General features: G+C 43.6%; 4 protein-coding genes across 4 annotated transcripts; 2 read left to right on the top strand and 2 right to left on the bottom strand.

The window, feature by feature from the left end:
- Positions 1–8,041: 8,041 nt before the first annotated feature.
- LOC146178234 (barrier-to-autointegration factor-like) lies at positions 8,042–13,676 on the bottom strand. Its single transcript, XM_084578038.1, has 4 exons — positions 13,577–13,676; positions 12,868–12,915; positions 11,009–11,145; positions 8,042–9,367 (listed from the first exon to the last, which is right to left on the bottom strand). Exons 2-4 carry the CDS (start codon positions 12,884–12,886, stop codon positions 9,221–9,223), a joined length of 303 nt encoding a protein of 100 aa, XP_084434164.1. The 5' UTR covers positions 12,887–12,915; positions 13,577–13,676; the 3' UTR covers positions 8,042–9,220.
- Positions 13,677–16,578: 2,902 nt separating this feature from the next.
- On the top strand, positions 16,579–22,638 carry LOC146178233 (barrier-to-autointegration factor-like). Its single transcript, XM_084578039.1, has 3 exons — positions 16,579–16,733; positions 17,097–17,233; positions 20,715–22,638. Exons 2-3 carry the CDS (start codon positions 17,108–17,110, stop codon positions 20,859–20,861), a joined length of 273 nt encoding a protein of 90 aa, XP_084434165.1. The 5' UTR covers positions 16,579–16,733; positions 17,097–17,107; the 3' UTR covers positions 20,862–22,638.
- A 14,323-nt stretch (positions 22,639–36,961) lies between these two features.
- LOC146178232 (barrier-to-autointegration factor-like) lies at positions 36,962–40,722 on the top strand. Its single transcript, XM_084578040.1, has 2 exons — positions 36,962–37,092; positions 40,251–40,722. Exons 1-2 carry the CDS (start codon positions 37,012–37,014, stop codon positions 40,395–40,397), a joined length of 228 nt encoding a protein of 75 aa, XP_084434166.1. The 5' UTR covers positions 36,962–37,011; the 3' UTR covers positions 40,398–40,722.
- Positions 40,723–50,081: 9,359 nt separating this feature from the next.
- LOC146178231 (uncharacterized) lies at positions 50,082–57,756 on the bottom strand. Its single transcript, XM_084579722.1, has 3 exons — positions 57,673–57,756; positions 52,210–52,405; positions 50,082–50,252 (listed from the first exon to the last, which is right to left on the bottom strand). Exons 2-3 carry the CDS (start codon positions 52,373–52,375, stop codon positions 50,110–50,112), a joined length of 309 nt encoding a protein of 102 aa, XP_084435848.1. The 5' UTR covers positions 52,376–52,405; positions 57,673–57,756; the 3' UTR covers positions 50,082–50,109.
- Between the last annotated feature and the right edge of the window lie 4,053 nt (positions 57,757–61,809).

The raw sequence follows: 61,809 nt of genomic DNA, 5'->3' as shown, positions 1-61,809 counted from the left end.
GATAGGACTTTATGTTATCTCTGCTTCCCTTGCCTTTGTATATTAGTCTCATCCTGCTTAATTTCCAATCTTTTGGTACTTGTCCGCCCTTTATTGTTTGTTCAATCAACTGTCGCAATTTTACTTTGCTTTTTTGTCCTAATCTGGTAATCAATCCCATGGGTATGCTATCTGGTCCTGTCGCTGTTCCCAAGGGGACCTTCCGTTCTATTCTTTCCCATTCTCTTGCTGTCATCTCCTTGTATTCTTGCTCCTCGTCCCTGTAGTCCTCATTATTCTCCATTTCTTCTGCGGCATTCACTTCCAGACTGGCAAAGGCTGTTTCTATTGTGCGCCTAACATATTCCTGTGCTTCCTCTCCCTCCACTCTTTTTCCTTCCTGTGTGGTCAGTGAGTGTTGGACCCCTTCCGTCTTTTTTGCTTGTAGCCTTATGTGGTTCCAAAACCTCTTTGCAGCATTTTTATCTTTATTACTTATGCCCATCATCCACTGGACCCCAGCTTTTCCTATTTTGATTTGGATTAAGGTTGACGCCTCCCTTTTTCTCTCAAGGTACTCCTCCCATTTGGATTCTACTTCCCTTGGTGTGGCTCCCCTCTTCTTTGCTAATCTGTGCTCTCTGGATGCCTCTTGACGCCTCGTTATAGCTGCTTTAACTTCAGCATCCCACCAGCTTTTTGGTTTATATTTTCTCTTTCCTCTTCTAATCTTGCCCTTTTTTAGCTCTCTTTTAAATACTTCTACTAGGTCATCGTATGTCCATTCTCTATTTGGTTGTTGGTTTACTATGTCCTCAATGCGCTTTGACCCTTTTTCCAACTGCATATCATTGAGTTTCTGGTTGCTTTCACATACCTGCATTTTTGTTGCGACCGCTGTCCCACCAAATTGGAGTTTAATTCTTTTGTGATCCCTTCTTCATCAATTTCCATACCTACTAACCTGTCATACAGCTTGTGGGACATCAGACAATAGTCGATAGTGGAATGAGAGTTATTTCTTTCCCATGCTATTTTTCCCTCACACTTTATCTCTGAATTCATTAGGCTGCGGGGCATTAGTGAAAACAAAACTAAATTTCTTCAGCAGTTATAATTTTAGTTTGCATGTTTAATTGAAGGATAATGCAATCTCAGCAGTCTAAATATATATATATATATATATATATTTCTATCTCAGTGTAACAAAGTTCAGTACACTTGTACTGTTCATCGCATGCACATGACATGCAAGGTTGCACTCAAACTAAAAAATAAACATTGTCATGCGGGGAAGTGACAAGGTCAATGGAGTGACCTAATACCACCTTTTCTGTTTGGGCTGCAGAAATAGTCTGAAAGAACGACAGTTAGCCAATAAAGTTAATGTTATAGCAATGTCATCGTATGGGGTTCAACGTTTATAAATCATTTCACAATATTGCTGCAATGTGGAAAGACCACTTTAGAGCAACATTGCAGCAACATTATCGAATGTTGAAAGTTTTCGCACTATGTTGGATAAATGTAGTCCAATGTTATCGCAACATTGTACAACATTGACAATGTTGCTGCAATGTTACAGAAACATATTGTGCTACTATATAGCACCACACAAGTTTAGTGATGGAGCATAATATGGAGTGGACGACTAGTTCACAACTATCCAGTGTCAGTAAGCCCGTCAGGGGCGCATGCTTCATTGAGCCTTGGTAATAATGCACAAATATACCGATAATGACGTAGCTGCATACTTGAAAACTGTATTTGTTATTGAAAAAGCCTCATTCACAGGCTGTTCAAGGCTAAAACTGAATATCGTTGCAAACATTTGTTTACCTGAAAATATTTCAGTCCCATTGGGGGGTTAAAGCAGGAGTGAGTTGCAATAAAAGTGAGATTTCGCGTACCAAAAGCACACGAAAACAATTAAGTATAAACATGTAGAAAACACACACAATATTTTGACATGTTACAACATGTTATGCTGACTCAATTGGGGATGTCAAATCAGAAGGTGATGATGAGTGAATGTTGCCTTGTAACGAGTTTTAGCTCTCGTTACAAGGCACATGGAAAGAAGCGATGTTTGAAACCATTAGTGAGAGCAAAAAAAAGGGTAGGAAATTAAGCTATTTGTAGACGGTTGCAAAAACGAGGTATAGTTACTTTCTGAGAGGCAGCAATCAGAATGCACTATAAAGTGGAGAAGCTTTATGGATTCAGTTTTCCAGTGGGACAAAAGGCAAAACAGGAGAGATGGTGAAAAATGATGGTTATAGCAGCAGCACATAAATCTTATGGCTCCACATTACATAGATAATATTTTGTTATCTTAGATTGCTTACACAGGTTCCAGACATTTGAAGCATGTCCAAGAACAAGGCGAATTAAAGTTCTGTCCATGAGCAATATGGTTTTTCTAGAAGCTGCCTGTGCTGTGTACCTAAAACAAACTAACTTTGTAGCCAGAAAGCAGGCAGTGTGCTCAAACCTGGTGAGTTGTCATCGCCGTCTTAAGCAGAAGCAGCATATTACAACATGAGAGTGGCTCCTGCAGTTAATATGCAAGCTAGGTATAGGCAGGCCTGCACATCGTCAAGCATAAGGAAGGAGGAATTCTTTCATCTGAATCCATAGAGAAGTTAGTGCACTGAATGAATGCAAGGGTGTAACTAAGTAAAAACATCGTGCCACACAAAAAGAATAGTGCAATGTTTTGTTGAGTATCCTCCACACAAGACCTCTTAGCACTCGCGTGGTATTGGCAAGTTCATATGACTTCACATAGAGCAGCACTGCATTGAGGCACATCATATGGCACAGCATATGGAGGGCACAACATAGTGTCCTGATATAATTGATTTGATTCGTATTTGAAGATTTCAATACCGGCAGACCCCTACAGTTCAGCAATAAAGCCGTATCATATTGTTAGCGATGAAATCTGCGATTATAAACCAGTGGTCAAACTTAGGTATGAAAATGATGTACCTTGGCAGTAGGCACGTTTGTAGACAAGCAAAGCCTCAACTGAAACTGTTGCACTAACTTCAAAGCTGATTTATTTGAAGAAATCAATTATTTTTATTCTGCCGCGTGTAGCAAACTACCACGCACTACATTACACCTCTACAGTATTACAGGGTCTTGAATATTTGGGGTCTGTGATTTTAAAAATTCCTATGCAAAATCTACTACCCCATTCGAGCTGGAATAACGTTCACAAAGTAGTAAAATATCGTCTACGCTATCTGATAAGTGATTCAACATCGGCACTTGCCTAGATTTTCCGAAATCGAGAAAAAACTGCTCGGCGTGCACAATTTTCGCAGAAGAGAGTCGAAAAGCTATTTTGACATGGTGCGTCATCTGTCGGGCAGCGAGGCAAGCGCGCCAACAGCCGGGATGGAGCTTGTCTCAATGCTCGACAGATGACGCATCATGTCAAAATAGCTTTTCGACTTTCTTCTGCGAAAATTGTGCTCGCCACCGAGAGCAGGTTTTTCTCGATTTCGGGAAATCTAGGCAAGTACAGATGCTAAATCACTTATCAGATAACGTAGACTATATTTTGCTACTTTGTGAAAGTTATTTCAGCTCGAATGGGGCAGTAGATTTTGCATAGGAATTTTTTAAATCCCGATCCCCAAATATTCAAGACCCTGTACATACACCTTTCACTTTGCACACCTTATCGGGTGCGTGATTGCACCGACCGGTGAAAGTACGGACTTTGTCCATATGCAAAAAAAAAAAAAAAACAAAACAAAAACAAAAAAAAAAAAACCAAAAAAAAAAAAAACGTCAAAGTTCGATATGACCTCATCTTCAGTGCTGTCTGAAGTTTGAAAATCTTGTCTCGGTATTTCTAAATGATCGCAGCAGTCGATGGGGCAATGCTAGCTGTCTGCAGAAGCCGATTCGCTTTTCCCCCGCGTCGATTTCTTGCAGTGAAAGCTGCGTTCCTATCCTCTTGGCACTTCGCTGGCTACAGTCATCGTCTTACCTCGCACAAACTTCGCAATAAGATCATCCGCGACAAAAAAAAAAAAAAAAAAAAAGGCGAACGACACACAACGTAAGAAAAATGACAGCCGGCTAGGCGTGCTGTAGAATGCTTCTCCCAGTTAAACTGCGGAATCCTCGCAGTTCAAATTTCGCACAGAAATGGCATTTTGTAAGTATTTTTTAATATCAAATTTGTTAGGGGTACATGCCTGATTCAGTCAAAACAAGTCGGATGTTCTTACCTTATGCGGTGGCGGCGAAGCAAAAGAAACCATTGCCCCAACGCTAACACTAGAGGCGACATCTTGTGATGTTTCCCCCAACTCTGTCACATCAAAACAAGAAGCGACGGAAGCAACGGATGGTTGTTGCACAAGACGACGCCAGCAGTGTTGTCGTTGGGGCAATGGTTTCTTTTGCTTCGCCTCCGACGGATACGGTAAGAACATCCGACTTGTTTTGATTGCATCAGGCAAGCACCCCTAACAAATTTGATATTAAAAAATACTAACAACAAAATATGCAATTTCTGTGCTAAACTTGAACTAAACTTGTGCTAAACCACAGCTTTGTGGCTGCTGGTGGTGACAAACATTTATTTACTCTTTGTACAAGGAGGTGTTCGGACCGAGGCCCTATTGGCCCAGGCCCTCACAAATCTAGGTGGATCTCCTGTTGTGGAACCCTAATGACATCTAGTGCCATACCATACCATACCATACCATACCATACCATACCATACCATACCATACCATACCATACCATACCATACCATATAACATGTCATGCCCTACCATACTTGGTGGTTTAGCGGTATGAGCGTGCGCCTTGCAGGTGTGGATTTCGAACTTCAATGTTGTGAGTCACACTGGTAATACAGTGGACATAATTTGTTCCTACGTTCCTTCGCCGAATATGCATGCGGTCTGCTTTGATTAGCAGCCGACACAGACGATGCGAACATCCGATTTCTTCTGATCGAATGAGACAAGTACGGCAAACACAAAGTTTAGCGAGCCTTCTTTGAAACATTTTATTGCAGAAAAACACGACGAGGAGGTGTTGGCAGCGCGCTGCATGCATGCGCATGACCGGAAACGATACATTGCCGCGCTGCTCTTTTAACAGGAATGTGTCTTCCGAGTGCGTGAAGAACAGTCGTGCACGGATAGTGACAAGAGCTGGCTGCTAGGGCACATCTGGAAGGTTCCAGTCCAGCCCATTTTGACATACATTTCTCATATTTCATGATACTTGTGCGATTGTGCCGTGTTAGCCATACGTCGAATCTCGATGAGCGTTCGAGTGGAGTTGGTCGTGTGTACTTCCGGAACTTTAAAATGCCGAGGTTGTTCGCGCAGCTCTTCAGCTTCCGTTGTTTACACTGTGCACGCGTCTATTGCAGTCTACGATAGCTCAATAAACAAAATATAGCTGCGGATGCCACTGCTTGTAGAACCGCACGACAGCACTTGATACGTAAGTTCGCACTATTCCTTCAGTAGACATAAAAATGGCCGACTGCGCCTCAATTACCCACAATGCACCGCGCACAGCGCGTCAGTGAATACCCCCTATTCGCCGCGAGATCGACCTAGAGGTGGCGCCACCTTCACTTCGGTAGTGTGGATCGGCGGCCGGCGGCGCTCGCAGAAACGCACGCTGCGTAGGTCTGCTTCCGAGTTCATGCGGGCTTAAATATCAGTGTTTAGTTCGGGAATAAATACATTTTTATAGTCGCATGATAAGATGACCTCCATTTCTTTCGGAATAGTTTTATATCCGGCATCTCCTTTGGAAGCAACCCTAATATTTTACTTTGCATAAGATTTAGTCACTGCTAAATAATTAGTGATAAAGAAATTTTCAGCCTGTAAAATTGCTTCCCAGAACATGACGATGCCCATGCGCAGTTTATAGCGATGTCTTCGCAGCGAGTAATTCGTAGCTTGCACTTTAACGTTACTGAAAATTAATCGCTGATTACTGTAAATTCTGTCTGACTGAGCGATTTAATCGCACCCTATCGGATATGATATCCATGTACATCGCACCGAATCATCGAAATTGGGATACTGTTCTACCATTCGTCACATTCGCCTATAATACTGCAGTACAGCGGACTACCGGTTACTCCCCATTTTCCTCGTTTTCGGCCGTCCTCCCACTACAATCCTCGACTCTACGCCTGACTACTCCTCATCATTACCAGCCCAGTTCTTATCCCGTGTGGCCAGATGCCGTCATCTTGCCCGCCTCAACACAGAAGCGTGCCAGCAAGACCGCAAGAGTCGCTACGATTCGAAGCATCGCGTGGTCTCTTTTCGTCCTGGTGACGAAGTACTGCTCTATACACCACTGCGCACCCCTGGCCTTAGTGATAAATTTCAGCGCCGCTATCTTGGTCCCTACAAGGTCATCAACCAAACTTCCCCAGTAAACTACCAAGTCACACCTGTTATCCCCCAGCTGACCGACGCCACCGTGGAACTGAAATTGATCATGTATCTCGCTTGAAACCGTTCGTGCGCCGCTCTGACTCCCCGGGCAGATTGTGTGAGCCCTCCATTTGTACATACCATGATCTTCCTCTTGTACATACCATCATCATCGTCCCGCGGCGCCGGCTCCGGCGCGCGCTTGGGTTTTCTCCATCAGATAAAACGCTGACACGGCATACCTTGCCTTGCCTTCACGACCTTGCCGTCTGGACCTGGCCTTTTTTCACAATATATATATATATATATATATATATATATATATATATATATGACATGACATTTCTTCACATGAAAAAAATGTCATAGCCATGAGCAAAGTAAATTTTTTGTACGCGATATCATTAAACGCGCCGTTCACAGAAAATCCAGCTTTGTGAGCGAAAAAATCGCGACCCTGGCGCTGGCAGGCGATAGCTGGTAGCTGACATGGCCGAGCACTGACTGGACGTAAGGTTACCTGACATAATAAGTTTTGCAGGAGCTGCAGGAGCTGCCAACTGGGGCCTCTCCTTTCATATGGGAGGGCGTTATCGAAATCATACTGCCAGAACCGTTACATTCACGTTACCCCTAGGCTGCGCAGGCATGTTCATATGGGTTGGTTATTACAGCCAGCTTTTGTTTGACAATGTTTCCCTATCATTTACTATCTTTGGTTCCCTAGTTACCGCCACTAAACAAAAAGTTTTTTCTCCGAAAAAAGAAAACAGCTGCCAGTATGTTTGCCACAGCAACACCACGCATGATGATTTCATTGAAGTAAATTGGGAACGGTCGAGCGCGAATTCTTGACTCATTTGAGACGTAGAATGACTCAATTAAAACGTGCAGTTATTTCTTAATGCTAACTCGGAACAGCTTTGGTAATACGGCAAACGCCTCTGCCCACTGGAACGAGACATCGATTTCTGTAAGAATCACTCGACAAAACGAACAAAACACCTAGATGTTGCTGGTTGGCCTCATCGCCTGCATACTGACGCAGGCACTCCATAGATGACGCTAGCTATCATCTCCCAGTCTTGCATGAGGTTATCATTGTTGCCTTCATTTACCTCATGGTGAATTACTTCCCATTCCGTTTTCCTGCTCCGCTGGACAGCGAAGATGGCCGATAAAGACATTTTAATTGAAACGAAACAAAAGTGACGACGGCTTAAACGTGAACGCAAGAAAGAAGATAATTGAAAGAAAAAAAAAAAAAAAAAGAAAAAACGTAAGGAGTGGGGTTTCTCCTGAGGGGCGTTTCAATGTAGAAAACATAGCGAATATTATTTTGAAAATGCACATCGAGTTTCAATCAAATAAGAACACTCACGAAGGTTCCAGCACAAACTTAAAGGGAAAAGTAGCACTGTGTTCATTCAGCCGCTCCAAGGACCTCGGGAATCGCAAACTTTGGGCGGCTTCTCTTGGCTTTGTGTTCATCCTAGGAGACATATTCGGTTCAAAGGCTGCAACTTTCATCGAGGTAAACCGCCTATGAAGGTATTCCGTTTTTCCACAAAGATCCAACACTGTTTTGCCGTGAACATATCGGGGAGCTAAAATACTCTGGAAATATCGCACTTTATTGAAATACATTGAATTGCCCTTCTCAAATATTGTTAGTAAATACTGATGCTTCAGCGTTTTTTGCTGTGATGATCGTTGCCCTGCCGCAAACGAGGCATTAATGAAAAAGTTCTCTTGCCCCCGGATTAAAACTGATGACGTGCACTGCTAAGTACTGTCTGATGCCATATGGATGTGAATGGAGTTGTAGCATAGCTTCTTGATTGCTAAAAAGAAGAACGAGGTACGCCATATCAAAAGAGGTCAGCTTCTGTCGCTAAAGTGATTTTGTTGCCCACTACGTTTGCAAAAGTTTTTATATTGAAATCTCAGGACGGTGAATAAACCTTAATTTAGGGCGCGGAGGGAAGCAACACGACGTGGCTATTACTCGGCAGCTTATTCCACCTGTTCAGCCAAACACTAGCCAAGCCAAGTACTATGAACTTCTTGCATTGTCCCGTGCGGATGCAGCTCTCCCCGAGAGACTGGCATATATGGCGGCGCCTCTCTCCCTACAAGAGGTGACTTTTGAGGTAAAGTGGAAGCTGTGACAGATTTTCTCTTCTTGGGCTCCAAGATTACCCCGGAAGGAGACTGCAGCCATGAAATTAGGAGACGCCGGCTTCTGGGAAGGAGAGCCATGGCTATCCTTGACCGCCTAGTAAAGAGCAGATACATTAGACTGCCAACCAAGATCCGTATAACTCGTGCTGTGGTCTTTCCAGTTGTGATGTATAGATGCCAGAGTTGGACTATGAAGAAGGCTGACCGCCGAAGAATTCACGAGTTTGAATTGTGGTGTTGGCGGAGACTCTTGAGAGTTCCTTGGACTGCCAGAAGATCAAATGAGTCGATATTGTCGACCATAAACCCTGACTGCTCATTGGAGGGTCAAATTCTAAAGTTAAAGCTCAGCTGCTTTGGTCATCTGATGGGAAGAGAGGAGTCGCTGGAGAAAGCTTTGATGTTGGGAAAGGTTGAGGGTCGCCGGAGAAGGGGTAGGCGGCGAACGCGATGGTCAGATGGTATCCTCGAGGCGTTGCAGATGAAGTTATGTGATGTTAGGAAGATAGTGAGAGACCGGAAAGCGTGGCGTGACATGGTCCATAGGGTCACGAAGAGTCGGACACGACTGAACGACTGAACTGAACTGCGAAGGTAGCCAGCGAAGTTTACATGAATTCCCGGCACCAATCGTTCAAGCACTGGTAGCAGTTTTCCGCCTGTTCGCTTTTGGCACCGCTGGTGTCCATCAGCCAGGAGACGAAGGCATCTTTGCTCCTCCCCTTCACGAGGAACTGGCCCAGGATCATGGAGGCCTGAAAGAACAAGCGAAAGTCGCGAGCCCATAAATTGAATCACACCCCAACACAATGAGGCCATAGTTTATAAGTGCTAGTTTTCGTTGGAAATTTCTTAGTGGCCTTGCAATCTATCCCTCATCCATCCATTTTACAGATGCCTTTTATTCTGAAGTCTTCGTCAACTTAGGTAGCACTTTTGAGATGGGAATAGAACGCACCAGGACCCTTGGGCTCCGACCTAGCATGCTACCCCTAGGCTATGGAGGCACGTCCATTCACCTTGTTCGAAGGGGGGATTTATATCTATGCCGAGTGGTCTTCACATGATGTGGTATATCACGACTGCACGCAAATAGACATTTTCGACCCGAGACCAACATCGGAAAAGCGAACGCTAGCGCCTTTCATTCGCACCTGGCCTGACCATGCTTAATTGGTCGGCATTTCCTGCTATTTTACAGTTATTTCGTATGACGCCAAAGAAACCACTCGGAAAGCTCGTTTATTTGCTAATCCTTATATTGACGGCGTGGCTTACTAATTTAATGCAGTGCTAAATGACAGAGGAAAAGAAATAGCTGCCATTTTGCCGTGAATGTTTGCTGATATGAATGGGAAACTGATGGTCACGTCATCTGACTCTTTCTTAGTCAAAAACAATGTTTGATGCATCGCGATTTTATCCATAATTACTATATGAGAAATATTAATTTATGGGAAATGATTGATTTCAAGATCGAAAATATCTCTTCCCGCTGCTTCCTTTGAAGTCACTGCGTAAAAGTAGAAGTGTACTCCGTGATCGCCGTTTTGGAGCGAATGGTGGTGTACCATAGCTAGTCACAACGATTAGCTAAGAAAGGGTCGACGCGAAACTAATTTAGTTATAAACGATTCCGGTGGAAACGATGTAGTTATATTTTAAATTTTCGCATTTGGTAGCAATGCGTTGCACAAAGAAGTAGTATCTTCCTCATTACAACTAGGTAATATACAGATGCAAGGCTACTTCAGTTTGTCCCGATCGGTGCCTTTGAGAGTTGTATGCGGGATTGCTTTAAACAGCCCCTTACAACTTCTTTTCGAAAACTGTATTGATCTCATTGCAGGGCCAGTGCAACTATGCGAAAACGCAAGAGTCTGTCTGACTTCCTTGGAGAGTAGTCTGCACCCTTTGCAACAATTACTCACCAGCCATCATATGTTTACAGATCCATCGCCACCCTCGGCCGGCAGCTATGCTCTACACTTTACTACAAGCTGTTGAACGCTTAAAAAAAAAAAAAAAAAAAAAAAAAAAAAAAAAGAGAAGAGAAGAGAATGCTCATAATTCGCAACGTGTACAACTGCACAGAAATTTCCTTAATTGCTTAACTGCTTACTAAAAGCAACAAGACCCACAATCACCAATAAATATACAGTTGCTGGTGAGTACCGATTATAGTTAATCCAAACACAGAATAAATCATTGAAGAGCGATTTCAAGGGCGCTTATCATGCTGTGGATGAAATCGAGCGCAGGAGGGTACTTATGTATTAGGAATATAAGAGGCAATACACAGGCGTATTGGCCAGTTGTAGGTATAAGCAATCCGTGATAGCAAAGTTTTTTGATGCCGTGCATAACTACTGCAAGACGTCCAGTGACAGCCTTACCTTATCGAAACCTTTCTCTTTCAGCGTCATTCCGAGGTTGGCGTCAATGCCCGCGAGGTCAGCAACGCCCTTATCTCCCATGGGTTCAGAAACGAAGTTGCGGTGCTTCTCTGATGCCGTTGGCACGGATGACTTTTCTGTAAGGGGGCAACAAAATGATGCTATGACAAAATATTGCTGAATTTGGCTAATCACGTCAAACACGATTATGAAAATGCTATTCATTAAATGGTCCACACATTGGCTGTCGACCGTTTTCTTCTTGTGAACTGGAGCGCTTGCAGAAAAAAAAAAAAAAAGAGAAAACAGATGTAATTGGCTCAATTTGGCTTGGAAATGGAAGTCAAGAACTTTTGCGGCTAAGCTTATAATAATAAAAGCTCACATTATTCATGATTGAAATAGTTTAACAGCGCAGCACTCTGGTTCATAAGAAAGATGCTTTTAAAACGACCGCTTCAGTGCAAGTATACGAACGTTTCAGGCAAGTGCGTCGCATTTGATGCATTGTCAACAAAGAGAAGCGATTGATGGTATATGCCAAGTTGCGTTTAGTGACAGGTCACTGAGAAAAAGTGCATACAGGTTTTCTCTGAAGTAGAAATGCACCGAAGTGGCCTTTTCTGGCTGTATTTACGCAAGGTATGTAACAAGAAATGCATTGTTTCGTGCAAAAATAGTGTTTAAAAATGTTCCGGCCAATATATTAGAACTCATGACACCAAGGAAGAAATCCGACCCCGCGGTAAACAATCGAAACATCAGATTTGGTGTAACCTAGTATTAGAAGTCTGGGTAATAGAAAAGAGAGCACTCACTAGCGCAAACAGTTATATTACTTAGCTCTAATAGTACCCCCTCCCCAGTGTATATTTGATGGTTGCGTCAGAAATTGCAGCTTGAAGGCTCTGGGAACGATTTATCATTTAAAGCGGAAGCAAGACCGGACGTTGGGAGCACACCTGGTTGCGACCTGTTAAGAAAATCCAGGCTGATTTACAGATTCATGAGGTTAAAACCATATGACTTCGTACGGGTAATTCGAATACTCCATAATTATCACGCAGCAAGAAAATGATGACGTGATCATTGGTTAACAGAGCAGCCAGGAATCGTTATAATATTTAGGAAGGTAAGTAATTGCAGTGAAAAGAAAACTTAGATGAGATGGAAACCGAGCCAGCGCAGTGTAGTGATAAGCTGTTTATAAATGTTGTAAAAGTCAGATGTGCGATAGATAATGTGCGTATAGGTTTTAACGAGGCGAACTGAGCTTATTTTCTCATTGCCAGTTTGACGGAGCCGCAGCCTCGTGCACACACCCAGTGTGAATAAGCAGGACTTCACGGAAAGTTACGTGTGCCTGAATACACATAATTACACAGGTCGATGTCAATGAAATGCATTCTAGGGGCCCACTAAGGCAATGCACAGAAGATACAGGCGAATAGCAGCGGTGAAACACGCTGAAAGTAGCTCAGCGAAAAAGCAAAGGAGAACTAAAGCCTTAATATTCTAACACAGTGGCAGGCATGGGTATAGGCAAGACATTTTTGACTCGTTCGACATCTCACCGACTTTCTTATGCCCCCAGAATGGCGTGAAATATAAGGGCACGTATTCCACTTCGCATGCTGTTCTTCCCTGGCCAAAACGCCTCCAGAGCGATTTGAGGAGCACTTACAGATGTTGCCTTGAAATAGTAACGAAAACATTACAGAAACCATATCGATATACTTTCGAGCCTATCTAAAGGTAAACGTTTGCGTCATGTGGGTAGAGTAGGACTTGTAAAAATCCCCTGGAGCAACGCTGAAGTCGTTTATCACCGGGAAAAAATGCTGCATTGCTAAACTTACCCGAAGGCGCGGAGTTCATAGTTTCGGAATCACCGGATTCGGCAGCGGCTGTGCTGAAAGCGGTGCAAAAGACGAAACGTTAGTGGCACCAATAGGCCGCGATGAACCTCTTGATAGTAAATTTTGTGTTGGTGCTGTGGTCCTTGCAAGCAAGACAGGCGGCCAGTCGGCACCGTGTTCGTCCCTGATTGTGCGGTCTTTCGCAGTGTTGTTACTCCTTTGAAAAAAAAAAAAAAGTATTACCCCCCCCCCCCCCCTCGCTACCGAGACTAAACTGTAAACCGAAACTACACTGTGTCGCGAAAAAAAAAAAAAACATGAGTGTAGTTCCACCATTTACATCCCGAACGCCGCTCCTTAACTAACGCCATAGTTACAATGCGGTTATTTTCTACATATAACTACACGATACTTTTCCATCGACATGTTACCTGTATTTAAATGAATTTACGCAATTGGTGGATTTATTTGGGCCTAAGTTGGAAATTTATTTTAAAACGTTTAATCTACACCATTACTACTTTTTCTGCTCACTGACTGAAAATTTTGTAGAATTATATTAGCCCCAAATATATAAAAATAGAAATTTATTTTCAGCAGTGACTACATCTGTCTCGACCTTAAAGCAGTCTCGACCTTAAAGCAATTACTATAACTAATGCAGGCACCTAGCAAGGAAAGACAAAGAAAGTGCGTAGCACGAACTAACCTAGGTCCGGATCTTTGTAAATGGCAAGCGTGAAGAGCACTAGCTGGCACGCGCTCAGCCACGGAGCCGAGTGAACGATCTCACTCTGCCGGCTCCCTCTTGTCTCTCGTCCGCAGTAAACGTCACGCGCCTGTCCTTGAGCCGGCAGCCCCCTTCGCGACTGCTACGGTCTCGGGAAGCTTCGGATTGTCGCATGCGGATTGCGACCTTGAAAGGCAGCGCTGTCGGGCAGACACGCTGGAATGAAATGCACAAGCGATATCGTATATAGAAAAACGGCGTAGTGGACGAGTGCTGTGAAGCGATTTCGGTCATGTGAGGGTTTTTAACGTTCACATTCTCGTGTTTGGGTCTCCACTGCGCTGTCCCCAGTGTTTTGACGCTGTGGGCGGCCCTGTAGATCGGCTGAATTACCTGGCACTCGTCGCGGCGATTAAGCAGAGACAGGGTAACCGAAGATGGCATTGGAGCAACAGGAAAAGCTTAATATGCATACGCACGAAGCAGTACAAATCTTAGGCGCAGGGGCCGTAACATAGCGGCGTTTTGAGACGGGCTCACTCTAACGACGTGGACACGATAACTGCGTTTAGCTCTGTATGTCCTGCTCCGAACTACAGGAGCTGACCTACAGTTGAATCGCCCGTTCCGCCGGAGGGGTGTGAGCTATTGACTCGTTAGGCCGCTTCGGCGCCACTCGCGTAAGGGCGCTCGCGTCAGCCCGAGCGCATCTGACCACGCGATGGCGGGTTGCTGCTGTGCGCTGTGTGATGAAATAAGATCACTCTGCGACGGTCGCTTCGGCGCCCGGTTTCCACAAGGCTCTTGCTGGACCAACGAAAGCCTTGTTTGGCTCTGGGCTCATAAGTGGCGTGCGGAGAGCGCGTCGGCAGTGTTACAGCAGTGTGCTGCCATAGCCTGTCATCACAGCGTGTCCGCACGAACTGCCAATAATCCACTGCATGTGTAATTAGCATAATACTACCAAATTTGGTATCCATTCTAAGTAGAGTAAGGTCAACTCGATGATGACCTGCATGTTTGGATGGTTCACCCGAAACTTCGGTTCCTGGACCCCCCAAATTTTATCTCGTCAGAAATGGACCAAATTGATGTCGAACATAATTCGAGTATGACCAGTTCAGTACTGACTTTTGAATTGGAAGGAACGGACCACAATCAAAATTTGCCTCTGGACTCCCACAATTTGTTCCCGTCAGAATTTGACCAGAATCGATGTCGAGCATGATTCAAGTTTGGCCAATTCAGTTATAACTACCAAAAATGAATGCGATGCCCCCAAAATTTGGCCAATGGACCCACAAATACTTACCTCCTCAGACGTTGACCGAAGTTGACGTCATTCGAATATGGCCATTCGAGTATGGCCAATTCAGTGGTGACCTCCAAATCAATGCTGGTCACCACCAAAATTCGGCTCAACTGGAGTCCCGGACGACCTCCGGCGTTGCATGGTTATACACAAACACAATACTCACACAAGAGAATCAAACCAACTTATAGCCAACCATAGCCCACTCGCAAGTACTACTGGAGAGCCGAAATTTGATTTCGTCCGAATATAACCACCATTGGCGCCTAACTTAATTTGAACATGGACAACTCATGCGGATTTCCAAATTTGGGTGGGAGTTTAACAAAATTCCGTTTCTTCGCACCAAACTTTGTCTTCGTGAGAATTTGATTATTAGAAACGGGAACTAAGTAAGAGTATTGAACAACGAAACGAATAACTCATAAAGAAACTGTGCACAGAATTCGCAATGATTTTGAATGTACTTACGTAAGCAGAAGTGCGCTCCTGTACTTTTTGTTGAGATAACGCTTTGGCACAATAACGTACGGACACGCACGTTGTAGGACAACAGGAGCGTGTTAAGCTTAATTAAATGCATAGACCTTGTTTTTGGCAAATTAAATCGATGGTCGTTCCAATATGAAGATTAACATAAGATAAAGTTGACAGAGGACAAATGGGCTAATTTAACCAAAACGTTTCATAATTGTTATGTTAATGGCATCAAGCAGAAAAACTTTAGGAAGAAAGCCTCTTTGACAAGCGTCGAATGAAGTGACTGTGGTCTCCACGAGCAGCTGTGTGTTGTCCTTGGGTACATTTGTTGTTGACAGATAAAAAAAAAAGGCCAGTGGAAGATTTCTCTGCAGCGGAACTGTTCATCGTAATACGGACTGCTGCTCGAAGTTGTCTGACATGTCGTTGACTGCCTTGAGGTTCCGTGGCCCAGTAAGGTTTGTTAGCTACGACAGTGCGGACACCATGTCTGACCATATTTCAGGAGTCCAAACAAAGGCAAAGAGCGTAACGAGTTGTTCTACGTTCATTGACATGCGCAATCCTAAACCTAGTGATTGCTTATCCCGAGCAATAAGGAGTTTTGTTTGACGTCTTTGGTACTTTGGAATTTCTTTACAACCTCATAGAGGCCAATGCAGTGCGTTCCGCAGTTTTCGACCGGCACATTCAATCGTTTGTCACTCTCCTTTGTACGCTCAGGACTGTGTAACACTACACGCTACACTGATTTCGCAGCTATGGAATCCTACTACTATGATACATTCCGCCTTGTTCGGCAACGAATCCTGCTGAGTCCTTGGTCGAGTGTCGAAATCTTTCCCTCGCAGGCTTATTTCGATGCAGGTGGTGTACTGAAACGCCCATGTTCAGTGTGATGTTATTTCACGCCCAGTAAAAGCAAGTTGCTGAGATTAATTCGCAGTCTGCTTTCAACTGCTATGGGTGCTCGTTTTGTCTCCCGCATCTTCGAGGAATCATGTTTAATATTTGACACCGCTTGCACGTTTGCTTCCTGTCCCTTGCCTCCGTAAAACGGAAACCTTGCACGCAAGAAATAAAACGCCTGCGAGAGAGCACTCGTGTGAGGCGTTGCGAGACTATTCCGAAACTTCCGAGATCAGATATGTGCCAGACAAGTTAGACAGTTGAATCTCAAATGATATGACCCATACGCACGTGACGATGGCACAGGAGAGAGAGGATAGGCAGGGTTAATCAGCGAAGCACTAGCGTCGCCAGCATCATTCACTGGGCTTCGGCTGGGTAGGGTAGCGACTCTTTTCTGGGGAGTGTTCTTGCAAGGGACCCTTACATAGCAAGGTGAGTTCGCTTCACACTTTTCCACGTTCTTCTCAAAGAGCTCTAACATAAGTGAATTCTTTCTAGTTCGCCTCCCTCCGTATGTAAGGTTCAAAGTTAAACATGCCTGCATTTAGAGATTTTTTTTTTTCACAATTTTTGTCATTCTAAGGCTGGCATAGGGAATGTGTAATCGTTGAGTGAGATATTTGTTTTATCTCCAAACTATAAATGCTAACGCTGTGAGCGGGGCAAAACAAGCATTTCTTGCATTTTAAGCATGATAATAATCGTAAGCTTTTAGTAGATATCTTTTTTAGGCTTCATGTGGCGTGATTTCAATGGTAGCCGAAAATCAACTATAGTACTGCCATTCTACAACAGGAAATCCAGCCATGTCGTCCACATCGAAGAAGCACCGTTACTTCACTTCTGAACCTATGGGAAACAAGAGTGTCACGGAACTTGCCGGCATTGGCGACACCCTTGGAGGTCGATTGAAGGCCAACGGATATTCGAGAGTAAGACCTCTGCAGGCTTTTGCATGCATTTATCATTTACGGATAGTTTACTAATTGTAAATTATGGCTGATATGTCAGTACTCTACTGAGCTAGGCGATCGCTTAAGTCTTCTAAACTATCGCAGTGAAGAAATTCTCCTTGGTGATGCAGAGGAAGTACAGCCGCCTCAAGACGCAAAGAAGTACAGCGGTTTAATTCTTCTTGACACCTTTTTTTTTTCTTTTCAGAGAAAACTCTTCTCTTTCACAGGTGCAATTTGTAATGCTGCTTAGGTGAGGTTGCGGCCTTGTGGATGATGTCACAAGTGCAGAGGGTTGGTTCTTAGGTATCGTCGCTGATCCCAGGGACATCTAGCTAGCTGAGCCAATGGGAATGAAGAGATTGGAAATAGTCAGAATAAAGGAATCGCCAGACTACATTCCCCTACTCAAATCAGGTCAGAGATGCTTTTTGTGTTCAGTAGGTTATTGGCTACGGACGACAAATAACCGGACGGCTTCCAAGCTTGTTTTACGGCTGCCATCCGAAAAACAATGCGCAAACAAAACAAAATAAACTAAGCAAGATAAATTAGTCTGTACAAAACAGTCAGTCCGCAGGTAGAAAAAATCAGATGAAAAACAAAAACACCGCTAATGAATGGATACTAATACATGAGCGGCAGGCAAAAAAAACAAACAAACAAATGTTTACAATTAAATGGACAGAAGCATGTATAATGTACAAGAAAACTTGTATTAGTTCCGAAATTATTTCAAAGATCATCAGCATACCAAGCTATTTATTTCAAGTTTGTATATCTGAACTAGCACTTGGAAGCCCGATTTCTAGATGTCCTGGAAATGATATTGTAGTTCTACATGCAGTATGCCAGTTGTATCTTTTTCAACCTTACATAATTTACTAATTTTACCTGCATTTTATATGCTGGTGCGGTTTCCTGCTTTCCTGATAAGAATATAATGACCACATAAAAATGAACCAAATTATGTAATGTGATTTTCTATTTTTGATTTTGAGGGGTGTTTAATGTTGCGAACTTGAGGACCGCCACTATCGAAGACGAGCTCAGGTATTGAAGTTTCGCTGTCGTGATATGTGATACAGAAATGCTTAACTTTAAAATTAAGAGGTTCAAATCGCGCCGAGTTTGGGTTTTCGCATCTTATACGTATAAAATGACATTACTGCTTGTATGGTGTCCAGAATCATGCAATTTCAACATCATCAAATACACAATCAGGGCCTTTATGCGATGCATATTAAATTTGAGGTAGAACGAGAGGAAAAAGATAGCTACACAGTATGAAAAAGCAGTCAACGAAACGTAGGCAGTCAACGAAACATTAGCCATATTGCTACGAAAGGGGCTCGGGCCGTGGGCATGTTGCGCCGAATTAGTCGTCCCAGGTCTGGAATGCGGAGAGATGTCCTTTTAATGATTTATGTTATGTATGTGCGTCCAATTTTAGAGTTCGGTTCAGTCTTGTTTTCTGGATCAGCAACTTACAAAATTCGACCGCTTGTTCTGTTGGAGCGAGAAGCACTTCGGTTGTGTCTGGGACTTCCAAAATTTGTTGCCAACAATGTGCTCTACCTTGAAGCCCGGATTCCACCCTTGATATATAGATTACAAATTCTAACCGTTCAGACGTACTTAAGGATATATGAATCAGAGTTTCACCGATCTATGTCTATTTTTTGCTGTCAATCGACCTCCTTTTTCGGTGTCCATTGGTCTAAATTTCACACCCCGCAGGTTGTTATGGTCAAAAATTTGCTGGACCCTTTAAATGTTTCCCTTCCTAGTATTCTACCCATACAAACCATCGGTTCATCTATTAAAATTGTCTTTGATGACATATTCCCGAATAATGCTAAAAACTTATCATCCGTTATTCTAAACGGATTATTAGAAGATCATTTAAGAAGTCTTTCTGATAGTTTAGTTGTAGCTACTGACGCATCTGAAAGTAATGAAAAGGCGGGTGTGGGTATATATTGTCCACATTTAGACTGGTCTTTTTCTGTACGGCTTCCGGACTTCACCCCAATTTTTGAGGCGGAGTTTCTGGCGGTGGTACTCGCTTTACGGAAATTAGACTCCTCTTTTTCTAAAGTGGCAGTAATTTCCGACTCTCTATCCTTGTGTTCATCTCTCTCTTCGTCGGTGGATTCTGCAATAGTAAAAACCTTTGTCTCTCTGATCCCTAGACATTTAAAAATTGTACATATGGTATGGGTCCCAGGCCACAACAATGTGACTTTAAATGAATATGCTGACGATTTGGCAAAAGAGTCCCTTAATGGCCCCGTATTATCTATCCTTCCGGCGACCGCGTACATCACCGCAGCGAGGTTTCGAAGAAACGTCCTATTAAATATGAAAAATGGACATCTTTTAAGATCTGATGACTACCTGCATCTAAATTATTCTTGGAATAGAAAATTATGTCATTCACGGCAACTTGAGATTTCACTAACAAGGCTGCGATGCCGTATCCCACCTTTAAATTTCTATCTTTACAGGTCTGGTTTGGCACTGTCTCCTGTCTGCGCATTTTGCGGTGAACAAGAAACATTAGATCACTTTTTATTGTTTTGCCGCCGCTTTACTACGCTGAGAAAACAGTTGATGGAAAGGCCATTGCAACAGCTTGGCCTTAGTTTAAGCAGCCCGACATTGTTATCATTTGGCGCCACCATCCTTGGGCACAGTCACAGGTCTGTGTTTACCGCCATGCAAAATTTTTTACTGGACTCAAATCGTTTGCCTTGCTAAATATTTAAACATCACTTGTTCTACAATTGTAGTGTCAATCTCCCGTGAGTGTTACCACTTTTCATTTTATATTTCACTTATTCCCCGTTTTGTTTCCTTTGCTCTACCCCTCAAATCATTTTTTTTTGTGCAAGTATATTAAAAAAAAAATTTCTTTGCTACCCAATTCTTGGCCGATCCCCCTCTGTGGGTATGTGCCATAAGTTATTTGGACAACAACAACAACAACAACAAACGTAGGCTGGGTTTGTGAACTGCGTGAGGCTCCCCCTGAAATCTTGTTGAATGCTCTTTAATATTAAATGCAACTAACATAATTGTATAAATATGCACTTCCAGAAAACCAAGTCAACGAGCGTTTAGGTGATTATTTAGGACGTTCCATATTTCCAACCACATTGCTGACTAAGAAAATCTATAAACTGGACTCGCTTTTGATGGTGAGGTTTTTAAATTCTAAATATAGTATTGCCCCTTAAAATGAAAAGAACTCTGTCAGTAAATTCTGGTTATTTAATAGTCTATTCAGGAAGCTTAATCTAGCACATGATGTCCGCCTTGCTACGCACCCACCTGCACAGATCGCACAGAAGCTTCGCTCATAGTTCTTAATATAAAAATCTCTACATGTTAAAAAAATCCCTCGTATACCTTACTCTGCGTATTTAAATGACGCTGTCATTGTTTTGTCTTTCAGGCCGACAGTGTCGTCGGACAATACCTGCTGATGAGGGGGGACAGAAAACAGTTCAGTTCCTGGCTGACGGATGTTACCGGTGCCAACAGCAAGCAGGCCCGAGACTGCTACCGTTGCGTGGATGACTGGTGCCAGAACTTCATGTAAACATCGTTACAGTGCACCTTACTTGCCACTGCAAGCCCGATGTTTCCTGTGCCTCCCGTTTAAATTAGACTCGCCAGCTCCTGGAACAGCCTGTTATACTCTTCCCCTCCCCCGTTCCCCCGATGTTGTCGCAGACACTACTTACTCTTCGCGCATCTGTTGCGTCAACGAAGACGACATATCTCCACGAGCCAATTTTACTGCTCAAGAGGGTGCGAGCATAAATGTTTCAATACATTATGTAAATGAGGAGTTTGAAAACCGCTCATGTAAAGAAGCAATATTGTAACGGGAGTAAATTAACCATTTTCAGGCAGTGAACGTATCTATGATGACTGACTTTTCTTTTTGCAATGATGCTCACTTTGGAAGTTGCAGGCCTGAATTTTTATGCGGCATATTTACCGGGGTTACAAGGATTGACTAAATCCTTTTCCTTCTAAAAACACGGAAACGGTTTTATATTCATGACATAAAATAAACTGCCAAAGTTTTTGTCCGGTAGCGGGTGTCTAATCAGGCTAATTATTATGATTATACATGTGCTATTCAAATTTCATTTTAACCTGGAGCATACATTCGAACGAACGACATGTTTACCTCCATATGTATACCTTCAAAAAAAGGTTTCGGCGATTACGGCTCCCAGACACCGCGTGAAGGATGGCAGTCTGTGTCCAGTATGCATGCACACATACTAATTCAATGCAATACTAGCAGAACGAAAGCCTCACGTGAAAATATATCACTTGCGGGACTCTATGATTTCGCAGTGATACACCTAAGAACTCTTAAATGTCTCTGGCATTATTATTTTTAAAATACGAAGTCTCTGCGAAAGTGTTATAACATTATTTGTAGCTGTATGACTGCGCTTGAGTGGAGTGAATAAGTGGTACTTAGCACAATGAAAGGTGGCTCTGGCGTCCACACGCACCATTCGCATGCATTGAAGCGCACTCTTAATAGCAATATAAACAGTAGACGTCCCTGTTAGCGGCTGCCTGCGGCAACGTTTGCACCAGTGACGCTACATATATTCTGTACTCTGCAATACGTGAAAACGATTGAACATAATTTAGATTTAGACCGGCGTCCATAAAATTAAAAGCATAAAACAAAAAACACTCTACACAGCAGGGCGATATTTCCAGGTCGACACCTAACAACAACCCCGGCAAAAAAAGCACCCATATATCCTTAATTTTTGCAATGTTTCAAAAGAAATACAGCAAAACATGTGCGGCTTAAGGGATTCCGAGAAAAATTGAAATAAATTTTGAAATTTTCCCGGGATTGCTTCTTACTGAGAAAACCGCATTAACTAGAATATGTCACAGTGAAAACACGCCATTCAAAAGTCTGAAAGAAATTAGCAGAGTCAAAACGCGTTTTTTTTTTCTTTTAACGTCGGAAAGAAAATTTGGAAAAAACTATGGTAACAAAGAAAAAGATGTCACTAATTCGTGTTTTCCTTTCTGAGTTCCGCGTTCTTTGTTTCCATGGTTTTTCTTAATAACAGCCTTGATACGCCGTAGGGCAGTTCAATGCAAAACGATGCATTGCGCTTAGACCATCTAAATTAAACAAAAAAAGAGACAGAACATGGTGTAACCGTGATAAACCTCCTTACCTGTAGTCTCTGGCAAAATGTAGCTTGTCGTGGTCCCATCTTACGTTGAAAAATATGTGATGTATTTAAAATTTGCACCTATTGGTTTTAGATTTTGTATATAATTAAAGGACTGAGTGCTTTTGTGCATTCAGGACAACTTTATATCAGTTTCCTTATTTTCTTCTAGAAACAGAAAAATCTACAACACAATGTCACCTTGAAGCTTAGTGCTTGTATTAATGTTTTCACGAGTCATTTCTACGAATTTTCTCACATTTGACAGAGATTATACCGGTCGGTAAAATGTCTTATGGAGCAAGGAATGTGATCCACATCCTAAAAGCATTCCAGACTGGCAAACTTATATTCCATGCATTTATGCTAGTTTTTGTGGACGATTAGGGCCGGCTATGCAATTGACAATACTTATTTCTACCCATCACTCACTGATTCTATAATCGTGGAGGCTGCTTAATCTTCCTTCAAGTGTCATGTCCTAACTACTCAGTGCATGAAGGCAGTGTGTGAAGGCTGAAGACAAGATGGGGCTGCGTTTTAGAGAGGTAGCGAATACCTCTTGCGACGCCAGCCACCTATTCAATGTATGTCGACGCGCGAATGTTTGGCCACATGTACTAGTACGGCACTCAACAGCTCCTTGCCGAATTCCTCAGAGGGCCGTGGCATTCGTGAGCGCATTTTCGCCAAGAGTGCAGCACTGTTTGATGGCTTACGTTTCCGTTTCTTTCATGTTTCACCTTGGCTTTTTTGTTACCCGTTGAAGCATATAGGTATAAAGCGCCCGCGTGCTGTTCTCGCAGCTTCGTGTTTTTCACCGCACGGGCACAGCGGCGCAGAAAGCGTGCGGGTAACCTAGGATGTTTATGTTCGCTGCTGAAAACTACCAGCTACAAAACTACAATTTGCTTCCCGGCAAAATTCGCTCTAAGAGATGACGCTGTGAATATATTTTGCGCCATATTCAGCTTTAAATTGCAGGGAGGTGGTACAAATGAATCTTTGAGACGCAGTACACGGCACAGTAATAATTAGGGATATTCATTTATCCATCATCATGAGTGGCAGAATATAAAACGAAAACTCGTCAAGAAGGTTCCTGTAATATTTTATGCATTTAATAATTGGGGAAAATGGGGAAATTATTGTCAACTCGTGACACACACACACACACACACACACACACACACACACACACACACACACACACACACACACACACACACACACACACACACACACACACACACACACACACACACACACACACACACACACACACACACACACACACACACACACACACACACACACACACACACACACACACACACACACACACACACACACACACACACACACACACACACACACACACACACACACACACACACACACACACACACACACACACACACACACACACACACACACACACACATATATATATATATATATATGTATATATATATATATATATATATATATATATATATATATATATATAAGCAGATCAATTAAGGGGAAATGAGGGTGCTCGTTATAATACATGAAGGAAAGAAGCCAACAGTCGGCGAGGCATGTATTATAACGAGCACCCTCATTTGCCCTTAATTGATCTGCTTGTAGCTTACGGGGGTCTCGGTTCTGGCAGTCTTGAAGCCATAGGTAGCGTACGAGGGTTCTAGCCCAGCTTTCGCCCTCGCTCTTGATCACGTTCTACGTAACGCTGGCGGTAACAAAGGACGTTCTACGTCCGCCGCTATGGCTGAGGGTGGCGCTGGTGAACAACTTTCAAGGTTCGTATACAGACAACATAAATACCCAAGCAAGTAGCAGAGGGGACAGCGGCCGATGTAGCTCAGTTGGAAGAGCACCGGACGCGTTATTCGGAGGTCGTGGGTTCGGTTCCCACCATCAGCACGTTGTTTTTTCTTCTACTTTGTGTTTAATTATCTTTCCCCTAATAGATTACATTACTAATCTCTGTGATTATCCAAGTAAACATGAAAAAAAAAAGACATAAAGTACCATCCCCAACGCTTTCCTTGCCTCGCCGACTGTTGGCTTCTTTCCTTCACACACACACACACACACACACACACACACACACACACACACACACACACACACACACACACACACACACACACACACACACACACACACACACACACACACACACACACACACACACATATATATATATATTGACATAATGACATTTCTTTATATGAAAAAAATGTCATAGCCATGAGCAAAGTAAATGTTTTTACGCGATATCATTAAACGCGCCGTTCACGGAAACTCCAGCTTTGTGAGCGAAACCCTGGCGCTGGCAGGCGATAGCTGGCAGCTGACATGGCCAAGCACTGACTGGACGTAAGGTTACCTGACATAAGTTTTGCAGGAGCTGGCAACTGGGGCCTCTCCTTTCATATGGGAGGGTGATATCGAAATCAGACTGCTAGAACAGTTACATTCACGTTACCCCTAGGCTGCGCAGGCATGTTCATATGAGTTGGTTATTACAGCCAGCTTTTGTTTGACAATGTTTCCCTATCATTTACTATCTTTGGTTCCCTAGTTACCGCCACTAAACAAAAAGTTTTTTCTCCGAAAAAAAAAAAAAAACAGCTGCCAGTATGTTTGCCACAGCAACACCACGCATGATGATTTCATTGAAGTAAATTGGGAACGGTCGAGCGCGAATTCTTGACTCATTTGAGACGTAGAATGACTCAATTAAAACGTGCAGTTATTTCTTAATGCTAACTCGGAACAGCTTTGGTAATACGGCAAACGCCTCTGCCCACTGGAACGAGACATCGATTTCTGTAAGAATCACTCGACAAAACGAACAAAACACCTAGATGTTGCTGGTTGGCCTCATCGCCTGCATACTGACGCAGGCACTCCATAGATGACGCTAGCTATCATCTCCCAGTCTTGCATGAGGTTATCATTGTTGCCTTCATTTACCTCTTGGTGAATTACTTCCCATTCCGTTCTCCTGCTCCGCTGGACAACGAAGATGGCCGATAAAGTCATTTTAATTGAAACGAAAAAAAAGTGACGACGGGGTAAACGTGAATGCAAGAAAGGAGATAACTGAAAAAAAGAAGGAGTGGGGTTTCCCCTGAGGGGCGTTTCAATGTAGAAAGCATAGTGAATATCATTTTGAAAATGCACATCGAGTTTTCAATCAAATAAGAACAGTCACGAAGGTTCCAGCACAAACTTAAAGGGGAAAGTAGCATTGTGTTCGTTCAGCCGCTCCAAGGACCTCGGGAATCGCAAACTTTGGGCGGCTTCTCTTGGCTTTGTGTTCATCTTAGGAGACATATTCGGTTCAAAGGCTGCAACTTTCATCAAGGTAAACCGCCTATGAAGGTATTGCTCTTCTCCACAAAGATCCAACACTGATTTGCAGTGAACGTATGAACGGGGAGCTGAAATACTGTGGAAATATCGCACTGCATTGAAATACATTGAATAGCCCTTCTCAAATATTGTTAGTAAATACGGGTTCTTCAACGTTTTTTGCTGTGATGACCTTTGCCCTGCAGCAAACGAGGCATTAATGGTTTCGAAATTGAATGAACACGTTTTCTAGCCCCCGGATTAAAACTGACGACATTAGCACTGCTAAGTACTGTCTGATGCCATATGGATGTGAATGGAGTTGTAGCATAGCTTCTTGATTGCTAAAAAGAAGAACGAGGTACGCCATATCAAAAGAGGTCAGCTTCTGTCGCTAAAGTGATTTTGTTGCCCACTACGTTTGCAAAAGTTTCTATATTGAAATCTCAGGACGGTGAATAAACCTTAATTTAGGGCGCGGAGGGAAGCAACACGACGTGGCTATTACTCGGCAGCTTATTCCACCTGTTCAGCCAAACACTAGCCAAGCCAAGTACTATGAACTTCTTGCATTGTCCCGTGCGGATGCAGCTCTCCCCGAGAGACTGGCATATATGGCGGCGCCTCTCTCCCTACAAGAGGTGACTTTTGAGGTAAAGTGGAAGCTGTGACAGATTTTCTCTTCTTGGGCTCCAAGATTACCCCGGAAGGAGACTGCAGCCATGAAATTAGGAGACGCCGGCTTCTGGGAAAGAGAGCCATGGCTATCCTTGACCGCCTAGTAAAGAGCAGATACATTAGACTGCCAACCAAGATCCGTATAACTCGTGCTGTGGTCTTTCCAGTTGTGATGTATAGATGCCAGAGTTGGACTATGAAGAAGGCTGACCGCCGAAGAATTCACGAGTTTGAATTGTGGTGTTGGCGGAGACTCTTGAGAGTTCCTTGGACTGCCAGAAGATCAAATGAGTCGATATTGTCGACCATAAACCCTGACTGCTCATTGGAGGGTCAAATTCTAAAGTTAAAGCTCAGCTGCTTTGGTCATCTGATGGGAAGAGAGGAGTCGCTGGAGAAAGCTTTGATGTTGGGAAAGGTTGACGGTCGCCGGAGAAGGGGTAGGCGGCGAACGCGATGGTCAGATGGTATCCTCGAGGCGTTGCAGATGAAGTTATGTGATGTTAGGAAGATAGTGAGAGACCGGAAAGCGTGGCGTGACATGGTCCATAGGGTCACGAAGAGTCGGACACGACTGAACGACTGAACTGAACTGCGAAGGTAGCCAGCGAAGTTTACATGAATTCCCGGCACCAATCGTTCAAGCACTGGTAGCAGTTTTCCGCCTGTTCGCTTTTGGCACCGCTGGTGTCCTGCAGCCAGGAGACGAAGGCATCCTTGCTCCTCCCCATCACGAGGAACTGGCCCAGGATCATAGAGGCCTGGAAGAAATAGCGAAAGTCGCGATCCCATTAAATTGAATCACACCCCAACACACTGAGGCCATAGTTGATAAGTGCTAGTTTTCGTTGGAATTTTCTTAGTGGCCTTGCAATCTATCCCTCATCCATCCATTTTACAGATGCCTTTTATTCTGAAGTCTGCGTCAACGTAGGCAGCACTTTTGAGATGGGAATAGAACGCACCAGGACCCTTGGGCTCCGACCTAGCATGCTACCCCTAGGCTATGGAGGCACGTCCATACACCTTGTTTGAACGGGGGATTTATATCTATGCCGAGTGGTCTTCACATGATGTGTATATCACGACTGCACGCAAATAGATATTTTCGACCCGAGACCAACATCGGAAAAGCGAACGCTAGCGGCTTTCATTCGCATCTGGCCTAACCATGCTTAATTGGTCGGCATTTCCTGCTCTTTTACAGTTATTTCGTGTGACGCCAAAGAAACCACTCGGAAAGCTCGTTTATTTGCTAATCCTTATATTGACGGCGTGGCTTATTAATTTAATGCAGTGCTAAATGACAGAGGAAAAGAAATAGCTGCCATTTTGCCGTGAATGTTTGCTGATATGAATGGGAAACTGAGGGTCACGTCATCTGATTCTCTTTCTTAGTCAAAAACAATGTTTGATGCATCGCGATTTTATCCATAATTACTATATCAGAAATATTAATTTATGGGAAATGATTGATTTCCAGATCGAAAATATCTCTTCCCGCTGCTTCCTTTGAAGTCACTGCGTAAAAGTAGAAGTGGACTCCGTGATCGCCGTTTTGGATTGAATGGTGGTGTACCATAGCTAGTAACAAAGATTAGCTAAGAAAGGGTCGACGCGAAACTAATTTAGTTGTAAACAATTCCGGTGGAAACGATGTAGCTATATTTTATATTTTCGCATTTGGTAGCAATGCGTTGCACAAAGAAGTAGTATCTTCCTCATTACAACCATGGTAATATAGAGATGCAAGGCTACTTCAGTTTGTCCCGATCGGTGCCTTTGAGAGTTGTATGCGGGATTGCTTTAAACAGCCCCTTACAACTTCTTTTCGAAAATTTTATTGATCTCATTGCAATGCCAGTGCAACTATGCGAAAACGCAAGAGTCTGTCTGACTTCCTTGAAGAGTAGTTTGCACTCTTTGCCACAACTACTCACCAGCCATCATATGTTAACAGATCCATCGCCACCCTCGTTCGGCATCTATGCTCTACACTTTACTACAAGCTGTTGGACGCTTATATATATAAAAAAAAAAAAAAAAAAAAACGAAGAGAATGCTCATAATTCGCAATGTGTACAACTGCATAGAAATTTCCTTAATTGGTTAACTCCTTACTAAAAGCAACAAGACCCACAATCACCAATAAATATACAGTTGCTGGTGAGTATCGATTATAGTTAATCCAAACACGGAATAAATCATTGAAGAGCGATTTCAAGGGCGCTTATCGTGCAGTGATCATGCAGTGGATGAAATCGAGCCCAGGAGGGTACCTATGTATTAGGAATATAGGAGGCGATACACAGGCGTATTGGCCAGTTGTAGGTATAAGCAATCCGTGATGGCAAAGTTTTTTGATGCCGTGCATAACTACTGCAAGACGTCCAGTGACAGCCTTACCTTGTCGAAACCTTTCTCTTTCAGCGTCATTCCGAGGTTGGCGTCAATGCCCGCGAGGTCAGCGACGCCCTTGTCTCCCATGGGTTCAGAAACGAAGTTGCGGTGCTTCTCTGATGCCGTTGGCACGGATGACGTTTCTGTAAATGTGTAAAAAAAATGGTGCTATGACAAAATATTGCTTCATTCGGCTAATCATGTCAAACATGATTATGAAAACGCTATTCATTAAATGGTCCAAACATTGGCTGTCGACAGTTTTCATCTTGCGAACTGTAGAGCTTGCAGAAAAACAAACAAAACAAAACAAAAAACAAACAGATGTAATTGGTTCAATTGGCTTGGAAATGGAATTCAAGAACTTTTGCGGCGAAGCTTACAGTAACAAAAGCTCATAATATTCATGATTGAAATAGGTCAACAGCGCAGCACTCTGGCTGAACTCTGGTTCATAAGAAAGATGCTTTTAAAACGAACGCTTCATTGCAAGTATACCAACGTCTCAGGCAAGTGCGTCGCATTGGATGCATTGTCAACAAAGAGAAGCAATTGATGGTATATGCCAGGTTGCGTCTAGTGTCAGGACACTGAGAATAACTCCATACAGGTTTTCCCTTAAGTAGAAATGCGCCGAAGTGACCTTTTCTGGCTGTATTTACGCAAGGTATGCAGCAAGAAATGCATTGCTTAGCGAAAAAAAAAAAAAAGTGTTTAAAAATGTTCCGTCCTTTACATTAGAACTCATAACAGCAAGGAAGAAAACAGACCGGCGGTAAACGATCGAAACATCACGTTTGATGTAACCTAGTATTAGAAGTCTGGGTAATAGAAAAGAGAGCACTCGCTAGCGCAAGCGGTTATATTACTTAGCTCCAATAGTCCCCCCAGTGTTTATTTGATGGTTGCGTCGGAAATTGCAGCTTGAAGGCCCGGGGAACGATTTCTCATTTGCCGCAGAAGCACAGACCGGACGTTGGGAGCAAACCTGGCTGCGATCTGTTAAGGAAATACAGGCTGATCTACAGATTCATGAAGTTAAAACCATATGACTTCGCACGGGTAGTTCGAATACTTAATAATTATCACGCAGCAAGAAAATGATGACGTGATCATTGGTTAACAGAGCAGCCAGGAATCGTTATAACATTTAGGAAGGTAAGTAATTGGAGTGAAGAGAAAACTTAGATGAGATGGAAACCGAGCCCGCGCAGTGGAGTGATAAGCTGTTTATGAATGTCGTAAAAGTCAGATGTGCGATAGGTAGTGTGCGTATAGGTTCTAACGAGGCGAACTGAGCTTAGTTTCTCATTCCCAGTTTGACGGAGCCGCAGCTTCATGCGCGCACCCACTGTCAATAAGCAGGACTTCACGGAAAGTTACGTGTGCCTGAATACGCCTAATTACACAGGTCGATGTCAATGAAATGCGTTTTAGGGGCCCACTAAGGCAATGTACAGAAGATACAGAATAGCAGCGGTGAAACACGCTGAAAGTAGCTCAGCGAAAAAGCAAAGGAGAACTAAAGCCTTAATATTCTAACACAGTGGCAGGCATGGGTATAGGCAAGACATTTTTGACTCGTTCGACATCTCACCGACTTTCTTATGCCCCCAGAATGGCGTGAAATATAAGGGCACGTATTCCACTTCGCATGCTGTTCTTCCCTGGCCAAAACGCCTCCAGAGCGATTTGAGGAGCACTTACAGATGTTGCCTTGAAATAGTAACGAAAACATTACAGAAACCATATCGATATACTTTCGAGCCTATCTAAAGGTAAACGTTTGCGTCATGTGGGTAGAGTAGGACTTGTAAAAATCCCCTGGAGCAACGCTGAAGTCGTTTATCACCGGGAAAAAATGCTGCATTGCTAAACTTACCCGAAGGCGCAGAGTTCATAGTTTCGGAATCACCGGATTCGGCAGCGGCTGTGCTGAAAGCGGTGCAAAAGACGAAACGTTAGTGGCACCAATAGGCCGCGATGAACCTCTTGATAGTAAATTTTGTGGTGGTGCTGTGGTCCTTGCAAGCAAGACAGGCGGCCAGTCGGCACCGTGTTCGTCTTTGATTGTGCGGTCTTTCGCAGTGTTGTTACTCCTTTGAAAAAAAAAAAGTATTATCCCCTCCCCCCCCTCGCTACCGAGACTAAACTGTAAACCGAAACTACACTGTGTCGCGAAAAAAAACGAACAAACAAAAAAAAAAAACACCAGTTCTACCATTTACATCCCGAACGCCGCTCCTTAACTAACGCCATAGTTATAATGCGGTTATTTTCTACATATAACTACACGACACTTTTCAAGAAATGCATCCACAAGCATGATACCTGTATTTAAATGAATTTACGCAATTGGTGGATTTATTTGGGCCTAAGTTGGAAATTCATTTTAAAACGTTTAATCTACACCATTACTACTTTTTCCGCTCACTGATTGAAAATTCTGTAGAATTTATATTAGCCCCAAATATATAAAAATAGAAATTTATTTTCAGCAGTGACTACATCTGTCTCGACCTTAAAGCAATTAATATAACTAATGGAGGCACCTAGCAAGGAAAGACAAAAAAAAAAAAAAAAATGTGCGTAGCACGAACTAACTTAGGTCCGGATCTTTGTAAATGGCAAGCGTGAAGAGCACTTGCTGGTACGCGCTCAGCAACGGAGCCGAGTGAACGATCTCACTCTGCCGGCTCCCTCTCGTCCGCAGTAAACGTCACGCGCCTGCCCTTGAGCCGGCAGCCCCCTTCGCGACTGCTACGGTCTCGGGAAGTTTCGGATTGTCGCATGCGGATTGCGACCTTGAAAGGCAGCGCTGTCGGGCAGACACGCTGGAATGAAATGCACAAGCGATATCGTCGCGCTATCGTATATAGAAAAACGGCGTAGTGGACGAGTGCCGTGAAGCGATTTCGTGTATTTGAGGTTTTTTAACGTTCACGTTCTCGTGTTTGTGTTTCCACTGCGCTGCCCCCAGTATTTTGACGTTGTGGCCGGCACTGTAGATCGGCTGAATTACCTGGCACTCGTCGCGGCGATTAAGCAGAGACAGGGTAACCGAAGATGACACTGGAGCAACAGGAAAAACTTAATATGCATACGCACGAAGCAGTACAAATATTAGGCACAGGGGCCGTAACATAGCGGCGTTTTGAGACGGGCTCACTCTAACGACGTGGACACGATAACTGCGTTTAGCTCTGTATGCCTTGCTCCGAACTACAGGAGCTGACCTACAGTTGAATCGCCCGTTCCACCGGAGGGGTGTGACCTATTGACTCGTTAGGCCGCTTCGGCGCCACTCGCGTAAGGGCGCTCGCGTCAGCCCGAGCGCATCTGACCACGCAATGGCGAGTTGATGCTGTGCGCTGTGTGATGAAATAAGATTACTCTGCGACGGTCGCTTCGGCGCCCGGTTTCCACAAGGCTCTTGCTGGACCAACGATTAAGGCGAAACTCTTGTTTGGCTCATAAGTGGCGTGCGGAGAGCGCGTCGGCAGTGTTACAGCAGTGTGTGGCCATAGCCTGTCATCACAGCGCGTCCGCACGAACTGCCAATAATCGACTGCATGTGTAATTAGCATAATACTGCCAAATTTGGTATCCATTCTAAGTAGAGTAAGGTCAACTCGATGATGACCTGCATGTTTGGGTGGTTCACCCGAAATTTCGGTTCCTGGACCCCCCAAATTTTATCTCGTCAGAAATGGACCAAATTGATGTCGAACATAATTCGAGTATGACCAGTTCAGTCCTGACTTTTGAATTGGAACGAACGGACCACAATCAAAATTCGCCCCTGGACTCCCACAATTTGTTCCCGTCAGAATTTGACCAGAATCGATGTCGAGCATGATTCAAGTTTGGCCAATTCAGTTATAACTACCAAAAATGAATGGGATGCCCCCAAAATTTGGCCAATGGACCCACAAATACTTACCTCCTCAGACGTTGACCGAAGTTGACGTCGAACCCGATTCGAGTATGGCCAATTCAGTGGTGACCTCCAAATCAATGTTGGTCACCACCAAAATTCGGCTCAACTGGAGCCCCGGACGACCTCCGGCGCTGCATGGGTATACACAAACACAATACTCACACAAGAGAATTAAACCAGCTTAAAGCCAACCATAGCCCACTCGCAAGTACTACTGGAGAGCCGAAATTTGATTTCGTCCGAATATAACCAAGATTGGCGTCTAACTTAATTTGAACATGGACAACTCAATGCTGATTTCCAAATTTGGGTGGGAATTTAACAAAATTCCGTTCCTTCCCACCAAAATTTGTCTTCGTGAGAATTTGATTATTAGAAACGGGAACTAAGTAACAGTATTGAGCAACGAAACGAATAACTCATAACGAAACTGTGCACAGAATTCGCAATGATTTTGAATGTACTTACGTAAGCAGAAGTGCGCCCCTGTACTTTTTGTTGAGATAACGTTCTGGCACAATAACGTACGGGCACGCACGCTATAGGACAACAGGAGCGTGTTAAGCTTAATTAGATGCATAGACCTTGTTTTTGGCAAATTGAATCGATGGTCGTTCCAATCTGAAGATGAACATAAGATAAAGTCGACGCAGGACAAATGGGCTAATTTAATCAAAACGTTTCGTAATTGTTATGTTAATGGCATCAAGCAGAAAAACTTTAGCTTCGAGGGGGATTTCAAACGCCCGTGGCATTAACCCGCCAGATTCGAAAAGACTGGAAAATTTTTCCTGTACAGTTTTTACTTCATGCATTCAAGCCTGCTAAATATTCAGGACATTATGCGAAATGTTCCTCTAATGCCAGTTCATAAGCCGAATTTCCGAAAATTGTCTCGTAAAATTCTAGAACTTCTGAATTTCTTTAGCTTGACGGGCAGGAGCAAAATCACATTTTAAGCAACTGGCTGCTTCATACTTATAACGTTCTGAATACCACACCTAACGAGGCGCGAGTCACAATTTCCAGATTGCAAGACAAGTCGTTACGGACGGTGAACCGTTTGTTCGGCCTGCCAGCCCTAATTTTCTAGTGCTCGCATCTTTCACATGCTATACAGGCCAGTACTGATATTGCTGATAATAAAATCGCCCCAACAAATGGTAGCCAACTTGGTTTTAGTAAAAGAAACTGGAAACGTGTATGTAAACTATGGAATAAAAGCAGGCATTCTGCCTTTGGGTGGCCGATTAACAAATGTGATCATGTGCTTGTTTATTGACATTGTTACTTTTTCATAGTGAGTATATGAACAAGAACAAGTGTATATAATGTACAATGGAAATTTTATTTCACGTGTAACGGCACACCGCCTCCTTCAAGTGTCTCCTTACCCCTTGACTCTGCCTGCTTGTACCCTTGAAAGTGTGACATAACACTAGCACAGAACGTTACTTCAAATATAGTTAACTTTTTTTAAGAAGAATGATACAGTATTGCAAAATACGCTTGGATTCCAGCTCCTGAAATACTGCATATATTAACAACCGAATATAAAAAGACGTTATCTTGTCTCTGCACTGCAACGGTCGTCTGTATCAAGACCGACTGAAATACAGACCTGCACAGATAGCACTGCTCCAGCGCGCACCTTCTAGTTCATAGCCTTCGCCGCTAGGGAACGAACACTACGGATAACCTGGCGCTACTGTAAGCCTGTTAATAAGAAGGGTCTATTAGTTCTGTCATTTTTCTTCGTCGTTATAGTTTATTTATCTGTCCACGCTGTAATGCACGAGCACCTGTTCTGCGCATGTGCAGCGAGTAACTGCAGTGCCGTCGCACAAAGCGGAATCGCGGTATGTCTTCTAGCGAGAGAAAAGCATTATAAAAACAAACACTCTTCGTTAAAATACAAAAAGGCAAAATTTTAGAAGTATAACTTGGGCAAAGATCTTTTTTTTTTTTTTTTAATTTGGGTACAGTTTGTTTATATTAATTTGTGATTTGATGATGATGAAAATGACAGACGAACAGGTCAACCGAGCGCCCTCAACGCCGAGAAAGGTAACAAAGTTGGCGCACGAGGTCCCTTAGGACCCTGTTTATTGTGCAGGTCTGTATTTCAGTCGGTCTTGGTCTGTATTGCTGGGCGTCGTAGAAGGAAGAAAGCCTCTTTGATAAGCGTCGAATGAAGTGACTGTGGTCTCCACGAGCAGCTGTGTGCTGTCCTTGGGTACATTAGTTGACAGATAAAAAAAGGCCAGTGGAAGATTTCTCTGCAGCGGAACTGTTCATCGTTATACTGACTGCGGCTCGAAGTTGTCTATGACATGTTGTTGGCTGCCTTGAGGTTCCGTGGCCCAGTAAGGTTTGTTAGCTACGACAGTGCGGACACCATGTCTGACCATATTTCAGGAGTCCAAACAGAGGCAAAGAGCGTGACGAGTTGCTCCACATTCATTGACATGCGCAATCCTAAACCTAGTGATTGTTTATCCCGAGCAATAAAGAGTCTTGTTTGACGTCTTTGGTACTTTGGAATTTCTTGACAACCTCATAGAGGCCAATGCAGTGCGTTCCGCAGTTTTCGACCGGCACATTCAATCGTTTGTCACTCTCCTTTGTACGCTCAGGACTGTGTAACACTACACGCTACACTGATTTCGCAGCTATGGAATCCTACTACTATGATACATTCCGCCTTGTTCGGCAACGAATCCTGCTGAGTCCTTGGTCGAGTGTCGAAATCTTTCCCTCGCAGGCTTATTTCGATGCAGGTGGTGTACTGAAACGCCCATGTTCAGTGTGATGTTATTTCACGCCCAGTAAAAGCAAGTTGCTGAGATTAATTCGCAGTCTGCTTTCAACTGCTATGGGTGCTCGTTTTGTCTCCCGCATCTTCGAGGAATCATGTTTAATATTTGACACCGCTTGCACGTTTGCTTCCTGTCCCTTGCCTCCGTAAAACGGAAACCTTGCACGCAAGAAATAAAACGCCTGCGAGAGAGCACTCGTGTGAGGCGTTGCGAGACTATTCCGAAACTTCCGAGATCAGATATGTGCCAGACAAGTTAGACAGTTGAATCTCAAATGATATGACCCATACGCACGTGACGATGGCACAGGAGAGAGAGGATAGGCAGGGTTAATCAGCGAAGCACTAGCGTCGCCAGCATCATTCACTGGGCTTCGGCTGGACAGGGTAGCGACTCTTTTCTCGGGGTTGTTCTTGCAAAGGATCCTTACATAGCTAGGTGAGTTAGCGTTACACTTTTCCACATTCTTCTCCTCAAAGAGCTCTTCCATAAGTGATTTCTTCCTATTTCTCCTCCCCCCGTATGTAAGGGTCAAAGTTAAACATGTCTGCATTTAGATACTTGAATGAGTAATCTCAGACTTAGATTTTCACAATTTTTGTCATTCTAAGGGGGGCATAGGGAATGTGTAATCGCTGAGTGAGATATTTGTTTTATCTCCAAACTATAAATGCAAACGCTGTGACCGGCTGCAAAACATGCATTCCTTGAATTTTAAGCATAAAATAATCGTAAGCTTTTAGTAGATATCTTTTTTAGGCTTCATGTGGCGTGATTTCAACGGCAGCCGAAAATCAACTATAGTATTGTCATTCTAAAACAGGGAATCCAGCCATGTCGTCCACATCGAAGAAGCACCGCTACTTCACTGCTGAACCTATGGGAAACAAGAGTGTCACGGAACTTGCCGGCATTGGCGACACCCTTGGAGGTCGATTGAAGGCCAACGGATATTCGAGAGTAAGACCTCCGCAGGCTTTTGTATGCATTTATCATTTACGGATAGTTAACTAGCTACTTCGAGGAACCAACCTAAATGAACGCAACGGGCAGCATGAAGGAGGCTCTGCCGTACTCTTCTTATGGTCCTTTGTACCTATGGGAAACAAGAGTGTCACGGAACTTGCCGGCATTGGCGACACCCTTGGAGGTCGATTGAAGGCCAACGGATATTCGAGAGTAAGACCTCCGCAGGCTTTTGTATGCATTTATCACTTACAGATAGTTAACTAGCTACTTCGAGGAACCAACCTAAATGAACGCAACGGACAGCATGAAGGAGGCTCTGCCGTACTCTTCTTATGGTCCTTTGTACCTATGGGAAACAAGAGTGTCACGGAACTTGCCGGCATTGGCGACACCCTTGGAGGTCGATTGAAGGCCAACGGATATTCGAGAGTAAGACCTCCGCAGGCTTTTGCATGCATTTATCATTTACGGATAGTTAACTAGCCACTTCGAGGAACCAACCTAAATGAACGCAACGGGCAGCATGAAGGAGGCTCTCTCTACTCTTATTCTGGTCCTTTGTAAGGTTTTGCGCCGGCTCAACTTATGCAAGTAATAAAAGAAATAAAATCCGACAAGCGGCAAGCGTTGATTGAAGGAGCTGCAACAAACAATTATGCCGGTGCACTGATTACTTTTATATTTAGCACACTGATGGTTTCGATGACGGTGCGCATTTCTATTATCTTATAGTACGGTCACAATATGGACGGAACGAAGAAGCGAGTACACGGACGAAACACTTTATAGTTCGAGGCCGACCTGAGGTACAAAATTACGTTGGTCCGGAGACGTGAAATAAAGGGACAATGAAGTCATTTCGATCAAATTTTGGCGTACAGTGAAGAAATAGACTTTTTTACATTACGATTACGCTCAAGTTTACCCGGCAGCAAATCACGAACACATAGCTCTCAAAAGTGCACTGAAGATCTAGTTTTTGCTCCTAGAATTAAATCGAGGACTTCAAAAAATTCTCCTTAATCGTTATTTGCAAGCGAATGGCGGTGTAGTTTTGCTCGAATCCGTGACCAAATCTCGATCGTCGCAACCGAAGTTTACTGGTGAAATCGACCGGTAGTGGCGTCATCTGCCTTCGCTTATTCTGTCTTACACAGGACATAGGAAGTAGCATCGTTTTTGTTCTAAAGCAATGACGTGTCGGTACAGAGCAATTTAAAATTCATGGCCAGTGCAGCTTTAACGCAGTGTGTGTGAAAAGGAGTGGAACATTGGTCGGGTGTATGCGCAATTCATGGTAAATGGAGTTTAACATCTCGAAGATAGGTCGGGTATGAGTGACACAGCAGCGAAGGGGTACGTCAATTTACACCGCCTGGGATTCTTTAGCGTGCACTGATATCGTACAGATGATTTCGTCTCCAGTGAGCCGCGGCAACTGCGGCAGAATCGAACCCGAGTTCCTGGGCAGTCCGGCGACTTTACTAGTGAGCCACCACTGTGGGCAGGAGAACAGACGCCTCGTGTGAGCACTTGGCAACAGAGACATTCTAACACAAGCCGATAACTTTCAGGCAGGGCTGCTGAATGAAACCTTAGGGGACGCTTAAATATACTTCAGAGTTGATGCGACGACGTTGCAATACTAATATTGTGCGTTGTTGTTAAATAATGAACGTAATTAGTTGCTAATTAGCAGCTGTAATTAACAGCTTTAATTAATAGCCCTACGTAGCAGTGCAATTTAGAATGGCTGCTAAAAGCCATTATTTGTAAGTCTTAAGTTCACCCGAGCGTTGCTGCAATGTAACTTATGGCTAATATGTCAGTACTTTACTGAGCTAGGCGATCGCTTAAGTCCTCTAAACTATCGCAGTGAAGAAATTCTACTAGGTGATGCAGAGGAAGTACAGCCACCTCGAGACCCAAAGTACAGCGGTTTAATCTTTCTTGACACCTTTTTTTTTTCTTTTCAGAGAAAACTCTTCTCTTTCATAGGTGCAATTTGTAATGCTGCTTAGGTGAGGTTGCGGCCTTGTGGATGATGTCACAAGTGCAGAGGGTTGGTTCTTAGGTATCGTCGCTGATCCCAGGGACGTCTAACAAGCTGAGCCAATGGGAATGAAGAGATTGGAAATAGTCGGAATAAAAGAATCACCAGACTACATTCCCCTCCTCATATCAGGTCAAATACGCTTGTTGTGTTCAGTAGGTTATTGACTACGGACGACAAATCAACGGACGGCTTCCAAGCAGGCTGCCATCCGAAAATACAATGCGTAAACAAAACAAAATAAACTAAGCAAGATAAATTAGTCTGTACAAAACAGCCAGCGCGCAGGTTGAAAAAATCAGATGAAAAACAAAAACACTGCTGATGAATGCATACTAATACATGAGCAGCAGGAAGAAAAATGTTTGCAATAAAATGGACAGAAGCATTTAAAATGTACAAGGAAACATGTATTAGTTCCGAGATTATTTCAAAAAGCATCAGCATACCACGCTTTTTATTTCAATTTTGTATATCCGCAAACTAGCACTTGGAAGCCCGATTTCTAGATGTCCTGGAACTGATATTGTAGTAGTACTTGCAGTATGCCAGTTGAATCTTTTTCACCCGTAGAGAATTTATTTATTTACTTATTTAAACCAGCAACATATATGTCGGTGCGGTTTCCTGCTTTCCTGATAAGAATATGATGACCACGTAAAAATAAACCAAATTATGTAATGCGATTTTCTATTTTCGACTTTGAGGGGTGTTTAATGTTTGCGAAATCATAAAAATGAACCAAATTATGTATTGCGATGTTTTATTTTTGATTTTGAGGAGTGGTAAACGTTGCGAACTTGAGGACCGTCACTATCGAAGATGAACCCAGGTATTCAAGTTTCTCTGTCGCGATGTGATGCAGAAATAATTAACTTCAAAATTAAGCGGTTCAAATCACGCTGAGATTGGGTTTTCGCATCTTATACGTATAAAATGACATTACTGCTTGTATGGTATCCAGAATCATGCTATCTTCAACACCATCAAATACACAATCAGGGCCTTTATCTGATGTATATTACATTTGAGGTAGAACGAGAGGAAGAAGATGGCTACACAGTATGAAAAAGCAAGGAACGAAACGTAGGCTCGGCTTGCGAACTGCATGAGGCTCCCCCTGAAGTCTTGTTAAGTGCTCTTTATTATTAAATACAACTAACATAATTGTATAAATATGCACTTCCAGAAAACCTAGTCAACGAGCCGTTAAGCGTTCCATATTTCCAACCACATTGCTGACTAAGAAAGTCTATAAACTGGGCTCGCTTTTGATGGTGAGGTTTTTTAATTCTATATATAATATTGTACCTTAAAATGAAAAGAACTCTGTTGCTAAATCTGGTTATTTAATCGTCTATTCAGGAAGCTTAATCTAGCACATGATGTCCGCCTTGCTACGCACCCACCTGCACAGATCGCACAGAAGCTTCGCTCATAGTTCTTAATATACAAATCTCTACATGTTAAAAAAAATATCTCGTATACCTTAGACTGCGTATTTGAATGGCGTTGTCATTGTTTTGTCTTTCAGGCCGACAGTGTCGTTGGACAATACCTGCTGATGAGGGGGGACAGAAAACAGTTCAGTTCCTGGCTGACGGATGTTACCGGTGCCAACAGCAAGCAGGCCCGAGACTGCTACCGTTGCGTGGATGACTGGTGCCAGAACTTCATGTAAACATCGTTACAGTGCTTCTTACATGCCACTGCAAGCCCGATGTTTCCTGTGCCTCCCGTTTAAATTAGATTCGCCAGCTCCTGGAACATCCTGCTATACTCTTCCCCTCCCCCGTTCCCCCGATGTTGTCGCAGACACCACTTACTCTTCGCGCATCTGTTGCGTCAACGAAAACGACTTATCTCCACGAGCCAACTTTACTGCTCAAGAGGGTGCGAGCATAAATGTTTCAATACATTATGTAAATGAGGTGCTAGAAAACCGCGCATGCAAAGAAGCAACATTGTAACGGGAATAAATCAACCATTTTCAGGCAGTGAACGTATCTATATGATGACTGACTTTTCTTTTTGCAATGGTGCTCACTTTGCAAGTTGCAGGCCTGAATTTTCATTATAACCGGCATTATAACCGGGGTCACGAGGATTGACAAAAAGCCTGCTTGACTATAAATCCTTTTACACCTAAAAACACGGAAATGATTTTATATGCATGATGTAAAATAAACTGCCAAAGTTTTTTTCAGGTAGCGGGTGTCTATTCAGGCTAATTGTTATGATTATACATGTGCTATTCAAGTTTCATGTTAGCCTGGAGCATACATTCGAACGAACGACATGTTTACCTCCATATGCATACCTTCAAAAAAAGGTTTCGGCGATTACGGCTCCCAGACACCTCGTGAAGGATGGCAGTCTGTGTCCAGTATGCATGCACACATACTAATTCAATGCAATACTAGCAGAAAGAAAGCCTCACTTGAAAATATATAATTTGCGGGAAATATATACATTTGCTTTCGCAGTGATACACCTAAGAAGTCTCAAATGTCTCTGCCATCATTTTGTTTTGCAAATGTGAAGTCTCTGTGAAAGTGTTATAGCATTATTTGTAGCTGTATGACTGGGCTTGAGTCCCGGAGCAAGGAACCATTCTTGAGAGGAGCGAATTAGTGGTACTTAGCACCATGAAAGGTGGCTCTGGTCCACACGCACTATTGGCATGCATTGATCCGCACTCTTAATAGCAATATAAACAGCAGACGTCCCTGTTAGCGGCTGTCTGCGGCAACGTTTCCATCAGTGACGGTACATATTCTGTACTATGTAATACGTGAAAACGATTGAAGATAATTGAGACTAAGACCAGTGTCCATGAAACTAAAAGCATAAAACTAAAAAAAACCTCTACAGAGCAGGGCGATTGTTCCAAATCGACATTGAACAACAACCCACGCAAAGAAGCACGCGTATATCCTTAATGTTTGCAACGTTTCAAAAGAAACATAGCAAAAGCTGGGAGGTTTAAGCGATTCCGAGAAAAATTGAAACAGATGTGGAAATTTTCGCTCAAGGTTGCTTTTTATTGAGCCAACCGGATTCACTACAATATGCCAAAGTGAAAACACGCCGTTCGAGAGTCTGAAAAGAAATGGGGTGTATTCAAAGTAGGAGTTAAAATGCGGCTTTTTTCTTTTAACGCCGAGAAGAAAATTCGGGAAAAAACTACGGTCACGAAGAAAAAGATGTTACTTATTTGTGTTTTCTTTTCTGAGTTCCGCGTTCTACATTTCCATGGTTTTTCTTAATAATTGCCTTAAGATACTGTAGATCAGTCCAACGCAAAGCGATGCATTGCGCTTAAACCATCTTAATTTTGTAAAAAAAAATAATAATATGGTCTAATCGTGATAAACCCCCTTACCTGTGGTTTCTTTTAAAAATGTAGTTTGTCGTGGTCCCATCTTACGTTGAAAAATGATGGTAAAATGTCTAACAAAAATATAGAAAGTATATAAAATGTACACTCATAGTCTTTAGATTTCTTTTTTTACATAAATAAAGGACTCAGTGCTTTTCTGTATCCAGAATTACTTGATATCAGCTTGCTTGCGCGTACAGTCGACTGTGAGCAAAAGTGGTATACAACACGCAGCCTGTGTTGGAGTTCGGGAAAACAGCATTTCAACGCCATGTAGCAACAGCTATCTGGGATCGAGAATCGTGGTGGTTCTCCATTTTATCGAGATGTATATGTCGCTATCACTGTCCCGGTCGCTGTCGCTAGATGGCGCTGTAGTAACTCTAGTTTTACGAGCTCTGCCATCGGCCGCGTGTTGTAGACCCCTTTTGCACATGATGCGTAAAGTGGTTTGAAAGCTTCTTTTCGCAAAGTTTAGGTCGTATGTGGTGCTTCAGTGTTTTGAAATGTTTTCTTACTGACCCTTCCAGATGCGATTCGTATTTTAATTCACCCGGAAAGCTGTTTCGTTGGGAGAGAAAAAGCTGCCAGCACCGCATGTAACCAAAATTGAGATAGAGCTGCAGGGCTTCCTGCGAGTTTGATCAAATACTTGCAAGACCATCTGTCACGAAATCGGCGCACATTTTCATCAAGCTGGTACGGCGCGAGGCCCGCGCGGCGTCGCGTGCAAAAGCATGAAGAGAAAAGCCTCCTTTCCCGCGCGGGAGAGCGCGTAGCTTTGTACGCGTTGTCGTCACCCTATTTCCTATTGCCCGGGGAGGACGGTGGTTAGTCGGCCTGGAATACGCCAGAAAATTTCAGAATCTTCTATGGGACCTAGCCAATGACGACGCGCGGCTCGACGGGAGGCGAAGGGAGCGCTATAACCAGCGAAGCTAAGTGTGTGTGCGCGCTAGCTTTGGCGCGTTTTAACAGACAGACGCGGCGCGCCCTATTTAAAGAGACCGCGCCGCTTGTTAGTCAGGCAGTCAGTCAGTTCGTCAGTGTTTGCGACGTGTTCGCCTGTGCTTCGGCTGGACTCCCGGGGATCACCCGCTGCTGGCAAGCCCACGGAGCTACAAGGGAGCGGCGCTCGTCTCGTATGGCGGCCACATCGTGACTCTTGAGGCGTCGGACTGCAACAGTGCCCGGTGAACAATTTGGTGTTTGTTTATGTAACTCTCTCGTGTTTGATCTGTTGGAAAACCTCTGTGTTATTGAATCATCTTGTAATTGCATGCATAGCGTTTGTTATTTTGTGAACCTCTCGTCTGTGTATTTCAAGTGATCTTGTGTATTCCTTTGTATCGTCTCTTGCTGTGCATAAATTGTGTTTTGTTTGTTACTTCTGACTCCGATCCTTACTCTGGTAACGACCACCCCCTTCTGTCACTACAAGGTAGTTGAATTCCGGCTGAGCTTGCCACGCAGGTCGAGGGCATCTCCTTTGCGACCGGAACAACTACCCCCACTCACTCTAAGGGTGCCTGGGAGTGTGCGCACCATTAAGGGCGCATCGTTAATACTACCCCCCTAATTATTAACGGGTGACACCATCCGAAAGAAGTTACCGCACTGAGAGCAAAGGTCCGGCTTATGAATACACAGCCGCAACGAAACAGCGACACGTAACTGCTCAGATGCAATGTTTATTACGGCTGATTTTTGACACTTTACACTGTAAATATATAAAAAATATCTAGGAAAACTCCTGTTTTCAAAAATGAAAGGAATTCGTCAACTCCACTTTAATGATAACATAAGCTCGAACCCGTCGCATAGCGTCAGCCTACGCAAGAATTAAGTACATGTAAAATGGACATCGACGTGAATCAATTAGCAACAAGATAAATGTCTCTGTTGCAGGATTGTAGTTGGGAACCCTGACCAATATTATAAAATTGAAGTGCTTATTATACGGGATTCCATACACCACCCATCTCAATTAGGACTCGCAGAGCAGTGCTATAAAATGAAAAGATAACACGCGAAACAACGCACAGTAATCAGCGAACCTGAGACATTCTGTCGCACTAGTTGTTCGAGCATCATATATCGTGAATAAGTACTAGTGAATTAAGTAGTTAGCAAATAAAGCATCATGTCAGCATTATGATGAGCTCGCAAGCAGTTTAAAGTGTACTTCGTCGCTTAGAAATGCACTGTATCTTACAGAGAAGGGCATGCTTCATTCCAATGATGTCTTTACTGTCGACGCTGTGAATGCACTTTATTCTGCCATTTTCATGGTTGATTCAGCACAGAAATGGAGAGCGACTGGGCGTAACGCGGCACAATAAGCGTAGCGCGAAGTGTCACCGCGTAACGTTACGCAGCTCGACCCTCAGCAGAGGCAAATGGCCGGTAAGTGCCACTGACGGAAAACGAGAAGACAAGCAAATAGAACCTTTCGAGAGCTTGTCCCAGGCGATAGCCCGTGGGTTCTATCATTGTTAAAAAAAGAGCCGCTATCGCCGCTTTTCTGCCATGTGAAACGCCTTTATTATGTGATTGCGTATGATGAGGGTCAGCAGCGCGCTGACAGAGTTCACATAGAAGTCGAGATTTACAATTTACCAAAGAACTTTAGTTACGATGAGCTACCGGCGATCATTTGGGCTCTCTTTGTACCTGGCAGTTTTCCAACAGACCCGATTTAAAAACGTTGAGTCGGTAATATCCGCAAAGGGCTCGTTATCCGCTTTGCTTCTCAGATGCTCGCAAGTTTCTGGCATAAAATGCGCATGTTTCTGAAAATGTGGTATGTGCTGGCTATGAAAACAAGGACCTTTTGGCTCATTTGGTGAATAGGGAACTATATGCATAACCATATGCATGGGTCTATGTTCGTGAATTCGCCGAAGTCAACTTTCCCTTAAATGCTGCTCTTCTATCAGCTAGCCCTTAGTAGGTAAACGAGCATTGAGTAACAGGCGGATATGCTAGGTGAACCTCTGTAATAATTCTAAAACTACAAATCATAGCTGAGGATCAACGTTCTCCTACAAGTGGCAAAGTAAATGAATAAAGATGAGGTTGTTTAGTTTACATTCATTGTAGGGGCACAGCACAACATCACCAGGACTTTGCTTGGCTGTCTTGTCTATGTCCAGCCGTTGTTGCGCTGTTCCGCTACAATGAAGGTAAACAAAGTATAGCTTAAAAAGAACACAACAAATAAAAAGAGCACATTATGCCAGTAAACATACTGCCTTAGACCTTGATGAAATGGTTGATGGATCGCCCGCCTATGTACAAACCTTCCGTCAGTGATGGCGTAGGGGTTAGAACATTCTTATCGCTCGCGGGAGGTGCAGCGCTCGATCCTCACTTCTGTAGTCTAATCACAGAAATATAGTGGGTACAAGCCATTCCCTTGTCAGATGATATGCTCCTGTAGAGTGAATTGCTTGGCAAAGTTCATTTATACCTTGGATAAGGAAATAAGAGTTGCGACACGATGCTCCTTGACGAACGTCACCCTTGTTCATAGATCATCGTCCGCGTCATCACCATCACCACCACCACCACCACCATCATCATCATCATCATCATCATCATCATCATCATCATCATCATCATCATCATCATCATCATCATCATCATCATCATCAGTTTAAATATGCTCTAAAATTACTTTGCCAATTGGTTATGAGGCCATGACCATCACTGGCAACGCGCATGCAAAACATGAAGTGCTGTTCTCGTGCAAGTGGTCTTCGCCGGTAAAGGCTTGGGGTGTCTCTTTGCTGCGCAGGACTCCGCAGTGCGCCGGCAAAGCCTACATAGGCTGATGCTTCAGTTTCGATTGCAGTCGACATCAGTTTGGCAAGCGCATGTTGCACTTCGCGGATGATGCCAGCGGGTGCCGCTACCTGAGGCATGGTGCGAAGAAGGCAGCATCAGGAACAGCTCTTCCCGAACAATCTCACCTATAGAATATCGCAGGTTGTCTCCATATTGAGGTATATCACCTTACTGGTTTGCTGGGGGCATTTGAAGTGACCTGTTGTCATAGCGGGTTCGGGGTCCATAACGTTCTCAAATGACAGACGCCTCTTTGCTGAAATTTGCGAGAAGTTTGGGCGGTTGGCGTAGACGATCGGCAGAAAGTGGGATTTCACGGCACACGGTTCTATTTCTGATTCATGTTTCGTTTTTCAATTCATGTCGGGATCAGTGCAGCAATATTGAGGCTTACCTTATCAACATGGGTCACGATGGACTCTTTCACAAGTTAAATTGTTGACTGCAGGATTAGCTTCATCTTTTCATATGAACGGTTTTAGTAAAAGCCTTCATAATCTTTCTCTTCAATATATCTCAATCTCAGATGAGACCCCTGAAGTACTAAAGACAGATTAAATATTCAAAGCGAAAGTTCATTGCTTGTCTCTGTTGCCTAGGGTAGGCTAAGGAACCTAAAATACTGTTCAATGTTAGAGGCCCTGGGGAGAACTTGTTCATGCAATGTTGAATGCTCACAGTAAACTTGCTCGTTAGCATATGCAGGGCACTCAAGCAAGACGTGTTTAACAGTTTCGATCGCGCCACAGTTGTCACAATTCTTTACTTTTCGTTCCAAGAGTTCTCTCTCTCTCTTTCTAAAAAAACTTCCTCAGTTTCGCTTAGTCATCCCGCGCGTTGAAGGCAGCCACGCGATTGACAAGATTTAGCCACTCTGTACATATTCATGTGGTAGTTTATGAAAGCTGGACTGCTCGTGATGAAAGCTGGACTGCTCGTGGGTTTGCAGAAAGCCTATGCGGAAGGCTTCATTTTCGCGGAAATATGACGACTTAACGGCATTCCAAATCTCCACCATCTGACACGTAGGGGTGACGGAAGCCCGATTGTCATGAACTCACTGAAAGTATTCTGACTGAAACTCATTGTTTTTCTAAGGGGCTTAAAATATCTCTGTGGCGATAGCAACAAGCGTGTTTTGCGGTGGTAGTTGAACTGAGTGGCTGCCGAGCTAACATTCATCATCATCATGATCAGCCTGACTATACCCACTGCAGGGCAAAGGCCTCTCCCATATTTCTCCAATTAACCCTGTTCTCTGCTAGCTGCATCCACTTAAGCCCTGCGAACTTCTTAACCTCATCCGCCAACCTAATTACCTTCTGCCGCCCCCTACTACGCTTTCCTTCCCGTGGAATACAGTTTGTTACCCTAAGCGACCATCGGTTATCCTCTCTTCGCACTACATGTCCTGCCCATGCCCATTTCTTCTTCTCAGTTTCCACTAGAAAGTGGGTAACTTGAGTTATTTCTCTGATTCACTCTGCACGCTTCCTATCTCTTAATGTTACCGCTACCATTTTTCGTACGGCTACGTACGGCTCGTCTACTCCCTGATTTCGCAGTGCCTGCATCACCGCTGAGGTTTCAACTGAGTCAAATGCTTTTTCGTAATCAATGAATGCTATGTATAAGGGCTGGTTATATTCCGAGCATTTTTCTATCACCTGATTGATGGTATGGATATGATCGATAGTAGAGTACCGTTTCTGAAACCCTGCTTGATCCTTTGCTTGATTGCAGTCTAAGGTTGTCCTGATTCTATTAGCGATTACCTTAGTAAATGCCTTATATGTAACAGACAGTAAGCTGATTGGCCTGTAATTTTTAAGGTCCTTAGAGTCCCCTTTCTTGTGAATGAGGATAATGTTTGCATTCTTCCATGGTTCCGGTACCGTCGATGACATCAGGCACTGCGTTATAGCTGACATAAAAAAACAAAAACAACAACTTCGAGGTGAGGTGCCAAAGGAATGAGGAATCTAGAATAATTTGCAAGCAGTAACACTTTGCTGCGATCATTCGAGGTAAATCTGGACGCATTTTCACTTACCAAAAAGTATGATAAAGTCGGTTATCGGTGGTTTTGAGGGTGAATAGTCAGCCGGAAACTTCACTGCAATACTATGCTCACATAGCGTTTCAGCCTCGCTTTAACGTAAATGTTTTTCTGGGTGCTCATGAGGATATTTTTTACAAATTAACACAGCGCTAAGAAACCAGACACGAAAAAATTATCACCATGAGGATTGTGGAATTTACACGGAAGAAAATAAATAAGCATTGGCTCAAAAGTAGCTTTCGCAAAAGAGCGATATAAGAACACAACGGTTGTAATGAAAGTGGAGATCCTGACCTTTCTTCCCAGCAATTCTACCCCAGATAGGCCGAGCGCAACTTCAGGGTAGGCTTTCATCAATCACCGGTGTATAGCGGGCACACGTATAAAGTTTACGTGCATCAGGAGGGCAGTCTTATGGTCTGTCATACGAATGTCTCCCAGACCTCTAACGAATCGAGCAATCAATCCCAATTTAAAAATCATGTTGACACAAAGAATGGCCGCCAAGCGTTCGGAGTAATACAAGACGGGTCATAAAGATGGTGGCGCGGTTTGGCATGGGAAACATAGAAAGAAAATACTTTCGGTTCAAACAATATAAAGAGAATTTGGACGCTATAACCTTGTGCTCAGCAGGAGAACGTCATAGGGGACAGTGCCAGCAAGCGTGGAGTACCCGTGCTTAACGCTGGGTATACTATCCCCGGAAATGCGCACTGCGCCACTTGGTCTTTGAAAAGGGAGAATGCACTGTTGTGCTAGGTTACTCTCTGTCATTATGAAATATGCAATGCTGGCTGATGACAGGCACAGACATGAGTTTCGCGGTGTTCTTGTCTTAGCACCTACGTCTGTCGTCGGTCCAATGAAAAATATTTGATAAGACCGTTGGCATAAAATTCCTATAAAGAAAAGTGTCAGAGAAGGAGATAGGATCTCCCCAGTATTATTGACACCTTGCTTAAAGGAAGTATTTAGAGACTTGGAATGAGAGCTGTTAGGGATAAGGGTTGATGGAGAATATCTCAGTATTCTGCGATGCGCTAATGACATTGCCTTGCTAAGTAACTCAAGGCACGAATTGCAAATAATGATTGATAACCTAAGCTAAAAAAACAGGAAAGCAGGCCTATAATTAATATGCAGAAGACTAAGCTACTGTTCAACTGTCTTGAGAAGGAACAGCAGTTTACAATATGTAGCGAAGCACTGGAAGTGGTAGGCAAATATGTCGACTTAGGGCAAGTAGTAACCGGAGATCGTGACCGCGAAAGGGAAATAACGAGGAGAATAAGATTGGCATTAAGTAAAATTGGCAAGTACTCGCAGATTATAACTAGTAGCCTACCGGTATTGCTCAAGAGGAAAGAATATAACAGTTGCATTATACCGGGAGTCTATTATTTGGCTGACGCGTGGAGGCAAAGAAAACGGTTCTGCTTAACTTGAGGACAACACAGAGCGCTATTGAACGAAAAACTGTAGGTGTAATTTTAGAGATAGAAAGCGTGCAGAGTGGGTCAGAGAAATACCTCGCGTTAATGGCATTCTAGTGGAAATCAAGAAGAAGAAATGGGTATGGGAGGGGCACCTAGTGCGAACAGAAGGTGGCCGATGGTCGCTAAGGGTAGCAAATTCTGTTCCAAAGGAAGGAAAGCGGAGCAGAGGGCGGCAGAATATTAGGTGGACGGATGCGGTTAAGTTTGCAGGGGTCAAGTGGATGCAGCCAAGACAGGACCGGGTTAAATGGAAAAGTATGGGAGAGGGTTTCGTCGAGAAGGAAGTCTTGTCCTGCTGAATATGATGATTCAATTTAATTGTAGAAGGAATTGCTGGTTTTAGAGGACATAGACAGATCCAGAAATTTGTAATCTTGGCTCTTCATAGCCCGCTTTTATATAATGTACCGATATAGCGGCGAATACTATATTATTTCTTTATTTTAAACTGACCCTTTTCTTGCCTTCTTGCGAAGCAACCTTTGTTTTGTTGGAATGTTCAACAGAGATTAGGCACGAATGCTAGTAGAAGAACTGTTTCGGTTAGGTTATTTTCAACTTTATTTTGCTTCCAAGAACCTTTCCTCAAATTATCGTACTTTCAAGCTTCTCTGTTCTGATGACGAAGCTGTTCACTTCGCTTTTTTAACATGCATTGTCCATACACTTCCTTCTCGTCGGCTTCAGTCCCAGATGCGTCTTTACTGTGCACGTTTCCGCTGTTACCTAGGTTGCATGTAAGACCTAGAAAGAGAAAAGAAGAGAGGGAAGGTACATATTTAAACTTATTGCCTGGAATTCAGCCTTTTTCATTTTTTGTAGTGTCTGGAAAGGAGAAGATGCTAAATTGGGGAATTGTACGACTAGCAATCCCGATATGAGTATGCTATTCCAAGTGAGATAAAACGTATTCTGTTCTAGAGTTGCGGCCTGAGGATTCTCTATTGACTAATTATCGGCTTTCCTCTACAGCCAGAGTTGTAGTTTTACTGCACAGTACCGTTACATCAAGTATTTGTTTTCCAGGAATAATGCGTATGCGGTGCCATTTTCTGACATGCAATATTGACTACTGCTTTTCAGAAAATGAAATAAATCCCAGTCCAGTATCTTTATGGCACCCAGGAGGCCCTCGCTCGCTATGAACATTTCTGGATGGCAATGTTTAAAAGTGAATTAATGACTGCTTTACCTTGTACAAAGTGCTCTATAAGCCTACAGAAAGATTGCAATATTTCACAGATTCAGAAGAATTGTCTGTGATGGGATTCCTTTAGTTGTTTGCCAAGCTATCAAGTTCACCAGGTTCGTTGCTGCCTGCGCACTCTTAGGCATACACGTGATCTCGTGCAAGCTGACTTGTGCTATCAATAGTCTATAAATCGCGAATACGTGCTGCGTAATCTGCAATTTCACCGGATCAGCCATTAATAATGATATCCAGTAATCTACAGAGGTGGGTACACTATATAAAGTAATGTGACCCTTTTAGTTAGATTGGTTATTCATTCATTTCCGCAGGCATTAACTGCGGTTCATTACAAAAAGCAAGAGGAATAAAAGGAAAAGAATGTTGCCAGCCGCGTTAATTGCGGTCGAATAGCCTAAGCACTTCAGCTGCGGCCGGCGGAAATGAAAGTAAGAGGGAGAGGATAACGAAAAGTGCACAGGGAAGCAATGGCAGGAAAAGACAGAGGGATTACTGGCAACATTGCTAACTAATTCCACAATACAGAAGGTCACAAGTATGTGTCAAAACACTATCTGTACACATAAATGATTGTTATAAAAGCGGTAATTATGCTTGCATCACAGACGTGTAGGCCTTTATCAACCTCTCTTTATATTTGGCTGGATTCAAACAGGCTGGCCAGCTTTCGTTCTACGGACTTCGCATGGCAATAGCATCCGAGAATTTATATGAGACGAAAAAACTTGAGGAATATACTCATGAAATGACCCCAATCGCATTATGTGTTTTTACGGCGTTCACTTTCATTTGCAACTATTGTAAAACCTCAGCTTCACTAGTAGTGATAAGGAAGAAACCTTGGCAGGCTTGTTCTGTCTCAGATTTCTCACATGTAAGCTTTGCCAATATTATACAATCACTAAGGAATCACTCCTGTTATATCTGATTCCATAGTTGTTACGCAAAGATAAAACATTACAAATAAAACTTATATTGCTCTTTCCTTTTTATCACAAGCATTCTCGTCGAACCTCGTGCACGAAGTTGATTCGACAAGTTTTTCTTACAAATTAGTTATATACTTCCACTTTCAATTCATAGTACCTGACACATCCAAAAGGTAACAAATGTAAGTATCGCATATCATCTTGTTACTCAGAGTCGCATGGAGAAATTTATTCATGCTGTTTAATTGCATAACACCATAATCTGGCCCCCATTGTTAATATCTGTGATTTTATTAATGTGAATGAAGTTGCTAGCAACATTATCTAATAGTCTCAGTGCTTGCCTTAGTACCTGATGGTCTTGAGAGTATGTAAATATATTGTCACGAAGACAGGGATTTATCGGAAACGGTAACGGGGCAGAGACACAAAGTCAAGAGTCCACAGTCCTAGCTAGAAGAAGCGCATGAGAGTCTACAACTTCTTCGTCTTTCAAGCGCTACCTCAATACCCCAGGTTGCAATATAAAAAAAAAAAAAAAAAGGCCTGTAGAGGCTGCTACCTTCACCACAGGGACAGACAGTCGTGTACGGTCCTTCGTCTCCGAATGGAGTGAGAAACACGGTTGAAGAACAATTGGCCCCGACCTCAGTGGGTCGACGTTGGCACGATGATGTTCCACTTTCGGATTTGAGGCAGCAAAGCGTTGAATTGCAATCTTCGGTCATCTGGCAAGGAGCTCCTTCGCCGAGAAGGTCCTAAGCACAATATGTTTCAATAAAATACATGAGTGGTATATATTTCGCAAACGCTCAAAGCCTTTTACGGATCCTCCAAAACGATAACATCTAAGTAGGCACATTTTTGCTTCTGAGCGTTAGAGTTGGGCAGTAGCGCCAGGTAATATATGACTTTATTGTCTGCAAAGGCTGACAACTTGGCCGGGAAGTTCGACATATAGATGGCTACTCTGCGCTGGGGAAGGGAAAAGAAGAAAGGCGTGAAGGGACGATGTGGGCAGAGGAAGTATAAAAGTATGCACAGAGACAATAACTTACATCACAGCGATGAGTCGAGTCGCTTGTCGCTAAGGAAGGGGAAAAAGACCGCATTGTTTGTAGTGCTCGCACTGGTCTGATTAGCCGGTTGAAAATTCTTGATTCTTAAACGGCGCAAGGCGGAGCGCGCCCTTAGGAGTATAGCATGGTGAGCTGTTAGGCACACATCGATAGTCAGATAATTTTTACCTTGATGATACCAGCTGTGATACCGAACATATTGCAAGGCGGTTACTAATATCTACAAAATGGTGTGGGCGAGCAAATGGAATCCGGCTCTGACCCCATACCCGAAGCGTACTAAGCGGACTGGGGGCGACTATTATCAGCAGCTCTGCCCTACAATTTCAAAAGGCCCAGGTTTCGAAGGAACGGGTGCCGGTGTCATCTAAAAATCGTCCCAGAACAGAAATGCCACATAGTGTGAAGAACCTCTAATGAGGTTCTCCCATCTATACTACGCAATACAAGTTTCCATCACCGCAGTCAGCACGCGAGTTCTTGTTCGAGGACAGAAAACTGAGCGAGTTGGTTTCGATACAAATCAGACACGGTCTAATAGCGTGAAAAAACACGGACAGGAAGGGTAGAAATGAGACAGCACGGCGCTGACAAGCAATTGAATTTTTATTGAGAAAGGACTGCTTTTTATACACACACACACAAAAAAAACACGTAACATTCATATCAGGAAAAATGAACATACCATGATTAATGAAAGTTTCCTTAGCCACAGTAATCTAAAACTTATGAGAAAAAACCAAAAACAATCAATTTCGCCTAGTGAACATTGATTGCAACCACGCAATCTCATTCTTGTGAAGGCTAACCAACAGTTTTGCCACACATGTCTCCCCGTCTTGCCAGATAAAAAATGCTTCAACAACTTCGCGCGATAATTGATTAGAATTTAGAAGAACCAGGTTGGAACTGGGTACTTTGTTCAGGGAATCACGGTGCTCTATTAAGCGTGTATTCAGACATCGCCCGGTCTGCCCAATGTAGGTCTTGCCACAGGACAAGAAAATTTGATACACTACCACCGCCCTGCATGACAAAAACACCTCATCATGGCGGACACTGAATCTTTATTTTTTTGTTATGCCAATCTCTCTAACGCGCGCTGACAGGTGAACATATCTTCCCTAGTTTGTTATCAGCTCTGAAGACGACTTTGACATCGTATTGTTTACCAATTTTCTTCAGTTGGTGTTAAACCCCGTGAACGTAAGCGATGGCCACCGTCCAATCTTGCGATCCTCCATTATTTTCCGGCGAAGTTTCTTTTTTTCATCCGCTTGTCTATTCGCTCAGAGATTTGTCCCAGAGTCACTTTTGAAGAGCCTGCTTCCTGCAGGTGACCGGCTTGGAATTCTAAGGAGGCCTCCATTCTGTGCGGGCACGATTTCGCGAGTGTCGCTTTGAGACTGAAGAGGCCACCACCTGCTTGACGGTTCTGTGGCCAAGGAAATTCGTTAATCATGGTATCTGTTTATTTTTACGTTTTTATGTGTATAAATAGCAGTACTTTCTGAATAAAATATCAGTTGCTAGTTAGCGTCGTGTTGTCTCACTTCTACCCTACCTTTCCGTGTTTTTTCGCGCTGTTAAACCATGTGTGATTTGTACCGAAGCCAACCCGCCCAGCTTTCTGTCCTCCAGAAGTTTATTGCTAGTTCTTTGGGCTCTTTTTCATGTGCAACATTTAACCTATGCTTACTTTGTAACCTCGGCATGCTTTCCACACTGATTGCGGTTTGTGTCTGCAGAACCAGGACGGCTTCATGGTATTCAAAACAAAGCATTTTCCCTCCGGAAGTGCAGCACCTGTGTGGATGGTTACAATCCTCATTCAAGAAGGATTTGTCGTATTCTCTGCTCGGAATGGTGCAGAAAGGCAAAGTTTTATAAGGAGAGGACTGCTTAAGCAGCCAATTGTGCAAGAGAGCCACCAACTGCGCCTGTACAGTGAGACTACCTGAAAAAAAAAAAAAAAAATCAGTTGCTGGTCATGCGCCGTGCTGTCTCACTTCTATCTGGCCTGTCCGTGTTTTTTCGCCCTGTGGTCCATGTCTGATTTGCATCGAGTTTTTCTCAGTGCTCACCTTTAAAAAAGAGACTATATTAGAATATCGTTAAATAGAACAGTGTCAATTTGTGCGCTAGCAAGAAAAAGCTAGCTTCACGACAAGAGGAATGGAAAATTAATATCGCCAGAGACTGAATGAAAACATATATCGGCAACTTGTGCCGTGTGAAAGGTGGGAACTGATAGGGACGTCTGCAGAGCGCTATAGCGGCGTGCTTATATTACTGTGGTGTGGCCTAGTTCTGCGAACATCTTTTTACTGTACTTCCCTTTTGCAATAATCATGGCTTACTATGCACACAGAACCCAGCAGGAGCAATGAATGTCAAACGTAGTGACAGGCACAGTCCAGGGCGACTCTCGACTATTATCCTTGGTAATGGGTGATGTTTGTACACATATATATAAAAGTCAAGCCCCAATACTTTGGACATGTTGATATGCATAATTTGCGCGTAAACTAATCCCGCGCAGCAGTAATGACGGTTCGAGTTAACTCAGGATATGGAAGCGAACTCTGATACTGCTCAGTTTGAGTTATTGTCGATTACGTACTGCCGCATTAATAGGAGCATGCTAAAAAACATCTACCCTCTGCCCCATGATGATCACACTGTGGACTGCCTTCAAGGCGCGGAGCTCCATTTAACGCGATCACCTTAAGACCCCCTTCGCAAAAATACGATGTCGCCGTTGTCGGCGCTGACGCTGTGAGCCAAAAATCACGAGCATGTCGCTGGAAGATTGTAGCTGGCAGGTGATTTGGTCGAGAACCGAATGGACGTACGTTTGCCTGACGTTACGTTTGGCAGGAGCTGCCAACACAAGCTCTCTTTTCATATGGGAGGGTGATATCAGAATCAGCCTGCCAGGAGCCCGCATTCTCAGTCACCCAAGTTACCCCTAGGAAACGCAGGCACATTAATACGGGTTGATGTCATTTTATTCTTGCAATACTGCAGGCTGTAAAAAAGCCCAGCCCATGCAAATAAAGCGGGATTCATACGTCGCGTGGTAGCCTAAGCCATCATGCCATGCCCTTAAAGGCAAACTTTTTCGCATTTACCTCCGGCTCTAATATACGGCTGTGGATATCGCCAGGTACACATGACCTTTCTAGAAAACTTCCTTAATACTGAGGTCCCAACCGCACTTTGAAGTGCATATCTCTGGAGACTATATATATATTGCTGATCACCTAAGTCACCTTCGTGGCTCTTCTTCTCCCCGGGGTTTATTGAAAAGAAGACTGGCTTAAGCTCTAGCCGCATGGCATCTTCTAATGCACGCTTTATGCTGACTCGCTGATATGGGACTGCTGTTTACCATGCGCCCATTCCAAGGCCTCCCCAAATAAACCTCCATCATCATCATCATCATCATCATCATCATCATCATCATGGGCTAAAGCAGTGCTGAGTGAGGCACACAGCGCCAGACGTGAGCGTGCGTTGTGCCACTAGTAGGGAATCCAGAATAAGACAAATGAATGTACTCAGTGGCTCCTACGCCTGAGAGCAAAAGACCTCAGAGAGAGAATTCAGACATGGAGTACAGGAGAATTTCAAGGGGCAAACTCAAAGAGACAGTTTATGAAACCTGTTGTGCACACAACACACGGGGACAAGGAAGAGGACACACAAAGGCTCAACAGTTTCCATAAGCTATGTACAGAAACAACTCGATCAAAACGCAACGATGCTCAAGGGGTCAGGAAAGAGAAAGGAACCCAGGCACCAGTGTTCTGGAAAAGCGCAGTATGGGGGACACATATACAGCATTTTACGACCCTTGGAGAAACCGTTATTAATATGAACAGCGCGACCACGAAGACAAAGGATAAGATAAAAGAAAGCCACAGTACAAGCGCTGACTCCCAACTATGCCTAAGCCCTTTACTCCAAGGCTCAGAAAGAACAAATATGAAGAAAACGAAACAATCACGTGAAACAGCCCCTGTGTTCACCTGCTGCACAAAAAGTCAGTTAAAAAAAAAAGACACCTCTTTGCTTGAAAGAGCAAGAGAAGTCTTGCTGACACACTTATTGTCCGTTGAAATAAAATATGATTCCACTATCTCTCTCGTAATCTTCTCTTTGTGGCGATACAAAATCCTAACCTTGTCAAACTTGTTAATATTAATAATGAATAAGTACCAACTCGCCCAACAAAGTATCTTGGAGAAACCGGTTTGACTGGGCTGTTAAGGGGGGAAGTCGTCAACACTTTCTTCTGCCACGAGAGCAGCCCAGCGCCCCAATATGGCAGCACCCTTCAACCCTTTGTAGAATCGTGTATATCCCCACACGTGGCAAATATTTACTGCCGCTCTGAACTCGCCGATAGCGCCGGAGCGCCATACGAACTTATTAACTCATAACATCTCAAAACAAGGAAGAGTGGCGTTGTGGCTTTGGTGAGGATTATCACATCTGGATCTTCCATGTTTACATGCGGGACATGCTGTCTAATCCTTCAGCACTGTCAGAACAAGATGACGAAAATCAGCCCTTATAGCCATCTATGACAGGACCTACAAAATTGGGCACACGTGTAAGGTGTCTGAGCAGCAGTTTATAGTCTTGCAGTTATATCGCCTGAGGACAAAAATATATAAGTATTGATGTGTTTTACGAGTTGAATGAAATCAAGAAAATAGTTTTCATCAAAGAACTTTGTATTAATACCGTCTTGAGAGAAACGCATAACTTTAGCTAGTAAGAACAAGTTCTCCATAAACACATTTCAATAAGTGAGTTTGTGTTTCTGACTTGAGCAACTATTTCAGTAAAATGCGCTGCCGTGTTATGCCTTAATATTAGCGTTCGCAATGTATTTCTTGAAACACACCACGTGCAAATTAGTTTAAAATCCTTACCTGACTTTCAGAACTTGTTTTGGCAACTTCTCCCGACAAGCTGCGTTCTACTGCTACAGGTTCAGCATTTGCGTCACGCGGACCCCTTAAGAAGAGGAGAATGAAGCAGCATGAAAGTAAACGACGCATCTCCGCTGTTGCAGTTACACGCTTATAGAGACTGAAGGGACATGGAATGCGTGAAAGAATTGTCTGTTGCTTTTATACATTGCCTTCAAAGCTGAACAGCCATTGTGTGAGTCAATTTAACAAGCGTTATAGCTTGACGCACATTTCTAAACATGACAACTACTTTCATCTGTCAAACAGCTACAATTTCAGCTACCACGTAGACTATTCCTCGACTCAGCGACTCCGTTGCGAATTGGTACTGCACCTGCGGGTTTTCCTTCTCAGACTTTACAGTCTTCTTATGGTCTGTTAGAGTCTAGCTGCGAACGCTATGCACTTTCTTTTCTAGACGGCTGTTGCAAATACATGTTTTTCTTGGTTTTGCTAAAGCAATTAGAGTGCAACGCAAAAGAGTCGAAATGACAACCTTACAGTGCTAAAGCAACGACCAATAACCTGAGATGTATCACTGCAGAGTCCGCAGTAAATGTCGACGCTAAGATAGTGAGGCAAGATACCAATTAGTTCTCTCAGCAGAGGGAAGACGAGACTGAGAATCTCAATGGCATTGAATACCGCCAGCCCAACACACAGAATAAAAAAAAAATCGATTTCGCAAATTTAATGAATGAGCGAAATGGGACCAACCTAACAAAATAAAATATATGGAGAGAATCAAGCATTCTAGAAAAAACTTCAGTCGCCTGAAAGCGCTAAATGTAGATTAAAACAACGGCCAGTCTGACCTATGTAGGAACGACCGCATGACAGAGGAATTTCATGAGCGCGCCTTGGAACATAGGCGATCCATCAGCAGCGGCACTGGCAACAATCTGCCCTTGCATTCTAAGAGCTGCGACACCAAAAATTGTTCTCCTTTCCTGGAAAAAAACAAAGTTCCTTTCTAAGGCTAAAAAAAAATCCGAAAGAGAAGTTATCGAGGCTTTTTTCATTTCAAAAATGGGCGATAAGTGCGTTAGCGCGCCTTCTTGATCTCTTTCAAGGCAAGAGATTAACTTCTTAGATGGTCACATCCGAGCTTTCCATGGGTCGTAACCACACGTGGTCTTGTTGACACTGTCATTGCCGTGCGTACGTTGGTGTTTCTTGTCTCTTCGTTTTTTTTTTTTTGTGATAACCTTTATAAGCATTCTGCCTTCGCTAAATAAAGTCAGTTGGAAGTCTGCGCTTTGTGTGTGTGTGTATTCGTGCCTTCTTGTCCCGTTGCCTTCGCGCAGTTTTGTTTTGTTGTAACCATGAACCGACTAGCCCAACATCACGTCTTAACAGCTGTTTGCCTGGAACAAAGTGAAGAATGTAATCGTATCTTAGCAAGCGCAGGAAAAATCGTTGCAGTCTTGGTGGCATGTCACCAATGGCTTCCGAAGTAATTGCTATCAACCACGGTATCAACGGTCTGTGGTCTGTTTCGATGGCGAACTTGCGGCCGTAAACGAAATGAAAAGAAAAAAAAGTAATGGCCATTGCTTCTTTCTCGATTTGCGCGAATCAATTTGTTCTGCCTCGGTCATTTTGTGCGATGCATAGCGACTGGCCGCCAACTACCACCGTAGTTCTAAAGAAGGGCAGAACGAATACCATTTTTCGAAGCATCAGAAACGACCCTGGTCTCTTTAGCAGGGTCGAAAATGGCTAGCAAATGCGGACCGCTTAGTGCGTCACAGACAGCTTGCCATTCTTTACAGTGGTTTTCAGACCATTTGAAAAGGGCGTCTTTTTTATAGAGGCTTCGTAGAAGCGTCGTCCTTTCCGCTAGATGCGGTATATATTTCCCGAAGTAGTTCACTACCACGAGCATTCTGTGAACGCCGGCTTTGTCCTTTGGCTGAGGCATTTCACCTAATGGTGCGGTCAGTGCGGGGTTAGGTCTTAGGTTAGGATGCAACACCGGCTAGACTATCGGTGTTGCATCCTCGCGCAGAACCATGTGGTAAGGGCGTGCTAGGCAGCCGATGTCCTGAAAAACTCGGGAAATCAGTGCGGTTCGTGTGCACAGTTCTCACACAACGCGACAACAGACCTAACGCTTCACTAGCAGACAGTCCCAATATGGCCTGGTTGCCCTTTTTACAATGAAGAAGTCGAAGTACCCACTTTGGTCGTTCACAACCACTTGGAGCGTAGTCATGCAGATGTGCTTTATAACGTCACCGGTGTATGAGCGGAGGACGGAGGGGCTTGCTCTTAAACAAGGTTTCGCTTTGAGCCTTTGAAAAACGAAGTAAGGCAATAAATTCGCTTGCGAGCCTGTGTCTACGTTCAAAGACACTACTTGGGAAGCCACTCTCACGTGAATGACCCAATTAGCTCTGTTGCCTAAGCTGACGTCGAGTATATCAAAACCTTCCTGCTCGCCGCGTACTTTGCTTACGTTTTAGCAACAGGCCGAAAAATGGTTAGCGCCACGGCACCGGAAGCATGTTTTGCCGAATGCTGGGCATCTGCCGCATTCGTGGAAGCGGTTGCACTTAGAGCATTTGAAGTGCCAGCGTGTTTTTATTCGAGCAACTTCCTGTTCTCGTTGAGCCTCGTCTTGCTGTGAACATTCTGCACACTGTTCACAGGCTGAAAAATTGCCTTGCTGGCACATTTCAATTCATGCAACTTGCTTCTCCGCTTGAGCCCATGCATTATTTTGTTCGGCGCATACCTCTTCATCCTTGCAAATTTCCTCCGCCCTCAGTAAGGTAAGGTCCTTTACTTTCAGCATCTTTTCGCGCAATTTCAGATTATTTGTGATAAAGACAACCTGGTCCCTGACCATGGAGCCACTCAAGGTTCCAAAATTGCAGCTTCGTGCTCTTCAAGTCCCGTTGAAAGCGTTCCAAGGGTTCGCCCTCAGCTTGCGTTCTTGAACGAACGACATACCGCTAGTACACTTTGTTTTGCTGCTCTTTAACAATGATTTGCTGAAAGTTCGCTCCGTATGCCAAACGTCGTGGTTCAGCCATAGTCCGCGACCATCTTCGATGTGTCAGGGCAGGCCCATAAGGAGAGTCATTTCTGTACCACTATCTCCGACTTCACTGTCGTCGCTGTTGCTGGAGTGGTAAAATGCCCCCGACGTTGCCAACAGGTATTGGCGGTTACGCCTAAGCGTTCTGCCTTCTTCTGTTGCTATGTTGTAGGAATTAGGTGCTACTTTTTCCAGCACCTTCGTTTTTCGCTGCAGGTCTGGCCTTTCACACGAATCACTTGACCGGGTTGCAGTGAGTGCAACCCGGTCAACCCGGTTTAATACTTTCGTGATCTGTTCTAGGATGTTCATGGTTTCTCTGTACCTAATAACGACATCACAGATGACCCGTGAAATTAGAAAACTCCTTTGAATATTTCGCTTGGATGTATTCCTATGGGCGATAAGCCTATTTTTCACCCCCAGTATACCCCCAGTCGGACCACGCTGGCGATAGAAGCGCCATCGCATCGTGCTTACGTCACAGATCGGTGTTGGCCTATAAAAGCTCGGGGACGACGTGGACAGCCCTTCACATGGAAGTAGTGGCGTGAGCGGCACGACCGACACAGAGGCTAACCCGGCTATTTGCTTTTACTGCAGGTTGGTCAAAATCAGCAAACAGCTAGCGAAAGCACTAGATGCAATGAAGAAAGAAATCAGGGCTGAATTTAAGGCCTTCAGGGAATCCCTTGAACGCGATGTTCGCAATGAGCTCTGAGAAATAAAAGCCAGTATGTCATTCATCAGTGAGAAATATGACGAGATGAAGGATGACCTGAAGAGCACAGTCGAGGAGAATGAGGAACTGCGCGAACAAAATCAAATTTTAAGAAATCGCTGTGTTTATCTTGCTGACCAGGTCAAATTGTGTGAGGCACGGCTGGTACACTGTGAACAGTATTCGCGGAATGCAAATGTAGAAATCAAAGGGGTACCTGTGAGCACAGATGAAAATTTGCTTCAAATTCTGGAAAAACTTGGTGAAAAAGCGGGCGAAAGTGTTGCGCTTTCTCACATTGACGTATTTCATAGGGTAGCCGTTCATG

This window comes from Amblyomma maculatum, chromosome 9 (genome assembly GCF_055883805.1).
Source record: "Amblyomma maculatum isolate TAMU_Amacu chromosome 9, ASM5588380v1, whole genome shotgun sequence".
NCBI lineage: Eukaryota > Metazoa > Arthropoda > Arachnida > Ixodida > Ixodidae > Amblyomma > Amblyomma maculatum.
The sequence above is the reverse complement of the archived record's forward strand: the minus strand, read 5'-3'. Positions and strand labels throughout refer to the sequence as shown.

What these genes read in the sequence shown, in the direction of transcription:
- LOC146178234 (XM_084578038.1), bottom strand. An exon ending in AAGAGAAAGGTTTCGATAAG is followed by an intron (nt 9,368 to 11,008) that starts GTAAGGCTGTCA and finishes TTGTTCTTTCAG; the next exon opens with GCCTCCATGATCCTGGGCCA.
- LOC146178233 (XM_084578039.1), top strand. Translation starts at nt 17,108, where the DNA reads ATGTCGTCCACATCGAAGAAGCACCGTTACTTCACTTCTGAACCTATG. An exon ending in AGGCCAACGGATATTCGAGA is followed by an intron (nt 17,234 to 20,714) that starts GTAAGACCTCTG and finishes TTTGTCTTTCAG; the next exon opens with GCCGACAGTGTCGTCGGACA.
- LOC146178232 (XM_084578040.1), top strand. Translation starts at nt 37,012, where the DNA reads ATGGGAAACAAGAGTGTCACGGAACTTGCCGGCATTGGCGACACCCTT. An exon ending in AGGCCAACGGATATTCGAGA is followed by an intron (nt 37,093 to 40,250) that starts GTAAGACCTCCG and finishes TTTGTCTTTCAG; the next exon opens with GCCGACAGTGTCGTTGGACA.
- LOC146178231 (XM_084579722.1), bottom strand. Translation starts at nt 52,375, where the DNA reads ATGACCGAAGATTGCAATTCAACGCTTTGCTGCCTCAAATCCGAAAGT. An exon ending in TGTCTGTCCCTGTGGTGAAG is followed by an intron (nt 50,253 to 52,209) that starts GTAGCAGCCTCT and finishes TTCTCTTTCTAG; the next exon opens with GTCTTACATGCAACCTAGGT.